The sequence below is a fragment of the Typha angustifolia genome, chromosome 8, assembly GCF_048772165.1.
Source record: "Typha angustifolia cultivar Huaian chromosome 8, ASM4877216v1, whole genome shotgun sequence".
Classification (NCBI taxonomy): domain Eukaryota; kingdom Viridiplantae; phylum Streptophyta; class Magnoliopsida; order Poales; family Typhaceae; genus Typha; species Typha angustifolia.
The window spans coordinates 12144590-12207512 of record NC_133246.1 but is presented as its reverse complement, the minus strand read 5'-3'; the positions used below and the strand labels follow the sequence as shown (position 1 = coordinate 12207512).

The window sequence follows — 62923 nt, the reverse complement described above, 5'->3', positions numbered from 1 at the left end:
CACCATTACAAGCAAATGTGAGTAGGAAATAAGGAGCCTTAAGATGTTTCCACAAGTATGGACTTCAAGTAAAAGAATAGACTGAGAAATTTGAAAAGAATAGTCAGTAGCAAATTAAAAATAACTAACTTAAAAAAATAAAATATTTTCTGGACTGAGAGAAAAGGTTCCATAATGCCCATATATTGTTGGAAAACATGCACCCTTCAGATACCTACAGAATCATCTTTCTGATGAACTAGTATATCCAACAAAGCAGAATATAACTAGGAGATTCACAGAATATAGCAGGACCAAACTTCTACATCATGTCCTTATTATGTTTTCTCTCCAACTTTCATCTTTATAAGATTCATTTCTTTGTCTTTCAATCTTTTTTACCAATACTATGCAACCATCTTGCATAAATAAAAGATTAAGCTAGGCATCATACAAAAGCAATAAAACTATGAATATCATACAAGACTGAAAGATTACTCATTCTCAATATTCAATTATGAGAGACTGATAATACTTAATACACGCATTTACAATTAAATAGAGAATATCTGAGGTGACAGGATAATAGCAACAGCAATTCCATTGTTACAGTTTACAGAAATCCTGCCTTACTGACAGAAAAAAGAAAAACCTGTCACTAAAAGCCAGATAATGAATGCAAAAGGATACCTTAAAAATTTGAAATGCAGATATCTCAGATTACACCAATACTGAATGAAAAGTGAAACCCAAGACAGGTAATAGTTGATATCGTGCTAATATCACTTGGTGTGACAGTAAAAGTTTACCCAATGCCCTTGGTTCGAATTAGGGAAGCAATCTGGCAACTAACACAAGTAAGCTTATGATGTTAAACAGCTCTTGCCCACTGGCCAGTGCATTAGGCGCACTTTTGAGGTGTTGATGTATTTGACCATTATGAAATAAAACAGTTCTTGATGTATTATCATGAGCCATGACCACAATTAACTAGCATATCTCCAATAAATTCATATTTATAAAATCATGATGATTTTAGAAACTCTGATATCCAGCAGTTCATGATTTACTTCATGAGCATACGTTCCTGAACTAGATATTTCATAATGATTGTTAGCAGACAACAAATATAACAAGTCATGAAGAAAAATAAAGCTCCTGATGCTCAAACTCCCATTAGTTAATGAATAATTGCGCTGGAAAACTGTTATTATTGATAATATGGTATGGGATCAATGGCTGCTGGTCATGACCACTTCTGAAATATTTGGTTACAAGAGAATGACACTATCAATTTAAGTAATCAATCATCAAAATTGTCAGCTTTGCTCTAGCGGAATATCACAATAGAATCATAGAAATCTCCTAATGAAAAATTCAACATATTATAACTTTACATTCTCTTCTCATAGAAGTTCTACAATTGCTAAGCACCACAATGTGATTCACATCCTAAGCACCCAAGAATAGGCTACCAAGCTCGCAATAATCCAGCACATCTAGGAATAGAATAAAATAGCAAGAAGACAAAGATAAAGATTAAAGACTTGGACTCAACCAGCTGGAGTTGAGCACATATATCCCTTCCAATGCCGACTCTATGTAAGACCAAGTCTTCATGAATCTATTGGCTATAATGGATTTTATTTTGATTTCCTTGGTCCTCTTTTCCCACTAACAGCAACTTGAACTGAAAAATAATTACTTCCTTATCCCAGATCTCAAAGTACCATCTCTAATTTATCATGTGGACGTTCCTTCAGGAAAATGGGAATAGAAAAAAGTCAAGTATCATAGTGGCAATTGATAATTGCCATGCCATTTGTGCTGATCAGAACAAAGCAGCATCTGCCATGCTTATAGGGTATTGGCACCAGTCAATGACAAGTGACAATCCAAAAATGACATAAAACCACTAAAATTTCAATACAGTTAATTGATATATCAAAAAGAAAAAATCACCGAAAGTTTTGGTAAAACATTTAAAAAACAATTTTCTCAATTTTCTAAACAGAGAAAAGAAAAAACAATCTACAAGTAATAATGGAATACAACTAGAAGCTGGCCTGGTTAGCAATCATATGCAAAATTAAATGAAAGGTGACTTGGCACTTTCACATAGAACACCAATCTGCTAATTACATTTCAAAAGGAGCACATTTTATCCAATATGCTAGCAACAAGGGTGTACACACTGAGTTCTCCAAAATGTTATGTCATTTGACCCATGATCAAATTCTATCTGAAAGAACCACATAAACTTTCCCTCCTACAGGAAAAATAATACATCTCCAGTATTTGGAACGATCTAAAATAAGATAGACATGTATGTTTACTCCACCAGACGATATTCAACACACGCATTAGAGAAAAAAAAAAATTATACAAGATCAATTCCAAACATGAATTTTAGAGGAACTACCACAAATTCTATTCTCTACATGCTAAACTCTAGTAAAACTAGCTGGTTCGTACCACAATAGCACCACCCACAACAAGCCACTAGCCCCATATTTGGGGTCAGCTAGGCCCTTTTCTTCCAATTTTCTATTTAATATAATATTTTTTGTTAAGTGCCTATCATGTCTTTTAATACTGCTTCTTCCCTCGTTCTATCTCAACTGATTAACTACTTGTGGGTATGGGTGCATTTTTCTCACTTTTTCACATGGCCAAACCATCTCAAAGTATTTTGTACTTTCATATGTACAACTCAAAACCTTTAAGATATTTGGTTTATGTTTCTAATCAATCAAAGCAAGCAATACGGAAACCATTCGTGGGTACTAGTGGAGGTATGGGGCGAGGGGGGCAATCGCCTCTCCTCAATTAAGGGGAAGTTTCACATCCCCAGGCCCATTGGACCATTTTTTTCTTCTACTGCAATATTTATTAGCTTTTTGTTTTTGAAAGCTTTTTGCGCATGCAATGGGAGAGATATCTCCTCCACAATTATCCATTTAGATTTTAGATAGGCTCCACCTAGTATTTGTACATACAAAACCAAACAAAATTTTAATTTTTGCAAACTCACCCATTTATTGTGTCATTTTACAGAGAACCACAAATATTTGTATTATTTACAAAATTTACTACACTAATAGAATACACTGATATATAACTGAAATTTAGTTAGCTCTAAAGGGTGAAATAAAGAAAATAAGTGATCAAAATCAAAAACTATTTCGATTTTTCATACATAAGACCCAAATTTATTGCGGAAATTTCCAATCCTAGAAATGGTGATCAAGCAGCAGCATCAATCAAAGCACTAAATCAAGATATTATTTCATATTAGTATGTGCATATTAAAATTATTATTTATTTATTGTTATTTATAATTTTTCATAAGGCAAGAGGCTGTAACAATTAAAGAACTTAATTAGATAATAACTTCATATATTCACTGCACATTACATTTATTTAATTATTGTGCTCAGTTTCAATTTGTTATAATGCAATGTTTTTAGAAAATTAAATCTTGCCAAGGTGCCAAGAAAATCTTTAACTGAGTGAGTGTGAGCATAATGAAGCATACTATATTTTCTATCTTCAAGTAAAAAAAATCTAAAACAAACCAAGAATTAAACCAACAGAGACGTGAAGACGGGAAAGAGAGAACAAATGGGAATACTACCTTGAGGGATCATTCCCCAGGCCTGGGACTCCGCGGAGAGAATAGATCTCAACCGAGCAGAAGCAATCGCGGTGTGGAGTGGAAGCATCGACAACAAACTCGCCGAGATCAATGGTAACCTAGGAATCAAAACACTACGCATGCTTACTTGCCCAAGTTCCAGTCAACAAAACTAAAAATGGATCAACCAAGTCGACAGCTTGCACCTTTGGATGCAAGAAACGCGCCGCGAGGTCGGCAGTGATGGGGGCACCTCGAATCCGAATGATTTCTTGGAGGCGGGGAATCTGATAATGGACGAAATTGCGCGAGCCGAAACCCTAGATCGAACCAGCAGAGGGGAAGCCGCCATGTTTCTTTTTTACCTCCTCCTGCTGTTAGACAGGGTTTTGCAATGCTTCCTGACTCCTGAGTTCGGATTTTTACACATGCTTTTTAAAATCCTTATTTTTTGAATGAATACTACTTATTCTTATTCTGTAAGTATTTCTCTTAGTCGATAGTATTTTTATCTTTTTATATTAATAACTTAACTTGAAAATAATCACGAGGGTATCTATATAAATAAGATTTGTTTTGAGAGATATACATACAATTATACTACTTTTATAGATATTAGAATAATTTAGATCTATTTATATATTATGTAAATAATTTTTAAAAATTAGCAATCCCATTTATGAATCACCGGTTGAACTAACCAACTAACATCCAACCCAACTTACTAACCAAGTAAACCCAACCCAAACCAACTAACCAACCAAACCCAACCCTACTCCTTCCTCATCATCCCCACCCAACCCTCCTCCATCCTTCCTCTTCTCGCTTCATTCTCTCATTCCTCCTCCTATCCTCTCATTCCTTCCTCCCTCCTCATCATCTCAACCTCCCTTGCTGGGATCCAACGTCCGCGAGGTGTTGGACACCAGGGTTTTGCCTTGAGCGCAAGGTCCCCCGTCGAGGATGCTGGTGAGGTTCGAGGATGTCGACGAGGGGTGAGGGTCTCTTGGCGGCAGCTCCGCCGAGATTGGGGGTCAACCTTAGGGACGTAAGCGGGGCTCGAGAATGCTGATGAGGGGCAAGAGTTGAGGATGTTAGCGAGGCTCAAGGACGTTGATGAGGTTCGAGAACGTCGACGAGGGACGAGGGATGAGGATGCTAGTGAGGGTCATGATTGCGTTCTCCTCGTGTGGGTCAACAGTCAACCTATGAACATTTTAGATATTTAAGATATTTTAGAAATAGAATAATTTTAATTAATAGAATATTATCATGGTGTTAGGGATATTTTCCGTATGTATTTTCTAAATCATAGAGTTAGAGTGTAAATACAAATTTAGCTAAAAGGTAGGGTGTTATATATAAATTTTTTAAATGAGAATTATAAGGAAAATGAGGGGTAGGGTTATAAAATTCTTAAAGATGAAGTCTGAATAATAGATAAAATATAGGTGTGATTTGTAAAATGACAAAAACAAAAGGACACAGCGTTCTTTCCGACATGGTCAGGTACTCAGGTGACCGATCGTCTTCTTCTCTTCCTCTTCCTCCTCCGTCGACGGGCTCCTTCGTCAACCTCCTCCTCCATCGGGTCGCCGCCTCCTCCTCCGTCGGTCTCCTCCTCCTCCGTCGGTCTCCTCCATCGACAAGTCGCCGCCGCCTCCTCCTCCTCTCTCTTCGGCAAGCCGCCGCCTCCTCTTCCTTCGGCCTCCTCCTCCTCCATTAGTCTCATCCTTCTCCTTCGGCAAGCCGCCATCCCCGTCCCCGCGGCCGCTGCCTCCTCTAATTAAGCTCGGGCTCGGCTCGGGCTCGGTCTGGCTCGCCTCGAGTTGAGCCGAGCCTAAACATCAAACTAGAGCTCGAAACCGAACCTGAGCTAAAGCCGGCTCGCTCAGGCTCGGTTCTTTTACACCCTCGCCCACCTAACCTTAAATTAGCTATTTAGCTCTCCTGCGTGCGAATCTTCTTCGTCTTCGGACGCCCCTCGAACTCTTCCGCTTCGACAGGTTTCGTCTCATCTAAACATTTCCTATTTCTCATATTTTTTCCATCTCAATCTCCATTAGTAGACTCGGTTTTTCAATTATGTCTACCTTCAATCGTTTCTGCGATCTCTTGAAGGATTTCCCCTAATAAAAATTACTTCTTCGAAGAATTATGATCTAAAATCCTCTCCTTTTCTTTAAACGATCGGCAAATTTCCTGTTGATCAGGACTGGGGTATGTGGTGATCCTGTGCTTAAAGTTTTGGGGTGTTCTAACGAGGTTTGGGTTTCTTTTGTGTTGGATTTATTTGTCTACAGCAATCTGTTCTGTCTAGTTATTTTTATGGGCCTTACCCATTTAATTAAGAGGATGTTTCTGTGACTCGAAAGGTGAAGGATTAAAATTGTCAGTCTGAATTATGTTGTCCAAAATTTGGGGTATACTTCAATTGGGAATTAGTTTAATTCTGATGGGTGGGAATTTGTTGCGCCAATTGTATATCTTTCTAGTTTCTCTCTTCTTATTCGTACTATTTTTTCTATAACTCTCAAGTTTATATCCTTTGAGCGTTGCCGATCATGTGAGGAACTTAATATCGCTGAGCAATCAGTGGGACTCTTAGAGATATTTGATCTCTCATATAATTATAGTCAGTTGGCCATCTGTTTTCTCTAACTGAATTTGGTTAAATGCCAAATTTAAGTTCTGCCTTTAATGGTATAGACATATAGCAACATTTGATCTGGTGATGTTCCTATTATTAAAAGTTTACTTTAAATTGACATGACCTGGACTGTGGTTAGTCACACATATTTGTGGTATACTAGCTGAATAATTAGGGCCAAAAGGCTTCACTTTTTGTTGTCGTATTCATGACATATCTTGTGTGCAGTTTGAAGGCCACTACCTTTTCCAATATTGTGAAGTCCTGTGAAAACTAATCTTCAGAAGCCATGCAGGTTGGTGACTTGATCCACTATACACTTATTTCATCTATTTAATCTTCACTAGCCAATCTAGTTGTTCTAGTGAAGCTCAGGTTTTGTTTTAGATAATTTATAATCTTCATTTGAAGCAGTTTTAATGATCTGCACTTGACTTTTTTAATCTGCATCTGCTGCAATTTATATACTCTGCATTTAAACCTTTTCTTTTGAGAAACTAATATGCATTTGGTACCATTTCTCTTCTCACTCGTTCTCAGTGTGAGAATAGTACATATATGTTAAGAATTGAAGTTTAGAAGGTGAACTTTGAGATTGTTCTGATTCTTAATTATTGTATTTCACCTTCTCCATGGATATTGGATTACAAAAGGATAAGCTTGGATAAAGATTACTTGCTAAACCATTTATAATACTAGGCTACACAAAATGAACTTGTCCCAATGATCATTGATCAACCCCTTCGTGTGTTGAAGTTGATAAGTCATTATGGTTAGTACCACATTAATAAATCGTAAATATGTCCTTGTGTACATCTCTTTTTTTACTTCTTTCTAGAGATGAATCTAGGCCTCGGTATGGAAAGTGTATGTAAGAAAGAAATGAGTAAAACAGCATCAAATCCAACTTGATTTGAGTATTGATGTTTTACATAGAGCTTGTTTGTTTTTTCTCCAGATCAGCATTTTATATAATTTGTTGACATGTTGATGCAAAATGTGGGGAAAAGAAGGAGATGGAGGAGGAAACAAAGAGAGAAAAAGAATGGGGTTTCACACCTCCACTCTTAAAATGGTTTTACACTAATTTTCTCAAAAGAGATCAAAATCAGATAATCTTCATTAATCTTAAAAGGGCGGGTCTATATATAGAACTACAATAGAAATAAGCAAAAGACACTCTAAATAAGAAATAAGACTCTAAATAAGAAATAAGCAAAAGACACTCTAAATAAATAAAAATACAAAATCGATCATAACCAAATTGTATAGGGAAGATTTAACTGTCGGCTCCTCCTGCATTGGTACACACGCTATCATGTCCTATCAATGATGTCCGTATCACATATCCTTGCTCGTCTACTATTATCCTTTAAAATTGATCTTTTCTCCATAAGGAGGGGAATATATGTGAGTACTAAATGCATCCATCGACGCATTGATATTTAAGAATGTAGTATCTTATACCAAAGGCTCATTCCATACCTTAAGGCGTTCTTGTCACTAGTCAACATTAAGTACGAGCCCCTTATACTTTATGCACCATGTAAGTAACCTAATTGAATGAAGTAACATGGGGACAACTTGAGGAACTATTTGTTATACTATATTTTTTCATGCTCTTCTGTGTAACTTTCTAGACTTGTATTTGTTAGCGGTAAGGTTTATGTAACAAAAGCATACTTATTTAATATTTGACCTTTTAGAGATCAATAGTTAATCTATAATTCACTGATAACTTGCATTAACTCCATAATGTAAGTATTAACTGTAGCTGAGGTGATTGGTACTGTCTAATCTAGGGGCAAAAAAGTAATTTTAGATAATTATTAAATTATTTTGTAAAAGTTGTATGGAATAAGATTAAAGAGAATGATGCATTACTATACTAGAAGAAGTTAAGTTGTTTAGTTACTATATTAAAATAAGAAAATTTATTCTAGAAGAAAATTATTTATATTCCACAAGTAAACGGAGGCCTAAAGAATTAAGGGTATGGAAATAGAGTTTTAGAGTCTTTGGTAAGGATTGTTGTGCTAGTGGCACATATTGTGCCGATTGGCATGCCCCAGTTAATGACACATTGACACACCTCTAAAAAGTTCTTTTTTGTATATTCTTTAGGTTCTATATATGTATTAGAGGTTATATTGGGGTCTCTCATCCCTAGATAATGTTGTATGATTCAACATATAATACGATTGAACACTTCCATTAATTGTTGAAATTTAGCTCAAAGTTGTGAAATTTGGATTCAAATCAACTCATATGGAGTTAATTAGCCATATGTTTCTACACCAACTTTGACTCAGTTTGAATAAATTTGATATATTAATTTTTAAATTTTGGCAAAATTTGGGGGAAATTAACTTTCACTTTTGATATCTATATTTTGAAGAGTATATTTCAGAGATCTACGTAGGATGACTCTTACAAAGATGGATCTAGCAAATTAGATTTGTACACCCAAATTGATTTCTAAAGGGTAAAACAAAAGGAAATACCTAAGAGAATGAAAGAAAATATACCTTTTGATGGGATTTGAAGAAAGAATTCTAAATCTCTCCTAAATCTCCTCTCTCTCTCTCCTCCTTTTCTTCTTCTTGTCATCTTCTCACTCTCTGTTTGGGGAAAGGTGCTGCCACAAAGAGACTCATTTTGTCTTTTTGACTTAAATTAATAGGTTTCAGCCTTTCGGACAGCAACCTGCACATAATGGGTGATTGACTTTTTCTTTTAATGTTCTTTCAAGGATATATTATGGAAGGTTGTCAGAGAAGACCATTTTTAGTTTTTTTACTGAACTAGTATCTAGAACATAAACATCTTGTTATAATTAAACTGATGATTCAGATTTGATTCATGGAGTTGGATCAACCAGACAAATGTTGGTACTGAAGGTAGAGAATTTTGAGGTTATTGATAGAACTATTGGGTCACTGGCAGAACTTTATGATTCTATGGACCTCATGGATGCAAACTATGTATCAAATTGTTTGATTAACTGTATACTTACCTGAGGAGAAGGCCGATGCAATAAGTTACAGGTTGAGTTGTTTAACTAATCTATTATTCTACTTCTATCTACTATGATATGCAGAGTTGAATGCTCTTCCAATGGATAAATAAAGTAGTCTTTGACTCCTTTTTAATCCTGTCATCATATAAATATTTAACTTTTCTTGAGCAGAATGCTTCAAAATTTGATTTTCTTCCTGATAATCGCTGTTGACAGGCATCAAGAGCAAGGCTTTTCAAGGAGTATAAGGAGGTGCAACGAGAGAAAGCAGCAGACCCAGATATCCAGTTAATGTGTGATGATTCTAACATTTTCAAGTGGACAGCTCTTATTAAGGTAGTGTCTTATGGCAAGGTACAATAAGTTGCAGAGTTGTTCGCTGACTAGACTTCTGTCTGCTGTTTAGGGGCCTTCGGAAACTCCTTTTGAAGGAGGTGTTTTTCAGCTCGCATTTGCTATTCCGGAACAATATCCTTTATTACCTCCCCAAGTTCGTTTTCTGACAAAAATTTTCCATCCAAATGTGCATTTTAAGGTCAGTTTTATCTCGAGTCATGGAATTATTTGTGTTATGGAACTTTTAAACTGCCTTCATCATTTGACCACAACTATAGATTGGAGCGGAACTTTTTATTTCAGTTGATTGCATTACATATATGTAACTAGTCTTAAAGGTATGGGTTAGGAAACACATAATTAAAAACATATTATATGCTGACGATCAGCCATTTTGTGGAATCTGATATTTTGTATGTATTGTAATTGAATTATATACTTTTTTGAGTTTCTATTTATGCAAAATAAGATAAGATCTATTGTGGAGTTAGGATGATGTGTCCTGTACAGAATTTCTTTTGCTTAGTTGCCTTCACTTAATTGATCTTTGCATCACAGCACGAATAAGTTTCACAAATGCTATGTTAGTTTTACTATTCCCTCTTTTTGCAGTTAGGCTTGGTTGAGGTAACTCTGGTGAAGAACCCACTATTAGTTTGTGACAATAATTGTGGCATTAAATCTTCTGTACTGTAAACTTGGAACTCTCAATGTATGTCTCATAATCAGCAAAGGATTTTTGGAGCTTATCAGGCTGGTTGTAGGCGAAGTACACCAAGAAAATTGGACCTTTTTTTCTTTTGCAAATTAAGTCTATCTTTCAAACTTATTAGAGGAATAGGTAAATTGTGAAACCTTTCTTGGAATAGGGTAAATTTTCTTTTGGAAAAGGGAATCATTATCAGCGTCACTGCTTCTGAAGAATACCATCTTTCAAACTTATTAGAGGAATAGGTGAATTGTGAAACCTTTCTTGGAACAGGGTAAATTTTCTTTTGGGAAAGGGAATCATTATCAATGTCAATGCTTCTTCACTTAGGTATTCTTTAGTAGATTATATCTGTGCGCAAAAACTGAAAAAAGTGACTTTGAGAGCAATTTGTGTTCATCAAAGGCAATTCAACCAATTCCTCTAAAATTTTCGGGAACTCTCCTATTCCCTGATAAGTTTGAAAAATAAACCTATTTTGCAGAAAAAGTCAACAACACACCGATGGGCAAGTTTTCTATGGCAGAAGTGATTGATATTGATAGGATTTGGTTACCTACATTATTTATCTTTCTGGGATTATTTATAAGCTGAACTAGAAAGTCATGGTAAGTATGAAAGGCTCCTTTAACTTTAGGAGTTTTTTTAATCATATCATGATTGGTCAATTTTGCTTGATTAGAAAGATCAATTTTCTGGTTCTTTTAAGTCCTACTATGATTCAGATTATATCAAATGAGTCCTAATATTTATATTTGGGGAAAAAATTAGATATTCTAGTATTACCTTTTGAGGCTGTTTTGATGCCTTTATACACATCAAAAGGAGACCCAAATACTGTAATCTTAATTATCTTGAAAATTGAAGTGCTACTTTTGTTGGAACTTCCACTTCTTATTTATTTGCCACATTTCTTTTATCTTTTGTTCTTCATTAACCTTCTCTGTTCTTCACTATTTTTCTCTTGGATTTAGCAGCTGAGATAATATCATTATTATATTGCTATTCTTATCCATGAATTGAAGTAAGAAAGTCAAGTTTTATTGTCACTTCCATCCTATTTGTTGAGCATCAAAGGAACAGTATTAGATATCTTCATGTGAGCATGGTTTGAGATGCCTGCCCCTAGACCTATATGTAGTTAAAGTTTTAGAAAGTTAGGACTTAAGAGTATAGTTAGCTTGAACCTTTTGGCGGAAGAATCAAAAATAAAAAAAGGACAGTAACATACCTTGCTAATCAAAATTAGATTTGAAATTTCAACTGAGTTCTCAACAATATGTTTTATGTCAAAAGTAAGTTTGCCTAGTGTTTCAAACATCATTCTTTTGACATGTGTTCTGACAGGAATGTAGCAATTCTTTGCGCTGACTGTTCTAAGCTCAAGTATTTGCTTGTCCTAGATGGCAAATTTACAGTACCCAGCTCAATCTGCATTGTTATAATCTAATGATTTCTCTTCTATTGTAATGTAGACAGGGGAGATATGCCTGGATATCTTGAAGAATGCTTGGAGTCCTGCATGGACCCTCCAATCTGTTTGCAGAGCTATAATAGCTTTAATGGCACATCCAGAAGCTGACAGTCCACTCAATTGTGATTCGGGTTAGTTAGCTTCATTTTGTGACAGATCAGTTTTAGTAATGTTCAATGAGAAATATAAGATATTTAAAAGATATGCAGAACTGCAGAAAACATCAGTTATGATACAAATAGTAAAAATTGTGAAGCAGTGAAGCTATGAAGGACAATAAAAGTCAATATATTGTGAAACCATCATCTAGGGAGGCAGCATCTTCCAGAAAATATATGAAGGCATAACCCAGATGTAGAGCCCTAGGGGCGCAGTGATCACAGTTGATTTCAGCTTAATATGGCACCCACCAGAACCTCAATGCTACTAGGGGGTGCAAGACGGATAAAATGTGTCATGTGGAGAGGCTCGAGATATCCATGGCTAGCAGCTATTAGCAAGTAGTAAATCCTTGTTTGCTTAAGATCATTTCCAAATCTTCTTTTCGCATGGTGGTCATCCCAATTGGATTGAGAAATTGTTTGCTTGAGATCATTTCCAAATCCTTCAATTATTAGAACTCTCTCTCAGTTTGCTTGCAGTAACTTGTGCTATCACTTATTAAACATGATTGCATTTATTCTGCTGGACAATTAGTGATGAGGGCGTACACACACACCAGATATATTGTTACAAGATTGTGTACATGTGCATTGCATATAAAATTTGAGTTACAAATTGATAATATTTATCATTTCTCATGTGCATGCAAATGGTCATTATGATGCTATTATTCTCTCTGGAACCTGGTGCAAACCATTAAGTGGCTCTATAATACTTATAATACATGTATTTTGCATGAAACCAATTACTAACAGATGATTTAGTTTTTTAGTTGCGTTCAGCAATATTGTGGACATTCTCACACTAGGAGATCCTTCTTGCATTTATTATGCTTAAGAAGTCCTGATGTCGGAGTCAATCTATAGCTCAGTTATCTGTGTTACAAGCAATGACTTTGTAATCTCTCAACAATTCTCATTCTCTTATTTTGATTTCTTTTCCTTATTTAGGGAATCTTCTACGATCCGGTGATATCAGGGGTTACCATTCAATGGCGAGGATGTATACCAGACTTGCCGCGATGCCAAAGAAAGGGTGATGATCTGTTAAGGATCAAATCCCTCATTTTACATCCTTCAGTGCTTCCATGTAATGCATCTATAGGTTGTGACTTGTGTGATTCTGATATTAACTCATGAACAGATCGCTCTTTTGTTCCTTGTTTGTATCACAACGTGCCTAACTACATCTCTCAAAAACTTGCTTTACTACATCAGTAAGTTAAGCATTTATGATCTTTGTTCTGAGCCTAATAATTATAGTTTCATTAGTCAGCAAAATTATGGCCATGCCTACTGCCCAGAATGATTTCTGCGAGGTTATCTTATATCTGTTTCTTCTTAAGAAAACATTTTTTTATCATTTAGAATCGCAGTTTGGTCATTTAGAAACAACAGACACCCGTAAGAAATATTTCATTAGATATTTCTTTCGAAGTTAACTATAACGGTATTTTTGGAAAGAGTTCAATGAATTTAGACAATTATTATATTTTTAAAGGATCGAAATGCTGATTCTAATTATTTTTTTATTGATAAAAATGATCTTTTAAATGTTTGCAATATCGAATTTTATATTTTCAACAAAAAGATACCTTTAACAAATGGATAGATACTTGGAGGATCCAACCTATTATAATAAATCATATACATATATATAGTTTACTCTGCTTTGCCCAACCATAGCATTAGGACAAGGTTTTATAAGTCTAATAAAAGTCTATAGCACAAAGCAAGACAAGATGTGGGAAGTTTAGATAGCAGGAGCATAACTTAAAACAGAAGGCCATTAACTTCATGACTGCATGACAATGGCAAATAGCCTTGCATAAATACAAGAGATGAGGAAGATACAGTCATCCACATTATGAAGGAAACTAATCTTGGGTGAAGGAAAGCTGCATGGTTGATTTATTTTTGATGACAACATGCCTCAGCTTCTTTCTATCCCCACCAAGAGACCCAGGCTTTTGTGCATAAAGAGTTGCCTTCTGAGTAGCTTGGCGTGGGGGTGGACCAGCTGATGTGTTTCTATCAGCAGTCTAAGAGACTCCAATAGGTAACTTCTTCGAGCTTGATTTCCATTCGATTCAGATTCTTCATATCAGGCAAAGTACTTTCCAAGAGTCCAAGATTCAGCAGGGAAGCACCCACTCAATTAAATAAACCATATGAACAATTTTCTTCTTCCTCAAATCCTCAGGAGCAAATTTATTCTCGCTTGTGAGTTCAAGAAGGTAGAACACATCAATGCAGCAAGAGCAAGCAGAAAGAAAGGAATCAGCACCATTCATACAGTATATCATAATTTAGTTAAGGAGTTATAAAATTATGGCAACCTTTTTGGGTAGTAGAAGAGTTATAAAACGATGTCATTTATGCTAAATCAGAAGTGATGAAAACCTACATATCTATATATGTGCTTATTCTACCTAATGACAAGCAAGTAGAGTTTAAAATTTTTTATTCACTCACCTTGTGTTTAGCATATCAATAGAACAATAGTCTTCTCTCGAATTATCAGCTATTTCCCATGACAAATTTGAGTATTTAAAAAGAAGAAGGATTCTCACTCCAGTCAGGATTATTTCATAAATCTTAAATGATGACACATTTCTTTGTGACATGGTGGAAGTTTTTCGTGTAACAAAGAAATAAGCATGAAACAACCGAAACAATCTAAAGCTACATAGGTGCACATAGAAATATGAGATGAGCTCGAGCTACCCAGGTTATAAATGAGTCAAGCTCGAGCTACTTGCAGCCCCCTTGTTGTACTAGTGCATGAGGCTCCCACCTACACCGAGTCTTAGGAGGGGGAACATACGCAGACTTACCGTCATTCTTGATAATATAGTTTCAAGATTTAAATCCATGACTTCTTAGATACAAGGGACAAGCCTCACCCCACATCAAGTGATGCCCTCCTCCTAAAGAGCAAGCTCATCGAGAACAAAGAAGGTTGCAGTGGTTTACAAGTCTATGGCAAACTTAAGAAATAGATAACAACAAATAAATACAGAGCCTCCAAATATATCAATTTAACCACTTCTCTTCAAAAAATAACAGTTGCACCTAAAGCAAGAGCAATGAGAAGTACTTCTTCTACAATTGACATCATTGTCAGAACGCTGGATAGGCTATGGGCATTTACTCTATTATTGAAGACATTTACTGATTAACACCATCATACCTCATTTTGAAGAAATTTCCTTTGTTTGCTAGGAAGACTGAAGCTGATTGGCAAGCTAATATTGTTATTTTCTGGGTGTATACCTTGCAGGCCGGCCTTAACTAACATCCTCTCTCAGGGTAGAGTTTTGTGATGGGTCTTTCGCTATCTTTTCCAACAATATAAAAGAAAAATCACTTCTACTAGACAAAATTCGATTTCTTACTTCCAACTCCCAGGCAGACAACTTAGCTGCAGATCTACACATGTCTTGCAATGCAATGCGGCTGATAAAACATCCAAAATATGTTCTTTTTTTTCTTCAGTAACGTTGGTTTTGGAATCCTCCTCTTCTATGTAGGTTTACCCTAGACGTTGTTTTCCTACATTTATCTTAACAGGAGGAGCTAAGAAACTACTGCTAAGAACCAAAGGCTTGGCCAAATTACAAGCACATTAAAATGCAAAATTAACATAGTTAATTCAAATTTTTAAGTGAAAGGCGCCCTCACCTTGGCCTCGAAGGTATCAAACTAGGGTTTGGGTTGGAGAGGAGATAGAATATAAGGTTTCCGGTGGTGGGAAGACGAAGGGGTTCACTCAAGTAAAGCTCACAACAATTAGGCATGATTTGGTGGTGGGAATTTTTCCAAGGATAGGATATAAAATTTTACTAAAATATCCTTATCTATATTCCTATTGACGGAGAATTGATTTCTTAGTTGGGTGTCATTGAGCATAAATAAGGTGGGTATAAGAGGAAATTTAATTTCCTCTAAGGAGGTATAAATGGGTGGTGAGAAGAGGAGTAGAGAAGCTGGGAAATGGCCACCGCGCTCTTGTTATCCCCTTCTCTCCTCTGTACTCCAAGCAAAGGTATCCATTTTAAACTCATATGGCGATTTTGTCGACGAAGTGTATAAATTTTGTATTTTGAACTTCTAATATTATGGTTTTCACAATAATAATGTCTTATATGCAAGCATCGTCAAAAGCTATTAGTTTGGCTGCTGATGATGGTTGTTAGAAAATATGTCTTTACTCTCATTAGTTTTTCAAGAATGTTCTCAAATCAAATAGCATTCATGTTCTTTTGCTATTCCGTGTTAGAATGGAAGGATAGGCTCTGTACAACTTGATGTGCTTATTAAGGTAGTGGTATTAACATGTGATGATATGTTTGAACGACTAAACAGCAAATAAGCATCAGATATTAACTATATTTAGTACCCGAGATTTGAATGCGGTAGATTTCTGAAGTAGAAGATTATTTTTCATTGGTAAATCAGATATTCTCCTTTGGTCATTCACGTGTATCTTCGCTGTAGCTTCTTTCATTATATTTGGATTTGTTAGATACCTAACATTTGATGGGCCGAAAGTTTACCAATAAAGTCATCCTATGTTGTCTTCGTGCCAATAATGCATCAATATGGTCACTGGTCCTGCTGATTATATACCAAGCAGAAATTCTATTTATCCAGGTGTCACTGTCAAACCTCGAACAGGTTGTGACTTGTAAAGTGTAAATTTTTTTTGTTTATGATCTAGAATTGTCAATAGAAAATTTTGGGCTGACTAATGGAAGCATGTCGTTATGCAAGACGATAATATAGGATCAGGTCTGTATTGGAAGACACAAGTTGCCCTTGGGGAAAAAAGAGCATTCACAACAACCTGCTATATTATTTCCATTTAATTGTTTTATAATAGAAAGGTGCTTTATGTGGTTTCCTCATATGTTCTTAACAGCTTTCCTTTAGATCCTAATGATGTATTTTTCCTTTTGTTTTCCTTCATCAGGTAGAGAAGTTATCCCATATTGTTTGACTTCCTCAAAGTCATTGTGCAGAAGAACTCTCTACTCCAAGAACCTAATCAGTCAGAAGAATGCCGGCAAGCATGGAAGCTATGCTGCAACTGCATCGATGGTTCATAAAAATCACCTTTCTGTTATGCATAATTTATTCTCAAGTATCTTTTATTAACTTTCCTGTCCGGTAAATTAAATCATTCACATCAAGGACACAGTCATCATACTTATTAAGAAGGATACAGGAAGCGAGCCCTTATCATAGCAGAATGTTTTGATACTTTTTCCTCTCTTCTTTTACATGTCAGCTCCCCTCCTCTAATCCCCCTCCCCCCCTCTCTCTCTCCCCATGTGAGTCTTTATGTGATGTATCTATCTTTCGCTCCAGGTGAAAAATCTGTGGTTGTTCTGCATTTCTCACCCTTCCTGGGTATAGTCCTTTTGATTAATTTAATGGAACTGATCTTAACCAATTGGTGAAAACTGAAAACCACCAATAGATCAAGACTTTCTGTGGTTGTCCTGCATTTCTCACCCTTCTTGAGCTGTAGTATCCTTTTGATTAAATTAATGGAACTGATATTTACCCAATTTTCCATCTTACTTTCCTGTCAAATAATGACAGATTAGCTTTTACAGCACCTTATATGTTCACATTATGGTATAAGCATGATGACCGCAGGTATTCTATTTACTTTGCGAAAAAATTCTTTACAAGTTCAGAAAAAATTATGACTTTCTTGTGTTTATATCATGTTAAAGTCCACTAGTGGCGTATTCCTTCCTATAGAGAACAAGGTAGATCACCATGGACATGGTGAAATCTTGTTCTGCTGAAGATCACATGACTGCAGAGATCCTCTAAAATCAGTGTCACTTAATGGCACTAACTGCCTTTTTCATCAGTAATATATCAAGGGTATACTATGCAATTATTGGCTTGTCAGATTCTCAATAAAAACCTTCATCAGTACCTTCTTAAGCCTGAATAGTTTCAAAGGCCAGTAACATGTTTAACAAATGAATCCCTCCTTTATCCAATACCAACTTGCTATCAAAGATAAAGTAAGAAAAAGTGGCATTGAAGGAAAACTTACCGCAAGCAGCTCTAGATGGCATGTTCCTTTTCTAATAGGAACTCAAGAAAATTTTGCCCTGATATATTCACTTGTTCTGATTGTTTAAAGTTACTGAACTTATATATGGATATTTGATATTTCCATTATTTTCGAGTTCTTTGCTCAACCTTGTATCCCATATTTAAATATCTGTGGATTCAAAGTTCTGTTCTCATGTGATCATTTATCTTTGTTTTTGCAGGTTGGAAGAAAAGCAAGGAAAAGAGAAATTGTGATCCCTGACCCAGACTATCGATTACCAATTGTTATTCTTGGTGAGCTTTGCAGACAGTAAGCACAAAGTTCCAAGATAGTTTATTAGTCGCCAAATCAATTTTAGATTCTACAAAAGCAGATTATCATGTAATGTGCATACTGACACGTATTGTACTTCTAGATGTCAAAACTTACTCTTAGTCAAACTTATACTGAATGTATAGCTCAGTCTATCTTCAATTATTTGGACATGTTTCTAAATAGCTTGCAGTTGGATTACGGTAAATAAATTTTGTATTGCCATTACAATCCTTTCGATTTTCATTTATTTGAACATGTTTCTAAATTGGCTTGCAGTTGGATAAAACTAAAGAAAATTGTATTCTGATTATTATAAATTGTGCAGTACTACGACTATTAAATATTCTTCACCTTTAGGCAGAGGTGAACATGGAGTTGGCACATACTCCTGCCCATTAACTCATGACAGGTTACAACTCATTCCTAATGCTTAAATCAAGGATTATTGTGCTAGTGGCACGTGCTGTGTCGATACCTTGTCAAGATGCCCAGTATGCCACTAGTACACAAACATACATCTAATACATTTTTTAGGATTTTTATACATATCTTTGATTTTAATATATGTATTAAAGCTATATTAGAGTTTTTTTTATCATTAGATAAGGCAATAAATGATCTATTTGTTAAAGATATAGTAGGTAGAAGAATTGCTTCATTTACCAATACAAGAATAACACAAGAATATTACATCAAATATTATTAGTAAAACTCATCTATTGATAGAATTGCTCATTGTAATACCTTACATACTCTCTATATATTTCTGGCTAGTGCAATTCTTGTATGACGTGATAACCATATTACACAAGAACAACTTACACTGAGATTGGGATAGGCATAAGCACACAATAGTTGTATGCAGGTTACAGATATAGAGTATAATTTTATCTTTTGTTGTGTCAAATACTATTAGTTATCCTTCGAACCCATCTATTGATAGTAATGCTCATTATAGCGCCTTATATACTCTCCATATGTATATCTAGCTAGTGTAATTCTTTTATGACGTGATAACCATAATACAAAGGAACAACCTACAATGGGATTAGGATAGGCACAGGTACACCATAATTGTATGCACTATACAGGTTGTGAATATGGAGTATAATTTTACCTTGTAATAGGATTTGGAAAAAGAAAATCTTAAATCTCTTATTTGGGAAATTAGTTGCTAGGATGGCACATAATAGATGCTACTTGATACTATACCCGTATCACTTATATCGGGTGATATGGGCTTGGTATTGGCTGTTGTGTAAGTGTGTTAATTGGCATAGTCCAGCATAGGGCCATGCCATAAGCACACCCCAAGCCAGGTTCCAGTAACCCATCGACATGGCAAGTGGGCACAGCGATCCTTTGCTTAGATCACATAAATGTAAGGTGTATAAAACATTAAAAGATGCATACATAGATGTGTAAATATATGCATTCACAAATATGACTATGTGGATATTTGTTTGCTTGTTTCTGTTTATGCATACCTATGAAGGAGAAGAGAGGATGATTGTTTGATGGTGGAGAGGTGTGGTCACTGTTCTGTGCTTTCATGGTTTTCAGAGTAAAGGGAAAGAATTTGGGAGAGAACGAAAGGAATGAGGGGAAGAAATAGAGAGAAAATGGACATAGAGAACAAAGGCAACTTACAAATGATGAAAGAAGCACAAACTTGTCGGTTTGCATGGAATTCATGTAGTACAAGTAACAGGAGCCTATAGATATGCAGATGCCTTATGAACTGAATTCAATGGATGAAATGATCTTTTGCTGCCCTTATCTCTTGTTTTTAAAAGGTACAATTCCTTCAAAGTAATCGAAATCATATTTTATGAGTCATGAGGTGGCACCATGCTCCAAGAGATGGAGGGACAACAGAAGATTGAAACAAGCACCATCTTAATCAGTTAAATAGTATTTGTTGTGTGGAACTGATCAAGTTTTCACCTTGCGCAAGGAGATTTTGATTAAGTGTTCTGCTAATGGCCCTGGAAGAATAGTACTTGAACTTGATAGTCCTAAAGCATTTTTAGCACTTTACTTGTACAGAACTTCTCACATTTTTTAGAACAGTTCTTGGAAATCGCGAACTAATTGATCCTTTAATTAATTATCAGCGCATTAACTTCTTCCAAATGCTGATTGTGAACATAAATAAGCAGGGATAGCAGGTGGATTTGCATATGTTGACAATCTACTAGTAGCTGCTCCAGTAGGTCTACTTGGATTGCTCCTATTGTTCCAGGTGAGTTTACAGTGATGGAAATGTGCTTTCCCTGTTAATATTTTCTGTTGGAGTCCTTGGTGTCCAATATTCTTCTGTTTATTAATTGACATCTTCTCTTCTTGAAGATCTGTGGAAATAGCTATCACACAAACTATGAAAACCTATGTTTTGGGGTTGACCTTCCTATATAACTTATCCTTTTTGTTTAAGCCTGCCAAATCTTTCTGCGTTTCACTCTTTCTTTTTATTCTTATGTTTTGGCAGATGCATAGTCGCCACTTTATAGCATAGTTATGTCATGTGGAAACACACTGGGATATAAGGCCATGTTTGCTTTGAGTTTTAGATACCACCCCTCGAACTCGTTTAGGGATTTTAAACTGGTTTAGTAACTAAATATATTTTTTTATCTTTTTCATATCTAATCAAGTTTATTCTTAAAAAAATCAAGACTAAGAAATGAAACTAATTAATTGGGTTCAAAGCTTAGTCTCAAACCAAACAAGGAGTGTTCAACTCCCCATTAGTTAATTTTGGTCGAACTTTTATTCTAGAACCTTGAGGATTTATCGGCAAATTCCCTTTCGGTTTTAGTTTTGGATTTTCTTGTTGATCTTAATTTTTTTTTTTAATTCTGATCCATTTGATTACTTAATTGCAGACAACTAGAGTGAGATTTGTCTTTGATGAAGAAGCCCTGGTTAGTTCTCTACTCAAAGAAGCATGTCTCAGTTTAGATACTCTTGTTTAAGCAAGACACTTTGGCACAAGCTGCAAAACCTGAAGATGGTTGAATATGCACTTACTCTGTTGCATAAGTTTTAATGATTGCAAAGGGCTATAGACTTTTACATGCTATTGAAACTGGAGAATAATAGTGAGTATTTGTCCTCTTTCTATGGAGAATTTCAGAACTAATGTTATAGAAGTAAGCAGCTGCTATCTTTTTCTTATTCAGTGCCCGTTATTATAGAGATGCTGTTCCCATAATGGGGAGCATAGCAGCTTCCCCGAATTATCTAATTTCTTAGAAAAAATCTAGAGCGGCTAAAAGAATCTCAAAAGCTTTCTGTCAGTATTCATTGAGTTGAACAAACACATGATTCGATCAAGGATTCAGAATAATATAGATCGGTGCACTTCATCTTACTTTTTCTATAGACAAACAATTGGATTAGCAATTTAGGTTATCTTTTTTGATACATAATCATAGTATTGTGTTAAGACTTATGAGCATTAAGTGATATAATTGCAGAATGGCCTCTGCCACCAGTTTCCAAGTGTCTCCTATACTCCCATGTTCTCTACTAAATTCACGAAAGTGTGTCCTACCTTGGGAGTAACCTGGGGAGTAACCCTGCTAGATAATAAACTATATAAGACCAAAACAGAATAAGTTGTAGTTTAAGTTATACAAACCAAATTGTGGAGCTTGAATGATTATTGTTTATTTCATTGAAGTTGACTATAACTATAATTTGCTCGTCCAAGATAGTAGATTAGTAGAAATTAGCCTATTGCATACTTCCATAAGCTTATACACCCTTCTTGTTATGTGCTCTATATCAACAATAAAACAAGACTAGATTCAGGTTGATCATGTTCCCTAATCGTCTGTTGAATGATCATGTATTTGTATTAGTTCTTTAAGGCTTTTCAAGTCTCAGTGCAACACATAGTTTGATAGCCTATTTAGCATGTGGATTTCATACATGCATTCTATGAGAATTCATATTTGAAGTTTCTAGCTGCAACATGTCAGTTGGAAGCTCACTTAAGCATGGGGATTCAAGTCAGGCATTTGCATCATTCTTGAGGGTAATCATAGAGTATTTGGCATCCAGCTTATCAGGAACTGACTGCGAAAATTTTGAGAGTACTCTAAGTTTCATTGTTTGAGCTCATCTTGAGAAATATTGGCATATGTATGATAACATATTTGGCTCCTGCTTGTGGGGCTCCTTTCTTGGATGTTCTTACAAGGGGAGAGTATGAAATTTAATGTTAAATCTCAAAGAGTAGCTAAGTTATCTATTCTTTTCTCTCCACTAATTCAATTCTTTCGTTTATTTTTATTCTAGGAGGTAAAAGTTGGGGATCAACTGCAGGAATCAGGTGAAAATGTTTTTGTTGGTGGCAAGAATCGTTGGAAGTGAGATAACATCATTACCTCTTTTATGGTTTCTTTAGTTATTTGTTGCTCTTCATGTACAATAACTAAAGCGCTCCAAAATTCATACAGGTACTCATCATTTGTGAACTGGGAGCTTTGGTGGCCACAATTTCCAATCTTGGTGTATTTCAAGGAGACACAGACCAATCCTGAAGGACAAATTCACTTTTTTCCAGTGATATTCGTGAGTACCTGGGATTGAAGGAATGTTCTATAACGTATCGGGGGTTTTTTTTTATGCTGTCTTAATTTTCTTTTGCAGAATGGCAAGAAACTATATGATGTTATGGTGGAGCGAGCAGGTCCATCAAAGACAAGTGGGCCTAAATAGCCGTGAAGCTATTTTATTTTCAAACTTAGATTCAGTATTGGTAAGCTTCATGGTTCCTCTTACTTCTGGTCATTCTTACTATTTGCATGTGCAAGTATTGGCTTGAACAACAACTGTAGATCTCCATTCAAGACATGGGATAGGGTTATAGGTCAAACATTTAAGTTATTTGACAGTATGGTTCATATTTTACTGAAAATAACACAGCATGACATTTCTTTATTGCTCATTCAGTTCTCACCACATTCAGTTCATCGCAGCTTCCATAACCATTATAAACTACATACTGCTTCCGCTGATTGCCCTAGATTGCAGTTTACGACGACATTGTTATCACTAGTTGGTTTTGCTTGTGCAGCTGGAGACTAACGTGTGGATGAGCTACGTGTCTTGGGAAGGGCCAGATATTGTTCAAATTCGATAGGCCATAAGATATTCAATGTACGTAAATGTACTGCTATATTATCTGTTCATTTGTCTCTAGTATAGGGAAAGTATATGGATAGTTGTCAATATACATATTGTGGTGGCGTGTTGTGCTCCCAAAAAATAAATGATCAAAACATGTAAACACGAGTCAGCTGCTGTTAAAAATGATATGACTCCAAAAAAATTTCTTTAGATATTTAACATCTGATATTCTCATAGATGGATAATCATGAGTTCACTAACTCTCTTACCTGAGCATCAACGGGATACAGATGTGGTTGAAAAATGAATTATGAGTGATCACGAGCTTCCCTTCTTATCAAGATATTACGAGTTTGCTTGTATTTTAGAGACCATTAGCACCTCAACGAGAGTGTTTACTGCATTTCTATACTTTGTACGTGAAGTTCACATAGGTTGACTAAACTGTATTTCTTGGTGCAAGAGTAATTAGCATACATGAATTTACATTTGATCACAAAAGCATTGGAAGAGATCTTTGATTTCTCTCAAAATAATGCAAGCATATAAATATTACCTGATACTTTCTCTCTCACACACATGCACACAAAAAGTAACCTGATAGTCTGTTTAAAGGAATGAACAATGCATGTAAGGGTTTTGACACATAACCCTTGACCACCCAACTTAATGCAATCCAACGAGCGAGTGCAATGCTAATGTTCACTCAAATTTAATCAATCCCATTATAAGAGTGTGCTGCATGTAAAACTGGACCTCCTGCATACTTTGGGCTAGCTAACACACAACACCAACCTGAAAGTATTTACACCTTCCAGTGTTGTCTTTGGTCCAGAGTTACAGACCACTCCATGTTATTGAAAGAAACAGTAGGAGCACTGCAATCTATTGCAAACATAATATCCTTTGAACTGAGTCTTAGTTGCAGTGCCATCCATCCAAAGCGCACCACTATTCACATCTCAAACATTCCAATAAGGAGAAAATTGACATCAGTGTGAAGGCTGCAATCCTCGTAAACCATGAACATTGTATCAGAGGACAAGCAGTGACGAACGATGATACTGTCAAATGAAAGAATAAAGATATAGGATCAGGAGATTGTCAAGTTTCCGGTCACATCAAAGTCCACGGATTGAAGTAGTTCGCCTCCACCTAGCCTTGGAAATCCGAAGCATCTCAAAAGCAATCAATTAGTGTTAATCCTCAACCAGAAGCACAGAAAGAAAAAAATCTGATGCAATGCTGAGGCCTTAAATAAGTACAGAAACATAATCATAATAACATGCACACGAAGTTTTCTGTTAGCCACAGAACCCAGCAAAACCTCAATGATTGTCTGGAACAGTGAGAAATTCTCTTGACCAATAACACAAAAAGGACCTTAACACTTATAAGCTGAAGTTTCTGTTTCTGATAGATTTCTCCCCCACAAAAAGTATCTGATACCACAGAATTTCGCCAACAGATGGTCTGATCATGATTTATCTTCCTCTAGTATATATCATCATTCCTACCATTGGCCATGATCCGCCTATCACCCCGACCTTGGCCTCTGAAAGAACCAGCACCCTGCCTATAACCACGCCCCCGGCCGACATCCACATCACGAGCCCGACCTCGGCCTGCATATGAATCAACATAATCCCGACCATCTCGACCTCGGCCCACAAAAGAAGTCTTCAGTGCTCTTTCCCCTATAGGAGAGCGGCTTCTCTCCCTTAAATCTCGTGACCAAGGACCACGAGGTGATGGGGACCGTCGATCATATCCTCTTCTATCAGGAAGAAAACCATCCCGCCCACGTCCCCTGTGATCCCTCTCCTCCGGCAGCATCCAGTCAAATTTCCCTCTATCCCTATACTCGAGATCTTCATGATAGTTCAATCTTTCCCTTCGGATGTGATCTGCAATGCGTCCAACACGCCCTGAAGGAGAGCGAGCTGAAAATTCTCTCGGATCTCCTGCGCCCCAATTACGTGGCGGGGACCTGTATCTGTCCACATCTCTTCGCAAGCCACGGTCAATTGGTGGACCTAGATCCCTTGTCGGAGACCCTCGAGGGGGAGGAGATTTCGGATAGGCTCTCCGGGGGCTGCGGCTGGATTCATGAACTTCAGGTCCATAGCGGTATTTGTTACAGTTGTTACAGTGAGTTCGTCTAGCAAAATTCAGATTGCCACAACTGAAACAAAAGAAGGATATTAGTTTTGATGAGCAGGACCTACAAGAGAGAAAAAGCATGTACCAAGTGGAAAAAGAAATCAAAACTAGGTGAAGCCCATTGTAGCCTTGATTTTGCTCGAGTCCAGTTGTTTGGGCATCCCAGCGTTGGGACCAGAAGAGGACTTACGTGGGGTTTCTGCAGATCCAATCACCTTCTCTAGGTGATAAATTGGGATCATTTCTGTGCACATATTCTCCTTCAAAGGCAGGTAGCCCCCTTCCAGATGCATTGTAGCCTCTTCCAGATGATCGCCCACCCCTCCCAAAGCCATGATGTGGTGAAATCTCTCGGAATCTCCCACCTCCTCTACCACCTCGAATTCCACGACCGTAACGTGTGCCAATCATGTGATCAAAATCTGGACCATAGTGAGCATCATCTGGCCTTCGCCTACGTGGAGGTGAAAGAGAACCTGCATGATATCCTGAAAACAAAACCATCAAAGCTTTAAATTGAAAGATATTAATTCTGAAAATAAGAAAAGTCAGTTGAGATAATCTGTTTACATCACAGATGTACTAACAGGTAGTTAAACAGAATGACCTGCAGCAAAAGATCCAATCTAGCAGGAAAGGATGGTTAATGTGGATGACAAATATATTTACAAAGTCAGATGTGAGAAATTCGTGTCAACAATGTAGCTATAAGTTGCAACATACAATGGTTGTCATTCAGAAATACAAAAGTCAAAACTAAATAATATGTTGCCTTTACCTCATTATGCAGTTTAGACCTAAACATCCAAAGATTCATAATAAAAGCTACTGTAATCTTCTATCCAATTGGCATTGGCATCCCATACGGCTTCAGAGATACTACTGTAAAATGAGCCATCCCTCAACCGTGCTTCAGGCAAAATCCAATGCTAATGAGATTACTCAAGAAGCTAATTTTTTAACTCATACCACATAGCATCCTTGCTGCCAAGGATATGCAGAAAAGCCAAATTTCTGGAGAGACTATCATCCGTAGAGATAAATCGTGATGTCCATTCTCCTCTAATTTTAACCCCAATCCAAGAAAGCCACATAGAACCAAAATGCTCATAATGATACAATGGAAAATTTCTCCTCCAAGTTCTACTGTGTTTCTTCCCTTCAAGTTTATTTTCAGCATTAGTAGCTTGATTCTGAAGCACTTAAATTTTGCTCTTCTAACAAACATCAAAAAGTTTTAGAAGGACCACCTTCTACGAGACAATATTCCGGAGGACCAAGAAGCAATCCCTCATGAATCATCAATGGTCTATAAACTTAAAGATGCAAGCAAATGAAAGAACCAATCCATCTGAGCCAGCTTTTCTATAAGTCATCATAATGACAAATGGGCTATTTAAACAATAAGAGACTTTACCCATTTTTCCGCATCAGACTGCTTTCGAGGCCGAAAGGCAACAATGTGCTTCTATATAAAATGTGTCAGTAGAACCAAGTATCAACTATTTCTGCATACTCATGCAAGTTAGGAACAAAGTTGGCCTTATCATTTATCATCTGAGATAAGATGTGATCAACCTTATCACATAAAATCATTTCTTTATCCGGCTTACTTTTCATCCTTCATTCTTCTTCCTTCATCCAAATGATAGTAAACATTTCTTAGTTTCCTACGATTCAGCAGCATCTGGTAAGCATATTTTATATCCTCAGTCAGGTGTCAATTTTTTATCAGGCAACCAATATTATCATCTTTTTATGCAGAAGTATTAATCAAGATGTTTGCTATTTTCATCACCCAGTGCCACAATCTTCAAGTAGTAAATGTAAAGAAATCAGCCTCTCTTGAGAAGTTTAATTTTGCCGAATGTCTGAATGATAATACTGACATGACCCTCAATATGTAGACAAGTAACACAAAAGAAGCTCCAACAGACCCCAATTTTAACTTTGAAGGCCACAATTTTCCAATGAGCTCAAAATAGTGGTCGACAGGCATCAAACTTTTGCAGTGGTATCAAATTGATGAAAAAGCTCGAAAGGCTTCTCTCTATCCCCCTCTCCCTCTATCCTTTTCTCTCTCTTTCTCTCTCTCTCTCTCTCTCTCTCTCTCTCTCTCTCAATGAACGGATAAACCAGATGAACATAGCAAGATAACTTTCCTTCGCAATCCTCAAGACTTCCTAGTAAAAAGTTCCAATACCTGCTAATTGCATCATTAGCAGCATAACTTAAGAAAACTTTGTTCCATCGTAAGAGGTGCCCAAGCATACAGCACTGGAGACTAGGACAAACCATGCTATTTGCCTCTAGGAGAAATGGCAGCAAAATTAAGGATACTATATACTAACAGCATGCATGCATGACTAGCCTCTACTAAGCCAGTATATCCATCCAGCACACTAAATCTTCAGTCATAGCCAATACTCTTTTTGACAAAGTGAATTGCCAAAACCAAAATAAATGCTAAAATTCTGACTTCATTGACAAGGATCTTGCACCCAAGCCAACCAACTTGGAATTGTTACAGCAGGACAGCAAAATTTATTCTCCATGCTTATACTGAAGCTTGTACTGCTTGACCATTACACTGAACATTGAAGTCAGCAAAAGAATTAAAGGTAGCTGCTTGGAACTACCGCCGAAGGTTTAAAATATATAACATTTTTTTTACTGAATTCATCATATACAAATTTTCTGAACCATATTTTTGGTTGATCATCGATGATAAGCTAAACTTTTACATAAATGTTTAAGAAGGAAGTAAATTATGTCGAAAGATATATTAGTAATCACAACCCAGCAGGCAACATGATTTTTCTGAAAAAAAAGTTCCTAAAATAAATCAATTATAAAAATTTTCATTATGGTTGTCAGGTCTGCTAATGGAAGTTGTAAAATGATAATAATATGCATGTGACTCTATGCTCCAAAAGATTAAAAAAAATTGCCATGAATTGTCTTAGCGACCACATAACCTTTGTTTAATCTATAGTTATCTGATAAAATCATAAATTCATAACGCCTCAAGGGGACACAGTTGTATGCTAGAGTGAAGAAGAGAATGTTTGTCTATCAAACCACAGCAAAGGCTGATATAATATGACGTTATTTATCATTAAAAATAGATGTAATTATCATAAGTTAGTCAGACAAAGGTAAAAGAAGGTTGGTCCAACATTCCTATTTTCTGTCTAAGTCCCCATTTATTTCAGTTTTAATTTTTTCTTTATTCTGAAATATAATTTTTTATTTTAGAATAACAGCTAAACATTCATAATAGTCATATTCTATAATACAAATATTATTTATCAAAATTATATCTTATAACACACTAATACAATTACTAATTTACTCTTGATATCTAACCCATCAATCTATTTTATATCAAATCAAAAGTATTTATTGTAATTACATAAAAACAAAAAAAAATTGATATCTTCCTTCAATTTATATCATATCAAAGGTAAATTATTACACCCTTATTTTAGAATACAAGTGAATATACAAACAATTATTCCTAAAATAAAGACCTCATTTTCAAAATAACAAATATGAATACTTATTTTATAATTGTTCCTATTCCTAAAGTGAACAAGGCCAAGAAATTATCGTAGCCTAATAATGGAACTTTCCAGTATTGGAACACTTTAATCCAGATCAGAGTTCTGTCATGGAAAGAATGGTACAAGATATCTAAAGTAATGAGAGCTTAAGTGAAAGTTCTAGTGAAGGAAATTCTTAATTTATCTTATCCTGCAAATTCATTTTATTTTCGGATAAGATAAGGGCTTCAGGCCTTGCACTTCATCTTCAGGTTATGCTACTTTATGCAAGTTAATTCAAGTTCACAACAATTTGTCATAAGGAATTTTATAGATTGAGTATAACATGCTGAAACCACTTCAGATTTGTTTTATGAAGCCGATCAAAATATAGCATGATATAGAGACTCTTCACTCCTGTTGTGATGCAGAAAATTCATTCTCTACCTGACTGTACATGAAAGGAATACTACTCTAAAAATAGCATCTGATGATTCATTGCTTCATTGCAAGAGAAAAGGAAGTAGCATTTTCATGCATTGAGTAGTGCATGGTTTCAAATTACCTCCAGATTTTTTTCCCTTTTAGTGTCTACTCACTACCAAGTACCAAAAATGACTATTGTTGAAAACACTAGTATATTTCCTAAAGAACAAATTTGAAGCGCAATTATTGTATCTATGGATCAAAGAGGGTAAGGCAAAAGAACATTGAGCAACCGTATGTAGCAAGGCTAGGTGAAAACTCTTTCGTGTCCTTTAAGATCTAATTTAGACCGATCAAAAAAAAAAAACCAAAGAAAGGATATTTCACAAGAAGATAGTTGCAATCAACACCCTAAGTACTTCTTCCAGAATCTAGGGTTTGACGCAGACCTTGGTTCTCATGGAATCGGGCATGGAGACCAGGAGGGCTACCGCGGCGGCGGAATCCGGGCGGGGTCCCACGACGCTGGAAGGGCGGCGACGGCTCGCGACGTCTCGGATCCGACGGCGAGCCTCGGCGGCGGGTGTCCCAAAGCGAGCCACGGCGGCGTGCATCCGGCGAGTCGGGTCTCCGGATCCCGGGGGCGGCGGATGCGGAGGTGGCACGGGGCTCCTCTGGCTCGTTAGCGTCTCCTCCTCGTCCAGCGCTCTCCGACGGCCGGACGACCATGCTGCTGAGACCTCCGCCGGTCCTAGCAGGCGGCGCCGACGGTTCAGGCGAAGGTTCCGCCGGCGGCGGCGCCTCTTCTTCTTTCTCGCGAGGACGCATCTCTCTCTTTCGCTCGATTTCGACCACGGCTTAGAAGAGGGGGAAGAAATATTTGTCAACCACGTATTTCGATTGCAGCAAAACTTTGTTCTTGCAAACCCTATTTGAGCGGATCCGAATCGTCTGTGTGGCACGTTCTCAATTTGGTATAATAATGATCTCAGATCCACCGTCGGATGGATCGTCGCATGCGGAGGTTATGCGACGAGTTGAAGTCAAGCCCGAGTTCAAGGTGGTGTTTAATTCGAGTCTTTACTAGACTCAGTAATCAAATAGTTGTTTATTTATATAATAACTAAGGTGAGAGAGAGGAGAGAGAGAGGAGAGAGAGGAGAGAGGGAAATTAAAATGATTCTAAGGTTTGAATTATTCTCAACTTCTAAATCTATCTTTTGAAATGATTTACACTAATCTTTTTTATCTTGTCAAAATGTTGGTGCTTAAAATTTTTTTATGTAAATCGACAATAAATTACCACAAAGGGACACAAAATACTTTACGAATCTAAAGCTATACCCGAAGCATCTCTATACACCAAACTATGGAGTTTAGAGGATAAATATCCAACCCCAATGAATCTGAAATTCTCTATTCCTCGGTTAGCTAACTAGTTAGCCACATAATTAGTATTCTTCAAATTATAATTTTAGAATAATAAGAATTAAGCCTATGATGCGGAAATAAAAATAGTAATTAAAAAATATATAAAATAAATAATATAATTATGAAAAAAATTGTGGATGCTTCTGTTAACACAACATACATCAACTCTGCTTTATTGGTTTTAGTCCGTCATCTTTCTAGATTTAATCGTGCGATTTTCTTTTTCACCAGTGAACTATCACCATTTTTCACAATAACTCCTTAAAATTACCCTTCAACTATCAGAAATACCTCACTTGACTCTTTCCATTAGAGAGACCATTATGTATCAGAAAAAAATTTAATAGGTTATTATGTACTAAAAAAATTCAATGAGTCAATGTAGAAAATAGCGATAGTTTAGAGGGTAAAAAGAGAATTATCCTTTTAATCTTTTTCAACTATCCATTAAAGAAAATCGAGGAATTAATAAACAACCAATTCCTAAATATTTATCAATATCTTAGAGATTTTGGATATAAGGCGTAAATTCTAATGGGCAACTATTATTATTGCGCTAAAATTGAATACTATTGAATAAATACTAAATGCACACCGTAACAAAATTAAAAATGCTCTCTTTATCGTTTGTCCAAGGGTGACAACTTCACCATGACAATCTCAATTTGCTTGCTCAACTATTGTTATTCCATGAATAAAATTTTTGTTTATGAAAAAATTTGTTTTGTGGAGTTCATCTCTTTTTTCATTTTTTAAATTGGTCGTATTATATAGTACATTTTCACTGTTGATAGACAATCAAAGAATTACGATAATTTTCATTACTATCATATGAACTTGAATTTGCCAAGAAATAATTTTGATACACTCTTTCATACATTAATTACCTCCTGAAGAAGTGATGTTCCTGTGAGACTCCATGAAACTCAACTTAAAACTTAAAAGATGTTCTTGACACAATCATCAAATGTCGATCACACACCAATTTAAACCCTCATCTGATTTTATTTGTATAGTAACAAGAAATTATCGCACATACTTTAGACAACCTATACTTTTTGTAAGGAGATTTTGCCTTCTCCTTGGCCCTAATTATCTTCTTTTATTACAAGATCTTAACTTAGTTGAGTTTGAGTGTCAAAGTCTATCCCTTTTCACCGTTTTGTTAGTTCTAATTTTTTTATTTTTACTGTTGACACTTAAATGCGATAAGTGTAATATCTTTTTCTAGTCTTTGTTATTGGATTAATTCAAATTATCTTCCTTTATGACAAGATATTAACTTAGTTGAGTTTGAGTGTCAAAGTCTCTGTTCCTTTTCACCCTTTTGTTAGTTTTAATTTTTTTTTCTTGTTGTTGACACTTAAATGTGATAAGTGTAATCTCTTTTTCTAGTCTTTATCATTGGATTAATTCAAATTATCTATCAAATCGTGAGAACAAAAGATTTTCAAATAGAATAGGAATATAAGTACAAAACATACAACTATAAATATAAAACATAAAAAAAATGATAATTAAGTTCAATAACTATGATGCATAGAATACAAACATTAACGGCAAATAACAAAAAGACAGAGCAAAAAATGAATTAACAAGAATCTCAAATCATTCCTAACTAAAAAATTTGAAGATTAGTACTAGAATACATATTTCAAAGCAACAACATAAATCTTGTGCCGACCATGAGGATATAATATGTCTTCTCGAAGATCATGCTTCCCAGTGACATAGAACAACATATTGACAAAACCTAGAAGAGATTTTGGGGGAGAAGGCAATGGATGAAGCAAAACCTTAAGCATAATTTATACTTAGAAAATGATGGAACGAGGCTATTTTTTTGTTTAATTATAACCATCACAATTAGTTTTTTATTCGATCTCATTATTATGAACTCTTTGATTGTTAGACCCATCCTATTGAACCACAAAGGTAAACTTAAAAGGGGAAAACAAGGAATTAACCCAACTTTCAAGAAAAAAAAAATCAAAATGGGCCTTAATAACAAAATTAAAAATGCACTATGTTTTGGCCTAATAAAAGTGATGATAGCTATGTTTTTGAAAAAAATAGTAAATGCATTACTATTATTTTATCTATAAAATAGATAACTCTATAACGAGTAAGGTGAAATAGATAGATAAGTAAAAAGAAAAATATATTGATTTTTCTAAAATAATATGATAAAAATAAGTGCATGTAATAGTTATCAACATTAGACCCGATTGAATAGTTAAACTAGTGAAATAAGAGAAGGAAGCAAAACTTGATTCCATCGCTCCACTCAAAAATAATTTCAAGCCAAGCTTAAGAACAAGAAAGCTTGATAAGACTCAATTTATATATAAATATAAATAATATATATTAGATTCAATTTGATTATATATTTGATTTGATTTTACAAAGTATAGACTACCTTAAGATTCATTTCAAGCTAGATATAGGCTTGATCCAATTCAAGCTTGGTCCAAGCTTAATTCAGTCTTAATTTGAAAAGTGCTTGCTTACTTATCAAATGTCTTAAATATGCTCAAAATATGTTGGAATAAAATTAATAATTCAAATTTGATTCTTTAGATTATGTTCGAAACTAATTTAAAGCTAAGTTTTAATAGAGCTTGAATAGATTACACCCCTACCACCAAGAGATTTATTTGAAATTAAATGGGCATATATTTAGTGTGGGGGTTTTAAAATCAGAGAATTTCGTTTTAATATTGATCAATTGTTCAAAAAGCTTAAAGAAAAAGAAATGATGAATTTTCCTTTCTTTTATATAACACTCCAATAAGTACAGGGATAAACGAGCCAAGCCTGAGTTAGTCAACTCTTGCTTAGGTTGAATTTGAAATTAATTTTAAGCCTAGTTTGATGTCTAAGCTCGGTTAATTTTAACTCGAGCTGAGCTCGAGTCAAGCTAGACCGAGCTCAAGTTGAGCCCAAGATAAACTCAAGCTTGATTGGAAGAGAAGGAGCCAATGATAGGGACAATGGCTTGTGAAGGAGGAGGGGGAGAAGGCAGTAGCAAAAATGACGGCTTGCCGAAGTAGGAGGAGAAGGCCAAAGGAAGAGTAGGAGGCGTGGGTCTGTTGGAGAGAATTTTATTAGATTTAGGATTATGTTTGGATAGAGAAAGGTTCGTAGGAGCTCTGAGATTAAAGATTTCACGATTATGAATGTATTTATATATAATTATATTAATACATATATAATATTAATAAAAATTATATTTAAGCCAAGCATGAGCCCGGTACCAAGAATAGATATAATCCCAATTGTGTTGATAGAAGAGTTTGCCGGCTAAAATATATGGATGACTTATCAAAAGTTAGGGCTTGGCCAAAGAAAGAGTAATAACTATCTATAATACCCTTTAGCTACCGAGATTCTTTCTCTGTGGCTTGCCCTACAAGAATAAATTCATCTACAAATAGCATATTTCTGAGACTTGGAGATGCTCTAGCAAGCTTGAGGCTGGAAATGAGTTTAGTAGCAACAACCTGGTCCAGAAGAATAGAAAGAAAATTTGCTCCCAAGATTCTTTCCTTGCTCTCTTTGAAAGCAAAAGCAAGTCCTATCTAATAGAGGTATAATGGTGATTAGCCCACTTCCATCAATATTATTATCCATTTTGTAGTTTTAAGTTTAGGACTGGGTAGTGATATGGCACTATAATTGAATTGAAGAGGGTACAATTGTGATGATCTCTACTGCTACACCAAGCAAAGAAATGCATTTGCTAACTTGTATTACTAAGCCTAACAGGGGTTATCAAGTCCTACATTAATTAATTGTTGAGTTTGGTAACACATCTAGTCAATGAGAAGGCCAGGCATGCTGCTGAACCTTTTCCTGTGCATGTCAATTGACATCCCACCTACTGTACCAATCATTGCCACAGATGAAACAATTCAAATATCAGCATAAGAGTTCTTATATCAATATAATTTATTTATTGGTTTAACTATATATATTAGTATAATTTATAATAATTATATTTGATATGATATAAATTGAAATGATAGTTTTGTAAATGACTAAAATACCTTTTATTAGTTATGGATGAGGAGAAGAGAGATATTGTGAGTGATTAAAATGATGCATTTTTAAGAGTAAATTAGTATGATTACTAACAAGAAGACTTATACTAAAATAAGTTTATTCTTATTCCACAATGAATAATTCTAATTCTAAAAGAAATATTATAATTTTTAAAATCAAAAGAAGAGAACTAATATTAATATAAGGTATTATATTATTTAATTGAATGTTAGTATAAGGAGTAATGATTATATTTGATATGAAGTAGTAGTAATTAGGTGTTGTTTAATCTATGGATAAAATAATTATTTTAGAATATTATTAAATTATTTTTTAAAAGTTATATGAAATTGATTAATACACTAAAAAAAATGTAAGATATAATTTAGTTATTATACTAAAATATAAATATTATTTAAAAAATATATATATATATTTCTATTCGAGGAGGCATATAATTTTGCCTTCCATGTAATTACTTTTCCTTTTTCTTCCATGAAAACGATTTGCTATCAAAACTATCTCAAGCTTTTATAATTTTATTTAATACTCTGATATTATTTTAATTGATTAACACTAACTAGATTACTAAAATATTTCTGTCACCCCTCCCCTCTACCATATTCTCTCAACCACCTCCTCTCGTAGTCGTCTTCGCTACCATCTTTTCTCATTTTCCTCATCATCCTCTTCTACCTATTCTCGCTTCGATCAAGAGTTTGTCAGAGAGGATGGAGCGAGTAGAATATCTTAATCGACTCTAATTTGAAAACCTTCCAGCTTGAATATGATGAGACGAGGAAGAGAGGGTAGATGGAAAAGAATGAGATATGAAAAAGATATGTGTAATTTAAATAATATATAAATTATGAAATATATTGTAACATAATATTTTTGGTGCTATCTAAGTTAACTTAAAATATTAAATAAAATTATTAAAAAAAATTAAATTATAAAATTCGCAAATACGAAATCCGAATTATAAAATAAATAAGTAAAATATAAGGTGCGAACTCCTCGTCAAATATCTTCTACAAAAGGATTTCTTTTTTTAAACAATTATATGTAACCTAGCGCCATGTGATGAGAGTATACTTAGTGGACAGTAGTCTTATTAATATGATCTAATTACCTAACGGTTTTGATTTGCGACGCGTGTCGGCCAAAGGAGGGATCCCCATGTGCGTAGTATTATTTATCACGGTCACGCTTTCTCGGAGCCGCCACGTTTCACTTGTGACCATCTCGTGTCCCCACCAACGAAAAAACTTCTGGAACCCCTCCACCGTAAGGCCGGACCCAAGCGGCGCACGTTAGCCTCGACCCCCCACATATTGCAACATATCGCATGACCGCGGGGGGGCCGTTGCTGTTATTCTACGCACCACACGGGAGGACGTCGCAGTTTAGCGCGACTGCTGCTCTACGCACACCGGCGCACGGTAGCACGTGAGTAGGGGAAACCGCGGTAAAAGATCCGTCACGCTTCCGTTTATGGTGTTGTCGAGATTACCATTTATTTATTTATTCTTTCTATTTAAATCTTTCTTTTAGTTATTCTTGTGGGAGTTGGTATATATATATACGCATCTGGGTAGTGTTGGCTGAGTTCAGTCTGGATCTTTCGGAGTTTTGAGGGTAAGGGGAAATGCGGTGGAAGTTTAATTCCTCGGTCTACAAACGCATGCCGTCGAAGGAGCTCACCGATGTCCTTGATCGAGGCGAAGAGAGCCCAGGTACCTCCTTTCTTCGTTTTTTCTCGCTGTTTTGATACATGGATCTGTTTTAATCCGGTCCAATTCGGCTTCTTTTGCGTTGAATCAAATTGGGTTTGATGATTTCTTAGATTGGTTTTTGGTTTCAGTGAAATCGATGAATTCCATTGGGCAAGACAATGAGAACCCTTCGTGGAAGCTATCTCTGCCGCATGTATGTGTGGCGACGATCACGTCCTTCTTATTCGGATATCACATTGGGTTAGTCTGCATTCCTTCTCAGAACCATAATATTGTGATCTTTTGCATAGTGGTGTGATCTTTTTGGTGTTTTGGGTTGTAGTGTTGTTAATGAGCCGCTTGAGAGTATCTCCGTGGATCTTGGTTTTGCTGGGAACACACTCGCTGAAGGTAATTGTTGATGGGGTAATAAAATTTGATTGCTTTTTGGTTCTTATAGTTGATAAGGAATTTTAAGTTGGGTTTTGGCGCAGGACTTGTGGTGAGCATGTGTCTAGGTGGTGCTCTTGTTGGATGTTTATTTAGCGGTTCGATCGCAGATGGGATCGGCCGTTGCAGAGCTTTTCAGTTGAGTGCTTTGCCGATGATTATTGGAGCTTCATTGAGGTGATGCATCAGTCTTGTGGATTTTATTGAATCATTTCTACATACATTCAACAAGTGTAAATTTATTTCTGCTAGTTTGAAATTTGCTTCTCGGGTCCTACATGCATCTCCTTTTTTTTTTCCCATTAAATCTTGCAATTCTCATCTGCTTTAATTGTATATCAAAAAGGGAAGTGTTGTGTGCTCAGTTTGTTTTATGCACCTGCTATTTGCAGTTACCATACATCTGTATATTAATCTCTGATGTAGGAAAGCCTTTATTGAAAGAAATGCATGACAATTTTCAGATGTCTCAGAGATAAATTTACCAAGTCACTCGAATCTGATTGAATTGTTTGGAAATTGCAATGTACTATCAGGACTATTAATGCTAGTTTGTACCTTAGCTTTTGTTGGCCCGATATTTTCTTCTATTGAGCAAGATTTAGATCAAGCATGTAATTTCTTCTTATTTCTATTTACTAATGCATTAATTGAATCTCATAAAAATCACATTGTAGTATGCAAAGAAAGTCTTGTTGTTTTTTGTCTGTAAAGTTGTTAATGTGGGTTCTGAAGCATAATTTAGGAGCATTTATTTTCAGTGCTTCAACAACCAGTCTGGAGGTTATGCTTCTTGGTAGATTCCTAGTTGGAACAGGGATGGGAATAGGTCCACCAGTAGCTTCTCTTTATGTTACAGAGGTACACAACTGATCTATTTTCTCACTGGGGGTGATTGTAAGGAACATAACTGTCCCAGTTCTCGATTTAATTTTTACTGCTTTTTCCTTTGGTTTGCAGGTTTCTCCTTCTTATTTGAGGGGCACTTATGGTAGCTTTATTCAAATAGCAACGTGTCTTGGATTATTAGGGGCTCTCTTAATTGGAATCCCTGTCAAGGAGGTCACTGGATGGTGAGAAAAATTATGATCCAACAAGTTCCTCTTGTGATTAAATACATGTAAAATTCCAGTACTTCTGATTACAACTCTTTTGATAACCTTGGCAGGTGGAGAGTGTGCTTTTGGATTTCTGCTGCTCCTGCCTCTTTACTCGCTATCTTGATGGAATTCTGTGCTGAAAGTCCTCAGTGGCTCTATAAGGTGTTCTATCTTATTATTTCATCCAAACATTGTTCTCAGAATTGGTTCTTTTTCTTGTTTTATTGTGGTGCTCTTCATCCCTCCACTGGCTCTATAAGGTGTTCTGTCTTATTATTTCATGCAAACATTCTTCTCAGAATTGGTACTTTTTCTTGTTTCATTGTGGTGCTTTTCATCCCTCCTAGGGTGGTCTCCCTGATTTCATGTTCTTTATGAAAACAATTTCTGGTCTTTCGTTTTGGTAGGCTATATTTGCTTCTCTAGGACCTTGTAGAATGTCAATGAATCCAATAAGCTTTCATTGTTTTCTGACAATAAATTTTTATTTTTATTTTCACTTTCATGTTTTTATTTTATTTTTTAATGTAGTCTCAGAACTGAGCTCATCTGAAAAAGACTGAATAAGTGCACACTTTAAATTGGAACTAGCTTCACTAGTTCAATGTGATTTGTATTTACCTCCTTTTCACATTAAAGCAGTAGAAAAAGATCCTTTGAAATGGTGAAATAAGATTCAAGATAGATAATAGGTTTGTAGGGTAAGAAAGTCTAATGAAGTAAGCATGTATATTTCAGCCTCGTACTATTGATTAGCACTTGTTCATTTTGCAATTTGAATTTGGAGTATCAAATTAGTTATATGTGAGTCTGTTATTTTCTGACAATAAAACATAACCTTGCCATAGCATGAAGCTACAAATGGTAAAACATGTAATTAACGATTAATTTATAGCTGGCAAAATTTAAGGATTCACTTGATTCATGTCTTAATGGGCCAATGAACTGATACATAAAAATATGGGGTTTATTCGTGTCCTTTGGCTCACCACCATATTTCCATAAATTAATAAATTCAGCTAATTATTGCTACTGTCTTAGTAGACTTTGCATCAGGAGATCCTAACAATTGAAGATTTCTCTCTTCTAATGTCTTAACTCTGAACAGCACATGCCAATTTCCATACTTCTTGAGTTTCGTAATTTTTTGCAGAATCTTTCGTCAATTCGATTTTCATCAGCAGTTCTAGCAATTTTGTTTTAGTGGTTTGGCCAATTTTTTCTACTGACAGTTGGTCACCTATTAGGTTTAGTTGATCAGGTGATTTCAGCCAATTGGACTGTACGTCCAACTTAGGTTCTATATGAAACTGTTAAGAAGTTTTTAAGGGAGGATCATGTTTTACACAAAAGTAACAGAATACTACAGATAAATTGAATACCAAATTGTACATATAAGGCATCCACATAATGAAACAATCCAGGCTGCAAGCTGAGACATAATGTGTATAATCTACATTTCACTTCTTCATTGTCTTGATAATGTCATGTTTATATCTTTATATAGGAAAAGACATATTGGAGTATATGTATATTAATATTTTATATGCACACTCTTTGGAGACTCTTTCCGCCAATTCCTGAAGCATTAGCTGAAATGGCAGATCATTGAAACCACTGAAACCAGACCTCTACAACTCAGGCTGATAACAAGAAAGAAACTGACGCCACAAATCATAAGGCCTTGTGCAAAGTATCTCTCTGTCATTGATTAATTCTACAAGAGAGCCATAGATATTTCACCCTCGTGGAGTTCCCAAAAAGGCATATGCCCTTGAGCAGTTGGGGGTTGCGGTGAGCCCAAAGCAGAAAGGGAATGTTGTTGAGAGCAGGATTCAGAACAAACAACATGAATACAGCTTAAGGAAAAGCCCTTGGAATCCTGCTAATTGTGCTAACATCTTGGGAATATTTAAATTTTTGTTTCATTATGTTCTAACAATGGAAATATATACCTGTCTTATCTCTTATGAGTTGAGCAGCTAGATGTTTATCAATATGTTTCTCATCCAAGTTGGTTAAGACAACTCTGGAGTTCCCTCAGACAAACATTCCATTGAGCATCAATACCTCTCAATAGTTGGCTCTGTCTGGGTAAGGCAATTAAAAAGCTATTGTTTGATAGTACTACAGATTGCCTCTACTTAATGTACTTTCAGTTCTTTTTCCATTTCCATTTTCTTCTTTTTTTTTCTTTATTTCTTCTTTGGATTCTCAATTTGAACTTCTAAATACAATCAATTTGCACTAATTCTATTCCTTAAGAAGTAACAATTAGATGTCTAGTTACCTGGTGTGGGCAAATCAATACATTCTTTTTATCGGGGTATGCAAAGTTGCTTGACTAAAGTATATTGTTTGGTGAATTACTTGCTCTTAAGAGTAAACTTCTCAGTACGTTGGTGTGTGAACTTTGTAAGGGATTACTATTGGATTGGATATTTCACCCTTTGGAACTCTTCTAAGCCATTCTGAGCTGAAAAGTGGACTTCGTTTGTATTTTTTGTGCTTTTCTAGAGTAACATGACTGACGGTATTGTTATCTTGGTAATTAGCATTTATTAGTTGTTATATGAATTATTTGTGTTACTTCTGTGTTTCTTCCTATTGAGGATAACTGGTTTTTATACAGTGTGGGAGAGTTGGTGAAGCTGAAGCTGTATTTGAAAGGCTTCTGGGAGCATCTCATGTCAAAACAGCAGTAGCAGAACTGTCACGTACAGAAAGAGCAGATGAGGGGGAAAGCATAAAGTATTCAGAGTTGTTCTATGGTCGCCATTTCAGAGGTAGCTAGCTATTCCATGAATTTCTCGTCCATTTTATTTTAATAGTGTAATTCAATTCTTCTCTTTCATTATGAAGTTTGTTCATTAAAAGTCCCTTGTTTGCTACAGTTGTTTTTATTGGAACTACGCTCTTTGCTTTACAACAGTTATCTGGCATAAATGCTGTATTCTACTTCTCATCAACCGTGTTTAAAAGTGCGGGCGTTCCCTCAAATCTTGCTAATATATGTGTGGGGCTTGCAAATCTATCAGGTGAGCTGAGCTATTGTACTGTAGTAGCATTGTGGGACTTGGTGAATTTAGTCATTTGCCTTTCTTTGCTGTCTCCAGGCTCGATTGTTGCGATGCTTTTAATGGATAAACTAGGAAGAAAGGTTCTACTCCTGGGGAGTTTTCTTGGAATGGTAACTATTGACAGTTAGTGAACCTACTTCTCTTGCATAGCTGTGGTGTGTGTATATATATATATGTGTGTGTGTGTGTGTTTTTTTTTTTTTTTTTTTTTATATATACATTATATTCTATATATACATGTATGCAATACGGAACAACTAAATGAATAAGTGAATTCTCTCTGCAGGCAGCAGCAATGGGTCTTCAGGCAAGTGCAGCGAGTTTCTATCACATAGGTTCTGGATCTCTCTATCTCTCCGTTGGTGGAATGCTGTTGTAAGAAATTTGAGACCACTTCTAATTGGATTCAGTCTTATCAATTTAACTTCAAATTTCCATCTGTTTACACATTTTAACTTTTTGTATTTTAGAACTCAAATACTTGGCTACAGTACCTGAAAGATGCATCAATATATAGCAGATTTAGAGAATGTGGCTCTTTCATTTGCTATCCTGCAATTATAAGCTATACATAATTTATTGAACTTCAATGTTATTCTACAAGTAGTTTCTTTTATAATATCCGTTTTATTGTTCTACTTCATAATTTTCATATTAAGGGAATTTGGAATAAATCTTTGCTTCTAGTTATGACTTCTTGATTTGTCAGACCATACTCAAATTCTTTATGTGGTAATGGTATGCTATTGTCTACCTACATTGGGAATTCTTATCCTTCTTATGCTCTAGTTTTGCCCTAGAAGATAGAGTTTCTATAAACCATAACTTTTACCTAACCATTTTCTTCACTTTGGTTAGGCTTAGTTATCAGTGATACCATTTAAGGAAAGAGAAAACCCAATGATGAAGATTCTACTAGTACGATAAATTTTGTTATTTTTTGAGTATATTATATCTAAAATATTACCCACTCTAGTGCAATAGTCTCCTATCTCTTTATTTCTAGAGCATTTTTGTTGGATTTATCCTTGGTTGCACTGGCCAAACCTGCAACTAGAGATACACAAATATATCCCGCAACTTTGGGCTCATAGATTTTATGGCATGCTCCTCTTTTTCTCTGAAATTCTGGCATGGAATTCTGAGGGTTCGCTAACATGCTTGCAATCAGTTGCAGAAGTTGTCTGTTCATATGAGCTGTCTCAACTTTCAGTAATGCTTTATCTGACTTGTATTTGTCAAGAATGATGGTGATACCCTCGATGCATCATGAAGAAACATGAAACTTTGTTATGATGAGGCATATACTGATTTAAAGACTTGCTTTGGCCAACAGCCTTGTAGGTTTTGGTTGGTTGGTAGCCACCTTAGGTGTCTTATGAAGCTTGGCGCTGTTTGGTTGGAACTAGAGTGGGGTAGATTAGTACTATTTGTAAGTTGAGACATGCTGATCATAGGATGTATAGTTCATGATTTTAGTTAGCTTAGCAATAGTGCAAAGTGATTTGGTACCATTGGTATTTTGGGACTTGCTGATATTAGGATGTATGATTCAAGATTGTAATCATTATCTTTTTTCTTAATTTTGTATGCTTCAGATCTAGTCATTCATGAAAGTATTTAATTACTTCTAAAAGATCTATTTTACTTAGAACGATAAGAAATAACTAAAATACGAAACACAAGAGCATAAACAAACACAATGATTTTAATGTGGAAAAATTCCTTATCAACTAAGGTTAAAAAACCATGAATCTCTTCTATGAGATCAAATCAAATACTATAAAAATAATAGTTTACAAAGCAGTAACAACTTGATTGTTATTACCATGGTTAGAAGGATTAGGATTGGCCAAACCCGATCCCAATCTAGGCCAGATCCAAACTCTCTCTCTCTCTCCTCTCTCTCTCTCTCTCTTTCACTCTTTATTTCTCTTTTTCTCTTTTTACTATATAGCTATTGTTTCTTGTATAGAGAGATCTAGCTTCCGTGAACTTTGGTGACGTAGATCTAACTTAAACAAATTGCAGTGTATAATTTTTAATTTTATTTCTTTATTTTTCTTTCAGTTTTTTCATTTCTTACACTAAATCTTTTTCTTCTTTTTTCTTCTTTTTCTTCATTGCACTAAAGTTTTTTTTTCTTTTGTTTGATTTTTTTTTCCACTCTCTCTCTCTCTAATCTCTTCTTCTTTTCAATTTTCAGTGCATCATAGTTTTATTTCTTTATTTTTTTTTATTTTTTTGTCATCCTTTCTAAATTTTTATAAATTTTTATGTATTTTAAATAATATTTAGAATTTATATAATTACAAAAAGTCTGATCTGATCCGGGCGATCGATATAGCCGATACAGCTGATCCAGCTAATACATATTATTTCTCGAGAGGTTGATCCCAATTTCGATCCCAATTTTTTGAACCTTGATTATTACCCACATTCATCTTTATAGACTCCCCCTTAGTGCACCAGTTCTCATGTTTGGTACCCAACCTTAGTGACCTTTAAGATTGTAGACTTGCCTCTATAACTCTCGAGATAATATCTAATGAAATTTTCTCCCTAACTCCTCCTTTAAATGATCTCCAAAGAGATTTTTTTGGTCTCTAGGAATGGTGCCTCTTTTCTTCAAGACTTTCCCTTCTATAGCTCTCAAAAAAGGTAGGCTTCTCAAACCCCAATTTGGATAAAAAATGTGAACTTTTCTCGATATGTTTGAACAGGTTAGAACAAACCCATTTAAAATTGCTTTGAATTATTTTAGGAGCTTTGGAGTAATTTTTGTTTGAAGTTTGTTCTAACTAGCTTTGAACAATCGAAGTATGTTCGAACTCGTTTGGACAAGCTACCTCACCTCTTGGCTTATATATTTTCAGAAGCTCTTGGGTAAATTTCATTTGAAGTTTGTTTGAACAAGTTTTGAACAATCGAAGTATGTTTGAACGAGTTCAAACACAAACCTTCAAATCTTCTCTTGGAAAATGACTAGTGCTTTTGGGTGAGTTTCATTTGAAGTTATTTGAACAAGCTTTGAATGAACTTTGGACAAACTTCGAACAACTTTCAAACGAATTTTAATCTTTGTTGCACCAGCTTCATTTACTTTTCAAACTCCATAGAACATTATGCCACACCTCATACAGTAAAAATTAGAGAAAGTACATTATGAATAAATTTGTTTAGTTACTAATTTGTCAATTACAAAACCTAACAATTCGTAGGCAATAACTCATCCTTTCATTATGCTTTGTTCGTTCATACAACTTTCACTAATCTCATAATATATCAATTCTATTTTACACTTATTATCCATCATGTGGTAAAGTTGCTTGTTGCATATGCTTGAATTCTTTAGCGTACTTTTTAGTTGATGAATCAATGCCCTAATATTCTATTGTTACATCACTTACCCAATTAACATGTCCTAAATTACACTTTTATAGCTTATTAGATTCTCAAAATTTCTCCACCATTAGTGAATTCCAAAATGTTTCATATATTTATTTTTCTAGACCTTTTTTTATTTGTTATAAGTTTCAATTTTTCATTTTCATTTGTCAAACAATCTGAGATATCTGCCTAACTTTGAGTATTCCAAGGGTGTTGTCTTCTAAATATTCGTTTGCAGATTTCTTCTAGTGAGTAAAATTTTTCTTTGATTTCTTCGACCTTTGAAAAATAGAATTAATAGAATCAGCTAACTCTTGAACCTTGAACAAATAGATAATAGATACCTACTACTGAAGGTTCAAGAATAGGAAAGATTGGAAGTGTGCAGGTCAGAATAGGAGAGATTGGAAGTGAGGGTCTTCTTTCTTTTTGAGGATTTGAATAGATATGCTGTCTTGGCATTTTTTTTTGTTAGAGTGTAAAGAAATCGATGGGAGGTGCAAAAATAAATCCTTGACAAAGTTGACATCATGTCCTATGAAACTTCCATTCTGGTGTTTGTTTATATTATCATTTGTCATGTTTCTTTCTCTCTCTCTACTTCCATCTCCTCATTTCTTTAAAATGAATATCTTGCAAATCCTATTCTTTCCATCTCTGAAGCCACACTTGGTTGTCTTCGTTTCCTCCATGAAAGAACACATCACTGTCTAATCTGACATTCTATCCAACACATGCCCAAAGTTTTGCAATTACTTCCAACATTGGATTAAAAAGGAAAGGTGTATCTTAGATCATTACCGATGAAGATAAGATTATGCTGGAAATAGGATGTTATTTTGAATATTTGCACTGTTGCATGCATTTACCAGCTCTTGGAATAAGTTTACTTGATCTCAAAGCTCACAACTTCTGCAGATTTGTCTTGGCATTTTCATTGGGAGCTGGCCCAGTCCCTGGTCTTCTTTTACCTGAGATCTTCCCCAATAAAATTCGGGCAAAGGCTATGGCTCTATGCATGTCTGTGCATTGGGTATGTTATGACATATCTTGTTTTTCATATGAAGGACGTTAAGTATCTAGAAACAATGCAAGAAATAAAGAAACCTTTGTTTGATAGAATTGCTTTTTAGTTATGCATTTATAGAATTGTTTAATTGAGAAAATAATAAACTATGAAATGGATACATTTTAATGAGTATATGAAATTACACTGATGCAATGTTGTTTATGTTACTATTACATAGAATTATAATGCAAGATCAAATACAAGAAAAAGTTTTTTTTAAATTTATCATATATGGAAGAAGCTCTAAATTAGGTTCCTTGAGTGTTATATATCATAATGCAAATAAAACCTTATGTCAATTTTTACCACTGAGCAAATCTTCCTGACCAAGCCTTAAGTAACCATGTAGAAGTCTGTCTACAAATTGATGATCCTCAGATAGTCAATAGTGAAGATCATTGCCTCCATTCAATTGTCTGAGAAGGTATCTGAGATGTATTAGAGCAATCCATAAATTTTCTTTTATTCTAAAAATTGGATACTTCATACTTGAACCAGGAAACTCTTCCGGAAGAATTAAATGAGTATTCTATTTGTAGCTTGCCTATATGGACCTTACCAGATTATTGAGAATTTGAACCATCCATCCTTCATAGCTGTTCAGACTTTATAAGTTTACTATTAGCATATTTAGTATGTTGATTTAGTCTAGTTCTTAATGTTAGAAGATAATGGTGACATTGGTAATGTTGAAGTTGCTTAAGCATAACCAGGATTAGTTATTTTCTTTTTGACTCAAGAAAAGAAATTATTAAACAAAACTGCCTTCAAAATTTTCAGGTGGTGAACTTTTTTGTTGGTTTGCTTTTCTTGCCGCTACTGGAGAAACTAGGCGCACAATTGTTGTACTCGATATTTGCATCATTCTGTTTGATTGCTGCAATATTTGTGAGGAGGAATGTGATGGAAACCAAGGGGAAGACACTTCAAGAAATCGAAATCTCACTCCTGTCGTCTGAATAGAGGTACCATCTCATAAATTAATTTATTTCTCACTCCCAGGTAGGTTGAATGGCTGAAGAACCTGATAATCCTGTCGTAAAATACTACTTGTCAATATTCATTGACTATATACCTGCTGGTTTATTTCATAATCACTTTCAGCAATCTAATTATTTAAAACTAAAGCTAATATTCATGAGCCAGTTTGGAAGACCATTTTTTCCAGATGGCTTCTCACTCACCTTTTGTCTCTATGTTGCTACATCACTTTTTCTAAGATTTATGCTTCTAAAGCTCATGTGGTGCCACTTGTGATAATTGCGACTGGTTTTAAAACTAAAAAGTTAGTCATCTGAATGTTAAAACCAAAGTGAAGTGGAATTCTAGTTCTAGCATGTCTCTAGAAACAGTACATTGTCGAGACAGGATCCTGAGAATTGGGTGAAGAATCTATACCTGACGATGAGCTTTATGATCATTATACTTAATGTTGCAATGCTTGCCCATTTCACGCACGACTATGTCAAAAGAATTTTGCAACTTAAACCCTTTCAAGTTATCTTATAATTATTTCATCTTCTCTTTATTTTGAACCAAGTGATGATGTTGTTTTGCTTCCTAATCTTTTTCGCAGATAGTAGTTACAGGGTCAAAGTTTTCATCCTTCTATATATACTGGCGGCGTTCTGAAAATTCCAAACGTGATACTTGCAACAAGGATGATTAATAGTCGTGAAATCTATGTAACTATTACACTTACAAGAGACTGTTGTTAATATTATGAGGCCGAGTTATCAGTGAGATGTAGCTCTTCAGTAATTCTGTGTTAATTTTGGGTTTAACTTAGAAAGATGATCATAACAAGTACAAATAGAAAATATGATTAATATCATAAATCTTAATTTGCTTTCGCTTGATCTTGGATACAAGGAACGAGGATAGTTTTTCTCTCTCTTGCAGAGAGAAGAAAAATTGTGGGAAATTTTTCTTTGGCAGTTCACAGGTGTTGTATTCAATTAGCAGAGAATTGTGTACAACTGGTGATTTAACCATCTTTTGCCTCAACTCTATTAAGTGCAAAAAGATGAATAAATTTTTGTTTTAATTTTTTATTTTAGAAGATGGAAACTTATGGTCTACAGTTGTAAAACGTTTTGTTAGAGTTGGATACCAAAATTTATAGTAGATCAAAAGGAAAGTTTTCATTTAAAGGATTGTCATGCAAGGTGGGTAGAACAATAATAATAATTTATAAACTTTTCCAGAGCCTTAAACTATGTTTTATAGGGTGAATTAAAGTCCTTTTAAAACTAGATATTAGTGGATTATATCTGATTAAATTCTAATGTCATAATTTTTCTTCAATTTTTTTAATCAAATTCTCTATCTTTGAGTCAAATAATTTGGGAAAAACTGAAATTTCTCTTAGGTTTTTAAAGTTTAAAATATAATTGATATAGATGCAGACAGTGCCAATTGGCATGACAATCCATGTCCCCTTCCACGTATAGTCTACATTTTTACCTAATTTGTTAACCAATCAACAACATAATTAGCGGCTTTATAAATGTATGTAACATAACAGTTCTGGAAATTATTAGTTAGAATATGAATATCATCAATAATAGAGTCAATGTACTAGGATGAATGCTGATCACCCCTCAAAATGCTACCGAGCAGCGGTGAGTTAGATTCAATCCAAAGTTTGGTAACCCCTCTAAATATGATATGATAAGATGTGTTTGATAATAAAAGGTAAATCATAGTATCTTCTTAATAAACTTTCCAAAAATAACTCAAAAGAAGTCGATAATAAATACATAAAATGAAACAAATATTAGTAATTAGAAAAATATTACTCTAGAGGCTCATGGGTTTGATAAGAATAGATAGTTGTTAGCCAACCAACTGGTTATAAGGGAAGGGCCATAGTAAGTTGCTGTTCTAATTTCCACTCTGCGATACGGCGCGCGTGTTTGCGTGAAGCTCTACTGAATCCTGTAGTGTTTTCAGGTAATTAATTTTACCGGTTCCCTCTGACCTAAATTTATCACCTTGATGCTTCGCTTGATGGGTAGCCCAAGTTTGAGTTTTTATTGATGGTCTTTTCTTTGATGGAGATTATTTAGTTTGCATTTCTTTCTTGTTTTTCTAATTTGTTGGATTACGAGCTAAGTGGAGTTTGGCACTACTTCTCATATTACGAAGCGGCTTGATTTTGGGTCAGAGAGCGATCGGATTGTCGTAGTGCATCTAGTTTCATGCTTATTATTCATCTTGCCTGCGAACTGTTCGACATAATGTCTGACAGAAATTGGCCAGGCAGGGATCGATTCTGTTATCCCCTTATTTCCCCAGTTTTATCCGAATTGTCTGACAAGTTTTTCTTGTGAAGCTATTTGAAATTAAAAAGTTCTATAGCTTCTCATCTGGTTATCTGTATGGGTTTTTGATAATGAAAGATTCAGGAAAATGATTAAATTTAATACATGGCAGTTTTGTTATGGCAACTGAAGAAGATGTGAAGAAGGTACAGATTGTAGAAGCACGGGCAAGAAATATTAGCCATAATGTTCGGTGCACGGAGTGTGGAAGCCAATCCATTGAAGACTCCCAAGCCGATGTGGCTATTTTACTCAGAAAGGTACTTCTCCTTTTAAGTTATGGTTTGTGTTTTGAAGGTTTAAGTTGTGATGGTTATGTGGAGCTTAGTTAACGAATTTAAGACATTAAAGAGAGTATAAGATCAATATTTAATTCAGTATTATCGATAAACTTGATGGGAACTGGTTGAGAAGAATATATTATACGACTCTTCTGATAGTTCCATATTCCTATAAAACCTTCTGGACTACAATTTCCTTGCGGTAAGTGTCCATAAAAAACCTGGCATCATTATCAGGTTAAAAAGTTGCAAATGAACATGCTCATTTCCAATGACAAAAGATGTTCTCCTCAACAGCTAGACCTGACAATGTTTCCAATATCTTCGATCAAGATATTTTCTGCTTTTAGGGTCTTAATTTACTTCTGTTAAGTATATACATGTTATAGGATATAATTATTATCTGTAGTTCTGTACATCTTATCCTGTAAGGTTCTCCATCTTAAACATCACTCTAGAAGTTTTCTATGCTTGAGGACTGTTGATCCAATAATCTTCTTCGCATAAAATTTATTTTGATTTCTTGTTTTACTTATTTGATCTCATTGTTCATTAATCTGTTTATTTCATTGAATGAGTAAACCTACCAAGTGATCATTTAGTCAGTCATACTGCTTTAAAGCATGGATTATACTCTCTTGGACTACTATGGTTGTTGCCATTACATGACAATTCTGAACTGCATGTAAAGCTAGTTGCTTCCTTGTTTCCTCTGACAAACACCATACCTAAGAAGTTAAAACATATAATTCTTGATTTCTAACTTATTAATACAACTTCTGATATTTTCATTTTCATTTAGACAGTTCCAAGCTAACAATTGTAATCTTAATAATCGTGCTGTCATCCCTTGCAGTTAATTCGTGATGAGATCCAATCTGGTAAAAGCGATAAGGAGATATATAAAAAGTTGGAGGAAGATTTTGGGGAGACGGTACTCTATGCCCCAAAATTTGATCTTCAAACGGCTGCCTTGTGGTTATCACCGGTCAGTATTATTAGTAATTGTACGCTTGTTTATAATTTTTTTTTGCAGGTGATAAGTAGACAATGCTGCCATATTAGCATTTATAGGAGTTTCATGACTAGTTGTACTCTTGAATGTTCGTATCATGCCTGGAAGTAATATGCAATCTGAATCATTTTTGTTAGAACTTCATACATGGCAATGATCCAAGTCCTAAAAGATCTGTGTTTCACCTTTTTCATCCCTATATAAAGAAAGAGAGGTATAAAGAATTCCTTTTATTTTTTGTTTGATCTGAAAATGCGAGATGGCTATGTTATGTTACTTATATATCTAGCCTGGAAGTCCTCTTCATCTTTCATTAAGTAAACAAAATATTCAATGAAATTTTTTAAATTTATGACATGATGACTCTGATAGTAGGCCAGTAATTATTATCTCATTGATTGGCCTAGTTGAGCCAGTTTTGTATCTCTAGAAAATGACATTTAGTTTAGAATGAGGCAACAACTGTATTCTGTTTACTAGATTTTGATGAATGCCTTCATTTCATAAATTTCACATTCAAATCATCTTGCATAATCACAAGCATCATTACCATATTTTTCTGCACTGCAGACTTCGGTATCATTCATATTAAATGCTGCTGATCAAGTACAATATCACAAATGATGTAGCATAATTTTTTTTTTTAAATTTTAGCTGGGTAAATTGTTTCAAAGAAGGAGAAAGGTGGAATAAAATTATCTTGCATGATATCACATGGAACCGCCGATTATTTTCTTTCAATGGCAGGTTGCTAGAAACTAATGTTACAGACTAGCATCTTACTTTCATGATTTAGAGAAATATGCTAACTGTAGTCTGGTGCATCCATGGTCAGGTCATTGTTGCTGGCGCGGCCGCAGGTGTATGGGCTTATCAAAGGCACAGGCAAAAGACCAACGTCCACATAATGGCGCTAAACCTCATAAGAGGGGTTCCCTTGACCCCCAAAGAGAAGGAGACCATGATCGACCTCCTTACTCCGCCGCCGCCACCACCTTCAAGGTGGTGGTGGAGAAGATGAGTCTCCCTTAGTCACATATTGTGCTGTAACAATTTTCCATGGTCTCTAATAGTATATCTATACAAGTTTGATTAAGTGATACTTTGCTACTTTCGTATTAGTCCTATTTTCTTCGAAGTAGTTACAAAATTCCAGTCTTTTCTCGTGAATTCAAAATAACAGGTTGAAAATTTTGGCTTCATTCATTCTAATTTCTTATACTAGAGTTTTTATACTGATATGAAATATTCTAGTATTTAATTGTATACTAATATAATATGTAATAATTATACTTCATATGACATAAAGTTAAAAAGATAGTCTAGCAAATAACTAAAATATCTTTTATAATGAATGAATGAGGAGAAGAGAGAAAGAAAAGAGAAAATGATTGAAACGACAACTAATTTAAGTGATATATATTTTTTCATATTAGTCCCTCTTTTTTCGTCTTGACATTTTTTTTCTACTATATTTTCCTTAAAATTTCAAGGTTTTCTTAGGGGGTATGTATTCAAATAAACTTAAGTGTTTTTTTAATTAGGATATTGTCTCGTTGGCAGTTCTCTCCTATGTGGGAAGAAAGAGAAATCTAAATTTATAGATTTTTTAAATCTGTTTACTAAATAATATTAAGTAAAAAAATCATCAGACACTGACACATGTATGAACTGACAAAGCTCTGATCGTAAAATAAATCCACTAGCTTTCTTGCATAATTACGAGAACATCTCATATACATTCATAACCGGTAGATCCATGCAACCACAGAGACTAACTTAATCTCCAATTCCACAAGATGTTCCTGCAAAAGATAATACCTCACAATTTAGTGTTGCTTGAAAATTTTACAACTGATTGAGCTTCACTACCACTTATGAGATCTTGAATTATGAAAACTGAAACAATACATCCGTGTGACATATACCTTCCTCTTTGAGGTGAGACATCGTTCTTCTTCCCTTCTGTTATATATTTACTCATCTATGTTTTCCTTTATTCCGCTGCTGCTACTCTAGTTTACCAAAATTGTATCGCCGAAAGGGTTGGAAAAGAAAAAAAAAATACGCTGCTCATTTCCTCTTCTGCCTCTTAAAGTATACACCAACCTGCAATGGTTATCTCTTGTCATTAAATATTTCGAGGAATAACTCATATTTGGTACTGAGCACATTGTAAGTATTAAACATATGAAACATCAGCACTTAAGTCCAAGCAAAGCAATATGGTAGAAGTAGAAGTTATACGCAGAGAAGAAAACATTTACTTGTTTTTTTAATAATAAGCACATGGCAGACTTTCTGTTACGATGCAATCCTGATACTCACGTAGTAAGAATGCCAAACTTTAGTAGTCATACACCTGAGCTGCACCATTCTTGCAAAGTTGGTGTTGCTACTCCGATGTTTTGCATGTCTCTGATATTTGCTGGTTCAAGATAATTTGAAATCATAAATTATTCAGAAGACCAAAAGTTATAAGGAACTCAGGTTAAATCCTGGTCAACAAGTTATCAAAGCAAACAAATGAATAAATAAGTCCATCAATGCAACTTCTTCGGTTCTAGTATATTATTGGCAACATCCAGGTTCACATCATTATTCCAAATAACTCAACTAGAAGTTCAAAAGATCCCAGTAAAAGACCATTTGATTTGAAAACTTTGCCTACCACTGACTTCCTTACATAGGCCAAAGTCCTAATCAGGAATTATTCTGAAGCATGGAAATGGATCACATGGCTGATTCAAAATACTTAGGACTGAATGCTATTTCTGCTGCCTTTGTGTGATACACTTATGTAAATTCAGAATCTTTTCACCGTAAAGCCTCTAATATAGATATTCAAAACTCACAATACCCAACATGTTGTACCAAAGCTAGAGCCAGAGTAGACTTGTCACTCCAGTGAAGCTAGAGAAGTGCTACTGCAGCCATGAGCAGTTTCATTGCTACTAGTATGGCTAATGCTCTTAACCAAAATTTAGTTTGTAGTTATTTGTTACGACAGCCCAGTGCTGGCTACAAGTACTCAAATCACAAACCCATGTGATTCAAGAGGAATAGTGCTAGATTTGCTTAATATCTGATTAACATGTTTTCAATCACCTGACAACATGGAAAAAAATAATTAATAGCATAAGAAAAAAATGAGAGGAGCATGAGAACTTACAGAGATGAACTTCAGGTGTAGCAGCAGCCGTCGCATCAACAAGAACAGTAACATATTTATAGTCCAGTGCCACTGCATCAAAGACAGTTTGTCGAATACAGTTTGGCGTTTGAACACCTGTAGAATAAGAAAAATAATGAAAATTAATTACTTAATAATGCTCCTAACAGAGAAAATAAAACCCAACAGTCCTAGAGAGACCCAAAGCTTCTTTTAAGCATGACTTCTACCAATATGATAAAATCATAGTACAACCAGCAAGACTTATTGCAGCTATTCTACAAGTCTTCTAATAAAAGGTGGTAGGATGCAGCAATGAAAGAAACTAAATCAAACCCTGTTCAGTTCCAATAAGTACCAAATAGCAAAGGTGCACCCTCACCTCTCTTTTTGGTGGGCGAAATTTTTTCTTATAATTCTTTCTCTATCCTACAAAGCTTTATACAAACCTCAATTCAGAGTTCATATTTAGAAAACACAAGTTAACTAATATATCATTGTCAGAGTTCATATTTCTAAGTGACATGCTACTATAGTTAGCCTCTAATTGACACCGCTGGGGCGCGGAGGAAAAAGCAAAGGTGAGCAAGAATCAGGTAATGAAGCCAAATGACATGGTCGGTCTATACATAGATTAAGCATAATGACCGAGGAGCTTAACATTATCAGGTACTTATAAATTATACATCAATTATACAATTTTAGTGCTAGTTCTCACCTACGACAACCAAGCTCTTGATTCCAGAACCCTTGAGAAGAGAATCAAGGTGTGTGGCAAAAAATGCACTAAAGCGTGTCTTGACCAACTTATACTCCCCTTCTCTAATTGTAAGGTCATCAACCAGTTCTGCACCTTCAGAACCCTTCATAGTTGGTCCTCTACAATTGGCATAGAAGTGCTTGCGGAAGAGTTCTACATCTCTTCCTAAAGAGTCGTGCTCTCTAACAACCTGCATTTTCAACCCTTTATTAGTAGCTGCACCTTTGTGTGAATAAAAAAGATATGCCAATCCATTCATCCTTAAGAATTTGAAGGACAATTTGTTTATCAGAACTGTAAACCGTTGAGGTTTATGAGGATGGAAATTCTTTATTGTTGGGTTCAGTAAGAATGTCTTGCATAACTAAAGCTAGAGATAATTATTGAGTGTAAACAGTACAAAGCTTAAGCAAGATCAGTAAGAATCACTCTAAAGATGATAAAGGATCATACTATAAAGTAAAAACTACATATAATGAAACAAATTCGGATATAAAATGTTGACATGTACATGTATGTATATTGTGTATGCTACGTCTAACACCCTAGAATATCAAACTAACATGAGAATCAAACTAACATGAAACATAATCCCAACCAAATACAGATCCAAATTAATGTACTCTCATCATCACCACTAATGTTGCGTAGTCCCAATTAGAAATCCTCAATGCAAAGACATCAACTTAGCCTCCTATAATATCTCTTCTCGAATTGAGTAGTCCCACATTGAAAACTATTCTCTGCTATCATTTCACCAAAAATGCCATCTTCATTTACATTAGATCAGTAATCCTCAATCTTCTATATTCCTTTCTTATAGAGGCGACTCCCCTAACCCAAATTCTACTCCATCCCAACGAAAATAAAATCGAAAACCATAATAATTAGGAAACCTCATTTAAGGAAGTTCTAAATATATTTCCTTACTTTTAGTATTTCCTCCTGCTAGCAGTAGTAATTCCCCTCCGTAACGAATTGTAAATTCCCTATACGACATTACATTGATCTACCAATTACCGTTGCTTCAAGCAATCAGTGGGGGGTCTAATCCCCCCAAAGTGGTCAACTCTCATAAAATATTCCAAACAACCACTGTGAGCAATAATTGATCTGTTCCAACCTCAAAACCAAACCCACAAAAGGAAGTAGCAAAAGGAGCAATCTTGCAATTGCAACTAACCCAAATCACAAGAACGCCGCGATCTCTAGCAACCGAGACGGCCTTTGCGACGGACGATACGATCGCTTTACCCCCCGCCACGAGCACCGGGCTTCCCATTTCCGGCAACACGAAATCTTTCTGGAAATTTAAAAAGAAAGAATACGGAAAAGATCACACCAACTACAAATTTCATCAACGGACTGGGAACAATCCATCCAAAGAGACCACCTTTACCTGCATATCGATCACGAGAAGCGCCGTCTCGTTCCACTTCGCACCGGCCATAGCGTCCGCCTTCTTCTCTGGCTTCCTCTCTTGCCCTCGAACCCCCGTTCGCATGTAGTGGAGGAGACCTTTATCCAGGAATAAGAGGAACAGAAGAAGAGAAGCTAATAGAGTGAGATGTGATGTCATAAATTATTCCAAGGATTTATCCGTAGAATAAAAATTGGGGACCTCAGTGTAAAATTCCAAGGGAAAAAAAGAAAAAGATGGGTCGAGTATAATAAATTCTTCGCTTAAAAAGTCTTGGATCGATGGAAGAGATGTTAATTAAGGTAGATTGGGATATTTATTCGAGATTTATTCGAGAATAAAATTTTGGAAGTAGCGATAGTGATGGGTCAACTAACTCCACCAGATTATGGAACATTGTCAAAGATTGCATGGAATAATAAGAATCTTTAATCTTTCCTTTTGTTTTTCTAAATACTTTAAATGATTTTTTCCCTTTATGAACTGTTAACTAACTCTGTTTCTTCTTAAGTCTTTCCTTTTATTTCTGTAAGAATATATACTAGATATGATTAATTGCAAAAAGAATATTTAATGATTTGGTTTATGATGAATGAGATATTTTTAGAGCATTTTAGAGATTTTGTTTGAAAGGTAGAATAATAAGTGAATTACACATTATATCTCTGTGGTATTTCTAAAAATTAAACCATCCTTTTTAAAACTTTGATTTGTATCACTTTGTTCTATTTGTTTCAAAGTTTAAAAGAGCTATTAAATTACTAAAGTACTCATGTGATATTAATTATTGTTATTGCTTGATTAGCTATAGATATCTCCTATCTATGTTTTTTTTAATATGATTGAGATATCATGAATATTAAGTAGATTTGAGCATTCTTCGGGTTGAGTTGAGCCGGATCAAATTTAGGTCAAGCTTAACTCTAAGCCCGACTTATAATAATAATAATTTTTTTTTCAAGCCCGAGCCCACCATATATGACTATACGATTCAATAATGACCCATTGACTCCGTCAAATAATTGAGTTGTGTGGAGCTTTAGCTCAACTTGCTCCACGAACAATAAAAGATTATAACTAAATAAACGGTAACATACCCAAATACAATTATATATTAAATCTTGGTTATAAATAATTTAGACATAAATTTTTTAATATATATTATACTAATTATATCGGGTTGAGTCATTAGAGTTGTTATCAAGCCCAAGTGAACGAGACCCTCTTACGTTCGTATGCCCCTTTGAGTTATGTTGTATTATTATTGGGTGCGTTTGAACGCGCCTCGATAGCGTTTGAACGCGATGCGAAAAAATCTCAAATCTAAACCTGCCTATAAATACTAAATTGTGTTTTTAGGGTTTGGTAGTTGGAAGAACATTTATGACGGTGAGCCATCATTGTATTGAGAGTGATTGGAGTTGTTAAATTCTTTGCAAGTAAAGAATTTGCAAAGTAAAGAAGATTGCTTCGCTCGTGGATGTAGGCATATTGCCGAACCACATAAATATTGTCTCCCTCTTTCTCTATTGTCTCTATTACTTTTATTTTAGAGATTACTTGCATTAGGATGTTTAATCCGTGATTAGAATTTGTTTATTGCTATTCTATCATCATTAACACCTATTGAAGTTTTTCTCAAAACTTAGATTTGTTTTCCATCACTATTCCTCTTTGTCATATTTTGGGGTGAAGGTTTTGCTTCCGCTTGCTTCACCCATTTTGGTATTTGCACAACAATATTAATTATCCTTATTCTTTGATCAGCTATGAATATTTTCTATAATATGATTGAGATATCATGAATATAAAGTAGACCGGAGCATTCTTCAAATCGGATCGAGTCGAGCCGAATCAAATTTAGGTCAAGCCTAACTCTAAGCCCAACTTATAATAATAATATGTATATTGTTTTTAAGCCCAAGCCCATCATATATGACTATTCGATTCAATGATGACCCATTGACTCGTCAAATAATTGAGTTTCGTGGCGCTTCGGCTCAACCCGCTCCACGAACAATAACAAATCATAGCTAAATAAATGTTATCATACCCAAATACAATTATATATTAAATCTTGGTTATAAATAATTTAGGCATAAATTTTTTAATATATATATAATACTAATTATATCGGGTTGAGTCATTAGAGTTGTTATCAAACCCAAGCTACCCAACTCATTCTCAGGTTCAAATATGAAGGGAGGTACATAGTGATTTGTGATACAGAGATGGTAGCTAAATTTGAGGCATAAAAAGGCATTTGGTTGCATGTTTAAAGAATGAGAAATTGTGAGTAAATTTGATTGAAGGAGAAAGATAATTCAGATAGTTTGAGGTCCATTAGGGAAGGAGTAACCCACCTAGAGCTTCTTTTCAGATACTTTTGGTACTCATTCCATTTTAATTTGAACGGGAAATTGTATCAGTTTCACATCATTTAAATACAAATAGTTTAATTTTCGATGTAACCAGTTACATACTCTGTTCATAAATGACAGCATTTGCTTGGATGCAAACATACAAATTAACAGTCTGAAAATTCTTTATTCAGAACAAGGGTACTACCACACTTTCAGCGAAACAAATTGCGACGCGACAAAGAGAACAGATTATTTAGAGGAAGGAGATGAATTTTAGGGCCACAATGACTGCATTTTCTGCAGCCAAGGTAGCAAAATTGTTAGCCTCATTCGACAACGCAGAGCCGCCACCAGCAAGATCAGACAGAGCTCTTATAGCTATGAAAGGAGTTTGTAGCTGCAGGCAAACAAGTGCAACTGCTGCACTCTCCATGTCAATTGGAGACACATTGAAATTGGATCTTAAGAACTGTCTATATGCTGCATTGTCCACAAAAACATTGGCACTGCATCCCTTTTCCACCCTCACAACCATTGGATTCCTTTCTAAGCATGTGTTAGCATCTGCACACTTCTGTAATTCCATGCCCTACAAAGAATAATCACGCGAAAAAAAATATATATCAATAGAGCTATGTCTGATCAATAGAGCTGAATTGATGTCAAATAGACAAGCCTACTTCATATCCTTTTCAATTGCATTCTAAATGAGTTCTCAATTAGAATGGTCATATACTAGAATGCAAAAATACTAGGAAATATTGGAAGATATCATTTATGAAATCTAGTTAATAAATCAATCTCTATAAACAGAATCTGTGAAGATAAGACAGAAAGTTCATATCAGCAATGAATCTCAGAAATAATCATATTTATCACCTTTAATTTCTCTGCGAGTGCATAATAATGCTTGTCAGTAGGAACCCATAAGGCATGCTGTCTGACTTCTGGCACTCCATTTTCAGGAAAGATCTCCTCTGGCTGATACCATACACTGTTCAATAGATTTTCAGACTTGCCATACCTGTTTGCATCATAGTCTGAAAAATTAAGATGGCCAACTTTTCTTGTGTAGTCACCTGAGGATTCCAATGCTAGTTCATCCTCAGCCCCATCACCATATCTCTAACAAAACAAAGATTGGAAACTAAAATATCAAGAATCGAAGCGAAAAAATCTTTAGTAACATTCAAGATAGACTTATGTATCTATCTATATATATATATATATATGAATACTAATTTGAATGTAATGAGAATAGGATGGATGCATACTTGCCAATACCATAACCCTGTATGACCCCAGTATAGAGGAATGGTTACATCTCCAATCTGGAGGTCTGGATTCGCATTTCCTGCAACTCCAAAGTGCACCACTCCTTTGACATCAAAGAGGCTTAGTAGAAGCTGAGTGGTTAAGCCAGCATTAAGCTGCAATTATGCATTTGAGGAGATAAAAACAAAGGTTAGAGTCCTCATCTTATCATTGTCGAATGCAAGTTTAAGGGATAAGATTACCAAAAAAAGGCGTTAATTACCATGCCCAATCCTGTCATTACAACAATAACCTTCTCCTTGCCGATGCTTCCAAAGCGGAATCTTTTGCCTTCACATAACAATTGCAAGAACAAAGCATATTATTCATCTATTTTCTTTTGTCTTAATGTAAAAGTCTATCCATTAATTAGAAAACTTGAAAGATACGAAGATAACCACAAGCAAGTCAAAAAAGAATAGCTAGCTCATTGCGTGTACATTACATTGGTCAAAATTCACCCATCACTACCACCTTAGCTTTCCAAGTACACAATAGGTGAGTTCCACACATTGGCTTAAATTCCAATTAAATTCCAGGCATTCTGTCAACTTAAGCTTTTAAAAAGAAATAGACTAGTTTGGTACTATTGACTAGTTTTATCTACCAAAAAAATAAAAAAGAGAAAAACTCTCATTGTTTTAAAGAAAAAAAGAAAAAGAAAAAGAAAGAGGAAAGAACAACATGATCATCTCTCACCTCCAACATCTAAGTGAGGCATAAACTTATTCTGGACAAAGCTTGAGGAGTTGAGAAGAGGGTTCATCTCAAAGGAGTTTGGCACAATTACACCCAAGAAGGGTCCTCTCTTGTTCATTTGCCATACTTTCTTCAAAGTTCTCACTGGTGTAGCCCCATCAGTGACTACCCCCATCAGAACCACAAGGCAAACCAAGATCACAAACTTCTTCATCATGGCTCTCATCATCTCTCCCTTGGAGTTTCTAACCCAAGACTCCTTCTTTTTCTTTTTTCTCCGAAAGAGAGAGATGGGTGGAGAGTTTGTACGCAAGGAAACTTTATATATAGAGAGACAGACTGAAGTTGATCAATGTGAAGAGACTTTATATATAGAGAGACAGACTGAAGTTGATCAATGTGAAGGCTTTAAGATATGCTTTCGATATGCTTGAGATCGATGTCTTTATTATTTGGCCTGAAAGAAAAATCTAACGTTTACAAATGAATCACATTTTTCTTGATTATAATAGGTGCCAAGCAGCAAATCTGAGATCTTGGACTTAGGTGTATCACCTATCCTTCAATAGTAGGTGGCTCAAGAATGAGGACAATTCAAGAGCATCATGCTGAGGACCAAATCAAACAAAACCCAATCATTTTCACTTTCTCCATTTGGGGATGTTCCTTGGTCTAAGTTTTGGGACATTAAAAATATTTTAAGATCTCCCGAGATGTTGAGTTGGATGAAACGTAGCCGTACATTAGTTTCAAAATATGGTTGCAAGGTCAAATGGAGAGGGTTGGAGAATGAGCATCTTTAGGAACCAATTGATACATTATTCTCCTCTCTCTCTCTCTCTCTCTCTCTCTCTCTCTCTCCTACCATCAACCAAACATTTGTGCTCAACTTTTTCTTTCCTCTTAATTATCTATCTCTTATTTTTACCGGTAGAAATCTTTTCACATTTGATAATCATGTTCTAAGAACAATGTGTATAACATGTGGAGACCAAGTTTTTTCTCAAGATTTTCATGCATCCTTGGCTATTTTATAAATGAGAGTGAAACAACTAAACATGATGCTTTATCTCGTTATCACTAACTGATTTATAAACGATTTTTATTTTCAACTTCATATATAAATAACCACACACGTTCATTTATAGATTTCATATATACTTGTATTCTAGCTTTTTAATATGAATATGTTACTCTGACGAGCAAGGGAGGATTAATAGAGGATTGTTCTTATCTAGAGAAATCATATCTCATAATTCTGGTACTAATTAAAAATTTAAAATAATAATTTGCCACAAGAAACTTTTTTAATTGTCGCATTGATTGTCAACTCTCTGTGGCAACTTTGGAAGCACAGAAATACAACAAATTTTAACTCGCCCTCCTATCCCGCCTACACTTGTTGGCGCGCTATTATCACTATGATTATGAACTATTTTTATTTGAACAAAAAGTCTTAGCAAAAGAACGTTCCCATCCCTACTCATCCAATGGTCATTACCTTCACAGCTTTGGGTTAAGCGCAGCCGTAATGGCTATTTTGACTCGATCAATGGTGAAGGTGGAAGAGGGTGGCTTTTCAAATACTCCAATATAGATATTATTTTAGCAAGTGGAGCACCCGTCAAATGTGAATCTGCATTGTTTATTTACTAAAGCCTGAGCAGCTTAGGAGGCGCTGGAACAAGCCCAAAGTCTCAACATCCAGAATTTGATGATGAAGATAGACTCAACAACTAATCTTACTTCTTGAGAAGGGGGATGGCAACCAGATCATCAGGAACCTTATCAAAGATATTCAACACTTAATTAGCTCTTCTAAAAGAGTGACGATTAATCACATTTTTAGGGAAGCAAATTCTATCGCTAACTGGCTAGCTAATCATTCTAGGTTAACTGCTTCACATTCATATTATGCCGTGATACTACTCTTCGCTCGGGGTGTAATTATTTTTGGGCGTCTTGCCTTCTCTCTTTAATGCAATTTTAATCATTAAAAAAATGTCTGATACTGCCCTTTAATGGGTATTAAAACTGGTACAGAAGTGTTGAATGTACTAATCAAAAACAACTTTCTTAGGGACCATTCTTTCCATAAAAGGAAAGAGTCACTAATAAAATAATTGAACTTTATTTTCTAGCTATTAAGTATGCTTGGTTGCTGGATTGGATAAGTTTAGTAGACTTATTCTAAGGGAGTAACATATTCTCAGGATTACTAATTCGGAATCACATCCCAAAAAGAAGAGATATAACATCCCACTTATTGTACTTTAATTTTATATTAACTTATCTAATCCTATTTAATATCTCCTAAACAAATCGCACTTGCCTCTTCTTGATTTTATTATGCTCTATCGTTTACCAGTAATGGAATCTAACTAAGTGGAGACACTGAAGTAGTTACTAGTATAATATGTGCTTCATAATATTTTAGAATCCACAAAGAACCCTAAATCGATAAGGATGCTTTTTTAACTATCTCTTATTGTCTTATATCTAGCATTCGGCTAATAAACAATATAATCAAACTAGAATAGAGGGAATGAGGACAATTCAAGAGCATCATGGTGAAGACCAAATCAAACAAAACCCAATCATTTTCACTATTCTTTTTCTCTATTTGGGCACGTTTCCTTGGTCAACGTATGGT

General features: G+C 35.2%; 7 protein-coding genes and 1 long non-coding RNA gene across 12 annotated transcripts; 4 read left to right on the top strand and 4 right to left on the bottom strand.

Annotated features, from left to right (window-relative positions):
• Window positions 1–5128: 5128 nt before the first annotated feature.
• Window positions 5129–13203, top strand: LOC140765832 (protein PEROXIN-4). 2 transcript variants are annotated; one of them, XM_073105089.1, is made up of 7 exons: window positions 5129–5622; window positions 5830–5881; window positions 6495–6561; window positions 9502–9621; window positions 9692–9820; window positions 11806–11935; window positions 12917–13203. In XM_073105089.1, exons 3-7 carry the CDS (start codon window positions 6556–6558, stop codon window positions 13003–13005), a joined length of 474 nt encoding a protein of 157 aa, XP_072961190.1. In that variant the 5' UTR covers window positions 5129–5622; window positions 5830–5881; window positions 6495–6555; the 3' UTR covers window positions 13006–13203. The 2 variants fall into 2 exon arrangements, with proteins under 2 accessions (XP_072961190.1, XP_072961189.1); XM_073105088.1 differs by lacking the exon at window positions 5830–5881 and having other exon boundaries at window positions 5130–5622.
• A 535-nt stretch (window positions 13204–13738) lies between these two features.
• Window positions 13739–15787, bottom strand: LOC140765168 (uncharacterized). The gene is made up of 2 exons (XR_012105147.1): window positions 15650–15787; window positions 13739–14185 (listed from the first exon to the last, which is right to left on the bottom strand). It is a non-coding gene; the product is annotated as an uncharacterized lncRNA (long non-coding RNA).
• A 151-nt stretch (window positions 15788–15938) lies between these two features.
• LOC140765492 (uncharacterized) lies at window positions 15939–23743 on the top strand. The gene is made up of 9 exons (XM_073104610.1): window positions 15939–16013; window positions 16941–17068; window positions 18271–18343; window positions 20528–20610; window positions 21254–21292; window positions 22674–22744; window positions 22835–22949; window positions 23028–23136; window positions 23455–23743. The coding sequence occupies exons 1-8, from the start codon at window positions 15962–15964 to the stop codon at window positions 23094–23096; spliced, it is 630 nt and encodes a 209-aa protein (XP_072960711.1). The 5' UTR covers window positions 15939–15961; the 3' UTR covers window positions 23097–23136; window positions 23455–23743.
• Window positions 23744–24753: 1010 nt separating this feature from the next.
• LOC140765491 (uncharacterized) lies at window positions 24754–30540 on the bottom strand. The gene is made up of 3 exons (XM_073104609.1): window positions 30091–30540; window positions 25861–26158; window positions 24754–25692 (listed from the first exon to the last, which is right to left on the bottom strand). Exons 1-3 carry the CDS (start codon window positions 30467–30469, stop codon window positions 25002–25004), a joined length of 1368 nt encoding a protein of 455 aa, XP_072960710.1. The 5' UTR covers window positions 30470–30540; the 3' UTR covers window positions 24754–25001.
• Window positions 30541–36430: 5890 nt separating this feature from the next.
• Window positions 36431–49498, top strand: LOC140765022 (probable plastidic glucose transporter 2). 3 transcript variants are annotated; one of them, XM_073103937.1, is made up of 15 exons: window positions 36431–36584; window positions 36671–36852; window positions 36963–37092; window positions 37175–37242; window positions 37326–37458; window positions 38043–38142; window positions 38242–38354; window positions 38450–38543; window positions 41014–41167; window positions 41276–41419; window positions 41498–41571; window positions 41748–41836; window positions 45770–45884; window positions 46701–46885; window positions 49359–49498. In XM_073103937.1, exons 2-14 carry the CDS (start codon window positions 36765–36767, stop codon window positions 46881–46883), a joined length of 1485 nt encoding a protein of 494 aa, XP_072960038.1. In that variant the 5' UTR covers window positions 36431–36584; window positions 36671–36764; the 3' UTR covers window positions 46884–46885; window positions 49359–49498. The 3 variants fall into 3 exon arrangements, with proteins under 3 accessions (XP_072960038.1, XP_072960037.1, XP_072960039.1); XM_073103936.1 differs by lacking the exon at window positions 49359–49498 and adding an exon at window positions 47497–47772; XM_073103938.1 differs by lacking the exon at window positions 49359–49498 and adding an exon at window positions 47497–47772 and having other exon boundaries at window positions 36432–36584; window positions 36981–37092.
• LOC140765023 (cytochrome c-type biogenesis CcmH-like mitochondrial protein) lies at window positions 48458–51697 on the top strand. Its single transcript, XM_073103939.1, has 4 exons — window positions 48458–48544; window positions 49359–49506; window positions 50384–50515; window positions 51378–51697. The coding sequence occupies exons 1-4, from the start codon at window positions 48510–48512 to the stop codon at window positions 51561–51563; spliced, it is 501 nt and encodes a 166-aa protein (XP_072960040.1). The 5' UTR covers window positions 48458–48509; the 3' UTR covers window positions 51564–51697.
• A 444-nt stretch (window positions 51698–52141) lies between these two features.
• LOC140765365 (probable inactive nicotinamidase At3g16190) lies at window positions 52142–56040 on the bottom strand. 2 transcript variants are annotated; one of them, XM_073104419.1, is made up of 7 exons: window positions 55874–56040; window positions 55658–55777; window positions 54433–54664; window positions 53715–53831; window positions 52810–52970; window positions 52471–52651; window positions 52142–52347 (listed from the first exon to the last, which is right to left on the bottom strand). In XM_073104419.1, the coding sequence occupies exons 1-5, from the start codon at window positions 55976–55978 to the stop codon at window positions 52897–52899; spliced, it is 648 nt and encodes a 215-aa protein (XP_072960520.1). In that variant the 5' UTR covers window positions 55979–56040; the 3' UTR covers window positions 52142–52347; window positions 52471–52651; window positions 52810–52896. The 2 variants fall into 2 exon arrangements, with proteins under 2 accessions (XP_072960520.1, XP_072960517.1); XM_073104416.1 differs by having other exon boundaries at window positions 52871–52970; window positions 55874–56037.
• Window positions 56041–58415: 2375 nt separating this feature from the next.
• Window positions 58416–60672, bottom strand: LOC140765448 (bark storage protein A). Its single transcript, XM_073104545.1, has 5 exons — window positions 60271–60672; window positions 59795–59862; window positions 59532–59687; window positions 59137–59382; window positions 58416–58846 (listed from the first exon to the last, which is right to left on the bottom strand). The coding sequence occupies exons 1-5, from the start codon at window positions 60497–60499 to the stop codon at window positions 58511–58513; spliced, it is 1035 nt and encodes a 344-aa protein (XP_072960646.1). The 5' UTR covers window positions 60500–60672; the 3' UTR covers window positions 58416–58510.
• Window positions 60673–62923: the final 2251 nt, after the last annotated feature.

Excerpts from the sequence above, each read along its gene's own strand:
- LOC140765832 (XM_073105089.1), top strand. Across the intron at positions 9,622-9,691 it reads AGTGGACAGCTCTTATTAAG|GGGCCTTCGGAAACTCCTTT; the intron begins GTAGTGTCTTAT and ends TCTGCTGTTTAG. Across the intron at positions 11,936-12,916 it reads TCCACTCAATTGTGATTCGG|GGAATCTTCTACGATCCGGT; the intron begins GTTAGTTAGCTT and ends TTCCTTATTTAG.
- LOC140765492 (XM_073104610.1), top strand. The coding sequence starts at position 15,962 with ATGGCCACCGCGCTCTTGTTATCCCCTTCTCTCCTCTGTACTCCAAGC. Across the intron at positions 20,611-21,253 it reads GATTGCTCCTATTGTTCCAG|ACAACTAGAGTGAGATTTGT; the intron begins GTGAGTTTACAG and ends ACTTAATTGCAG. Across the intron at positions 22,745-22,834 it reads GGTGGCAAGAATCGTTGGAA|GTACTCATCATTTGTGAACT; the intron begins GTGAGATAACAT and ends AAATTCATACAG.
- LOC140765491 (XM_073104609.1), bottom strand. The coding sequence starts at position 30,469 with ATGCGTCCTCGCGAGAAAGAAGAAGAGGCGCCGCCGCCGGCGGAACCT. Across the intron at positions 26,159-30,090 it reads CCGATTCCATGAGAACCAAG|GATATCATGCAGGTTCTCTT; the intron begins GTCTGCGTCAAA and ends TTTTGTTTTCAG. Across the intron at positions 25,693-25,860 it reads TGGATCTGCAGAAACCCCAC|TTGTGGCAATCTGAATTTTG; the intron begins GTAAGTCCTCTT and ends CTTTTGTTTCAG.
- LOC140765365 (XM_073104419.1), bottom strand. The coding sequence starts at position 55,978 with ATGCGAACGGGGGTTCGAGGGCAAGAGAGGAAGCCAGAGAAGAAGGCG. Across the intron at positions 55,778-55,873 it reads TTCTCGTGATCGATATGCAG|AAAGATTTCGTGTTGCCGGA; the intron begins GTAAAGGTGGTC and ends TTAAATTTCCAG. Across the intron at positions 54,665-55,657 it reads GCGGCGTTCTTGTGATTTGG|GTTGTTAGAGAGCACGACTC; the intron begins GTTAGTTGCAAT and ends TTGAAAATGCAG.
- LOC140765022 (XM_073103937.1), top strand. The coding sequence starts at position 36,765 with ATGCGGTGGAAGTTTAATTCCTCGGTCTACAAACGCATGCCGTCGAAG. Across the intron at positions 37,459-38,042 it reads ATTATTGGAGCTTCATTGAG|TGCTTCAACAACCAGTCTGG; the intron begins GTGATGCATCAG and ends ATTTATTTTCAG. Across the intron at positions 38,143-38,241 it reads CTTCTCTTTATGTTACAGAG|GTTTCTCCTTCTTATTTGAG; the intron begins GTACACAACTGA and ends TTTGGTTTGCAG.
- LOC140765448 (XM_073104545.1), bottom strand. The coding sequence starts at position 60,499 with ATGATGAGAGCCATGATGAAGAAGTTTGTGATCTTGGTTTGCCTTGTG. Across the intron at positions 59,863-60,270 it reads GCCTCACTTAGATGTTGGAG|GCAAAAGATTCCGCTTTGGA; the intron begins GTGAGAGATGAT and ends TGTTATGTGAAG. Across the intron at positions 58,847-59,136 it reads CACTCGCAGAGAAATTAAAG|GGCATGGAATTACAGAAGTG; the intron begins GTGATAAATATG and ends TATTCTTTGTAG.
- LOC140765023 (XM_073103939.1), top strand. The coding sequence starts at position 48,510 with ATGCTGATCACCCCTCAAAATGCTACCGAGCAGCG. Across the intron at positions 49,507-50,383 it reads TGGCTATTTTACTCAGAAAG|TTAATTCGTGATGAGATCCA; the intron begins GTACTTCTCCTT and ends CATCCCTTGCAG. Across the intron at positions 50,516-51,377 it reads CTGCCTTGTGGTTATCACCG|GTCATTGTTGCTGGCGCGGC; the intron begins GTCAGTATTATT and ends ATCCATGGTCAG.